The sequence below is a fragment of the Anopheles darlingi genome, chromosome 2 (genome assembly GCF_943734745.1).
Source record: "Anopheles darlingi chromosome 2, idAnoDarlMG_H_01, whole genome shotgun sequence".
Taxonomy (NCBI): domain Eukaryota; kingdom Metazoa; phylum Arthropoda; class Insecta; order Diptera; family Culicidae; genus Anopheles; species Anopheles darlingi.
The window spans coordinates 45674403-45726902 of record NC_064874.1 but is presented as its reverse complement, the minus strand read 5'-3'; the positions used below and the strand labels follow the sequence as shown (position 1 = coordinate 45726902).

The following is a 52500-nucleotide window of genomic DNA, read 5'->3' as shown; positions in this document are numbered from 1 at the left end:
TCGATAAATTAATGCCGGAAAGAGAGAGAGAGAGCGAGAGAAAAAAAAGGCTGTTGCTCCGTTTGAAAAGCCAAGCAAGGGAGGGAGCAAGGGCTAAGGATCTTCGCCTACTACTGCCTGGCCCCAGGATTGCCAGGAAGAAACAAACCAGACAGGAACCACTCACACACACACACACATTCTCAATCGCATACCATCGCCTACTGCGCCATGCAAAACACTTGTCAAATTTGAGCACCATCATCGACGCACGAGGCCCACTTGGCCCCTAAAGCCCCGGAACCGGATCCTCCTGCCGGTGTCCTTGTCCTTGGCGTGCGAAGCAGAGAAAAGAAAAAACGAACCGCGAACGCGAAACACGCACATTGAACGGAGGCACAAAACGGTGCTCTCGAATGCTCTTGTTTGAATAGTCAACAAATTACTACAAGCTGTCAGGACAAGATTACCACGCACCGTCCCAGCTACCGGCCCCTAACCGGGAGGTCGGGCTGTTGAAATAGAAAATTATGGATTTCCCTTCTCCTTCGTCCCCCCCCCCACTTTCCGGCATGCCAGAGCCGTACACAGCCGACGGGCTTCGACACCATTGTTCCGCCATTTGTATTTTGGACAAACAATCTTCTCGCCACGACGCTTTTTTCCATCTTTTCCTTCCCTATTTTGCTTGCGAATTCCGGTCTCGTCGGATCGTCGTTCGCGCGCACCAAACCGGAACACCCGGAGCACTCCGTGTTCCAGATTCCCGTGGCCGGCACCGCGTCCGATCGACGGCCTCCGGGGGTCGTCCGGTGAATTTCTTTGTTTGATTAAGTCGTATCGAACCGGGAGCGCCAACCGAACCGATTCGACGAAGCAGAAGCCCCACTTCCACACTTCCTTCCCCCCTCCCGGAACCCCCGGCAAAAGCCCCACTGGAAAATGCAAAACGATGTAACACGCGCGCGTGGACGAAACGGAACGAAAAGAGGAAAATCCTCAAAACGATTTTATTTCTCCATCTCCATCGATGAGGGCCGATAGACCGGCAACCGGCCACCACCACCACCACACCGATAACAACAACAGCCGGCCGAATGGATGGCCGGCACCGAAACTTGTTCTTTGAAGGATTTTCATGTTGGCGCTTCCTTCCCTTCGAATAATCGTCCAAATCTAGAACCAATCAGATACGTGGAGGGGATTGGATCGCTAGAGAGAGGGAGAGAGGGAGAGAGAGGGAAAGGAGGGCGAGGGCGAAACGATGACAACCTCATGATTGGTCGGAAAAAAAGAAGCAACGGACGGACCCACGACCCCACCCAAAAGGATGCCCAGAGGTCGGTGAGAAATACATTTCATGCCTTGTTCATTTTATATCTAAATAAACATCGGTCCTCACTTATGGAGAAGAGTGGTGCAGAGGGAGGGGGAGAGGAGGTGACCAATGTCCCTCTCGCCCCTTTACTCCGTGGGCCTAATTCCTGGGACGAAGGCGAAAGAAACATTTCGAGAACAAGAACCTCAGTTTATTCGAACCGCAGTAAGCGAGTGTTCACTCTCTCTCACTCTTTCCATCGTCAAGGACCAGATCGTCATCGATAGCCGACTACCAACGCCCATCATTCTCACAAGGAATCCCAGTTTTTCTTCTCAATCCTTGGGCTAAGGATCATCAGCAAAAGGAGCGAAAGAAAAAAAAACAAAACACCACCGAGAACCACTTGGGACAATCTTACTCCATTTTAAATATTTATATCCCTCGTCAACCACGAATCTACGATCTCTGAGGAGGCGCGCAGAGTGGGTATTGCAATCCGTTCCCATGGCCATCTTGGATCTCCGTATCCTTGGATGTCCAGGAATATACGAGGCCCCCCATCGGGAAAAAAACGGGAATGGAAAGAGCAAACACATCGTCATCCCTGCGTGTGTGTGTGCTGAACCGGAAGTCGACAACCGGGGTGTGTCATCTACGTCGTTGTCGTCGTCGGCGGCAGCGAAAAAAACTCAATAACATCACCGAAGGTCCGGAGTGTTCGACCATATTTTATCTCACAACCGGAATCGGAAACCGGGAACCGGAAGGATATGTTTTATTGATTATGACAATAATAAACAAACAACGAAAACCCCTCCGATGGGTGAAAGAGAGGGAGAGAGAGCGAGAGAGGTCCCTCTTTGTCGTCCTCGTCATCAGGCGTCGAGCCAATATCCGTTCGCCATCGATATGCTTCGTCTTCCTTTTCCTTTTCCTGATGTTGTTGCCGCATGAGATCGAACAATCCCTCCTTCTACCCTTAAACCTCTACTACCCCTACTACTGTCCACTTCCACCGTGCGTGTGCGTGTGTGTGAGCATTCGTTAAAACCCCGCCGGGCATCAATTGTAGCCGCCGTAAACGCCCTTCGTTTACGTCCCATTTCGGTGGCTCCATTGGAGTCCCGGAGACTGAAAAGGGGTGGATTGAGGGGTCACTGGATGCACTCTCCTTCCCTCTCTGATAGTATGTGTAAAAGATACCACCAAACCAAAGGTTCGCCAATCGCCAATCGGGACACCGGGAATCGATGCGCAATTCGCGGACAATCGATACTTGACATATTGCCAGCATGTCGTCAGGAAAGGGTCGACTAGGTCGACGAAGGGGTCGAAGCCCACCACAACCACACCCTCCCGTGCTCTCCACCTGTAGGAATTGGTATCCGGACCCCGAAAAAAAACCCAAAAACCCAGTTCCCCGGAACGAAACATCACACCATTGCATTCCTTTCGCTCCAGACGATAACAAGGAAGGAGTGGGCAAGGGGGAAGGGTTCCGACCCCACACGATCCCCCGGGAAAACGGGTCACCCTTCCTCCATCCCTTCCTCGGGAACAGAACAAAGAGGAAATCCGACGAAGACGAACTCTCCACACTGTAAGCCGGTTGATGATGCCCATGATGCCCATGATGATGATGATGATGATGATGTCCTCTGTCCTGGCCTCTGTCTGAGGACTCTCATCCCTTTATGTCACCCTCTTCTTGGGTTGCACGCGAATGTTTATGGGGATTTCGGGAACAAATCAAACCTTTCAATACGGAACCTTCCAGGACCAGGCCTTCGCCTTCAATCGCGGGCATCGGTCTCCGGTACCGATTCCATCTGCTGCTGCTGCTGCTGCTACTCCCCCTTCCCTCTCGCAAAAATCTCCTCGTCCACGGCTCCTTTGCATGCAATGAATAAAGCCCAAGAAGATCGAGAGGGCCTCGAGGGTTCCGGAAGCGGTTGCTGCTGCTGTTCGGGGGGTAAAAAGGGCACATGGCCCTTCGATGGCCCTTTGCCTGGCACAATGGAGAGGGACCAACAACAACAGAAGAGAAAAAAAGGCACAAAACCCCCCTCGGAATCGATGCGGCAGCCAAGAGACGGACGATGGACACAACGGAGAGATGTGCCGAAAGCCGATTTGGCTGCCCACGCCACCAACCAGTAACCAGCAACAAGGCGTCTCCATTCACTCCCCGGGGGTGGTTGGCATGGCATGAGCGAGGGATGCGTGTGCGGGCGGATGATGGAAATAATGATAACAGTTGTGTATTGATGCGATGAAGACATCTTCGCTCCGTTCGTTGGTTTCGTTCGTTCGTTCGGTCGGTCGGTCGATCGGTCGCTGACAAGAAAATTGAGACCCCGGGGTGGATGTGGGGGGGGGGGTGGTAGATCCACCCCTCGTTGAAATCCTCAACAGACCAGAACCGGAGGCGCCCCCGGGGGTCGGTGGGAAGGGTGCACAAAGCAGCTTTTGCGGAATGAATGTACTGGAATGCATTGCAGGAGTGGAGAGCGGTGGAATTGAAGGACAAATGGAACTGGAACACACACACACACACACACACACACGCGGACACGCGGACACGGTCCCAGCTTGATGGGGTTTTGACATTTCGTTTTCACAAGGGCACATCAATACGTCGGACGTTCTCTCTCTCTCTCTCTATCTCGATGTTGATGCTGTTTTTGTCTGGACGAAAACCCTTTTTTTCGATTTCCAAATCCTGTTCCATCTTCCCCATCTTCCCTTTCACCCTTGGACAACCTTCGCCCCTCCTCGGTCTCAGCTGTTGTGTTTTGTTATTTCAGGCAACCTCCGGTACTGGGGCCGTGGCCGGCTAAGTAACCCCTGTAACGGAACTAACGGAAGAACAAGGAAGCCCATAAAGGCAGGCTGAAGGTCACACGAAAGGAATCGAGGGAGGCGGGATGAAGTTAAGAAAAATAAATTGGCTTCCCAAGAGACCAAAGGGGGTCCAAGAAGGCCAAGGGTGGTTGGAACAAGCGGCACTGAAATAGCAACCAAAGAGCAACCAAGGATCAACCGGAGCAGACGAGGATCATAGGGTAGCACCGGCGGGTAACGCTACGCGGGATGGATTATTTACTCTACTGCCCTTCACCTCTCCCTCACCCTCCACCCTCCCTCTTTTGCATGTCGAGTTCCTCGTCAGGAACATTGTACCATCTCATATCGTTGGCGATTGGCCACTTTTGTTGAATGTTTGATGTTAGCCAGCGGCAGGCGACACACCCGTTCACCTTTTTGCCAATCGATCTTCCAGCTTCCAGCGGATCATAGCCTGGAATGGACTCTGCCAGAAAGTTTGCTGTTTAAGTTTCAAGGGGCTGAAAGAAGCCGAGGAGAAGCCGAAAAGGGGGGGACGCTACAAGGTGCGCCAGAGTGCAGTCATTACTCATTCAACGGAAGAGGTCAGATTGGCTCTCGTTTGGCAATCGAACGGTCTGGGTATTGTGTTGCCTGTGCACAGTTGAACTACCACCCAGCGGATCGGGGCTTTAATGTTGAGTCTATATGAACGGAACCGAATTTGCTGTACATCTTAACAATGTCACTTGAGTATACTTTTACTGTTTATTTGTTTAGAAGTAGTCTAATTTGTTCACAAGCTGTTGTTTAAAATTTTGTCTTGTAACTTTTTCCAAAAGAATCATTTTCATGGTTGCTGCGATACTTTTATTTGTGAAAAGAACGCAAAACAAACGCATAGAGTAAAGTGGGGCAAAAATGCGCTCATATTAGAGTTAAAAATCACTATATCTCTCCACGGAAAGAAGTGTTCGTCCTGCTAGCTACACTAAATGAAGGTATGGGTATGCAGCTTTAAAATGTTAAACAATGTTTTTATGATAATGCTCATACGTTTTGAAAAAAATGGATATTAAGCAAAAAAGGCACATTTTTTCCTCACCACTGAAGCGCATCGCTCTTTTTTGCGAATTTTCTGTTCTGCATGTGCATATTTGTGATATAAAAACTATTCTAAAAACACTTCTAGTATATTTCTGATAGTGTAGATCAATTATTGGTAATACGATTTATCAACGATGAACGTCCTCCAAATTTACTATTTTGCAGCATAAATATTTGAAAATGATTAGCGAATCCCTTTAGCACCATTCCCATTTTCAGACGATGCAATGCAAGCAAAATACGTGCAATGTCAGTTTTATTCCAAACTAGTAACAATCCAGTGTCGGAAATCCTTAAAGTTATTCTAATATGGCAACATTGCTCATTGATATCATCGCATTGTCTTCTGTCTTGCGTAAATCATGTATCCGACATCCACTTTGCTCTACTCCCCTAGAAGGAATTTAATGATCTGCTTTTCTTCGTCTTATTTTCGGATACAATTAACTCAAACAACAATATATTATCATGTACCGAAACTCAAACTACACAGGACACAGAAGGACAGGACATAAACATATTGTGACAAAACAGAATTATTCTCCGGGACAAAGTGTTTTAAAACAAACGATTCAGTTTCATTAAATTTCAACGAAGTTGAAGTTTAGTCGACCGTAAACCATTAGGACACCTACATGCGCTATCCAACAAAAATAAGTAGTATGCTTTTCCAACAGAAAAGTGCGTTTAGTTAGGAAATTCGAAGAAAAGCTTTAATGACTATAAATATGCCATGCCCGAACTATAAATATGCCATGCATACGTTGATATACTAATTAATGAAAAACGGTGCCAGACGATATACAAAATTTAAATTATTAGCCGATAATTACAAACCAGTCAAGTATGTCTGCATTACAAAGTATTTTCTCTCGAAAACTACTTAACAGCAATGATATCAGTAATCGAAGGGTTTATGAAATGTCATTAACTTCAATCAATCCCTTTCGTTAATTCCAATTCTGTTCAGTATCTTACTTTCAGTTCAAGCTCATATAACAATCCGTTTGGTAAATGTTTCACCTAATAGCGATTTTGACCTCTATGACTGTTGTTCCTGGCATGCAATTATTGGTAGTTTAAAGGGTTTGCCTTTGACCCATCGATGGTCTGCCACAACGGTCAGCATCGCGATAGATGCTTTAAGGAAACAATACATTTAAAGCGTCGGCAGCAAATCGCATTTGCTTATTAAAAGATAGGTTTTGAGCGACGCCACCTATCAATAGACCTATCGGGACTATGCAATCAAAAAGATTATAGCACCAGCATCCTTTTGTTGTTTCTGTTTGCCTGCCAATCGCACCGGACCGGAATTAGAATTCCATCGAGAGCCGAGCCGAGCCGCGAATACATCAATCTGTGAGCATTTTCCAGTGGCCGGCCAAGCGTGCCAAGCGTGGCCATTTCGTGGTGCGGAAAAAGCGCAACATCTCATCATAATCGCTGCCAATAAGCCGCCACTGCCGTTAGCCCAACAGACAATGGACATCGCTGATGGACAATTGTGGCGCGCGAAAAACGCGCAATCCTTCCGGGAGAATGAGAAGGGAAAATGAGAAGGGAGAGCTTTTCCTCGCTTTCCGTCGTGTATGTGTATGGTTTGTGCTCTGTTGCGCGGCGTGTTTGTTCCGCGAAACCAAAACTATAATCCACGATCGCAAACGAATCGAGCAAACGAGCCAAACGAACACAGACCGAAAACCCGGCGTCACAATGCAACAATCATCCAGTGGAGACCGCCCAGTGGAGGGATCGCGTTCCCCAGTGCCGCCAGTCCGGTGCGAGCGGAAAAATAAAATAACAATAATTCAGAGGATGGGAGAGGCAGATAGGAAAATGGCGCTTCTCGCCCACTTTTCCTCCATTTCCTCTGCGCGATAAACGCGCGTTCGATCGAGAGCGAACGAGGCGAATGACGGAAGCAACCAAATGGAAGCCCAACAATGACGAGAAGGACAAGGAGTCGAGCTCCGGAGGGGGGTTGGAAACAAACAAGTAACGCTTGGCGTTGTCGTGCTTCAAATTGCAAACGAGACCAACATAAATAAACAATTGTGTGCCAAACGCACGGCACGGCACGGTATGACACGACAGGACGCCGCGCTAACCGGAACTGACTGCCGGTCAAATCATCCATCGCTAACCAAACCACCGACCGACCACTCGGGAAGCACTTTTCCCGAAAAATACACATCCCCCGGATCGAGGATCGAGGGTTTTTTTTTTGTCATTCCGGGCGAGGCGGACCAAGGCGACAATAGCACCGGGGGTGCAGTCTGCATTTTTAAACAAATTTAAATTGCGTTCTACGTTCCACTTTTGGTACGTTGTTGGTCAAATCGGTGCCCACCAACCAACCAACCAACCAACCAGCCTCTGGTGGCCCTGACCAACGTCAATAGATACGGACGGTTAGAGTGCAATGGCTTTCAAGCACCGAGGCCATGGGGATGACAGGTGTTTCGAGGAAAATCCATCGCCGCTGGCTGGTGCGTTTCTAAGCTGCTTGGATGACGAACGAAAACAATGCGCTACAATCGCTGTCGCCAAGCAGCAGCAGCAGCCGCCATTCCGATGTTGATGGTGAGGCAGTTCGAGTGTTTATGGTATGAATGAAAGGCTCCCCCCATTTGCCAGAGAAAGAGCGAGAGAGAGGAAAGCGCGTCACATAAAGCGGCACCAAACGAAGGAATTCGATTCATCATCTGATTGTTCAATCAATTTCAGAATGACGGGTGCGTAGGGAATAGTTCGCAGAGTGCCCCGTCATAGGCAGGAGGGAACGGGGGCCGTAGAACTGACTGCAGCTGACAGATTAATGGTGGCCCGAAAAACACGTACCGGGCCGCTCTGCTGGTAGCGAACAGGTGCACCAACAGCACCAGCAGCAGCAGCCGGTTAGTTTTTGGGGCAACCACCGATCAAATGTTCCTGTTCCTGTCGGCCGGAGGTGTCGCGTGCAGCAGCGTCCTGAACCGTCAAGGTATAAAGGCACGCAGGCAGCATCATGCGTCCTGCTTGCTGCTGATGGGCTACTGGTATTACCGAACTAAAACGACCCCACCAGATTCGACCGTCGACGTCGTTGTTGTCCGCAAAATTTATTCCATGAATTTTAAACAATCTCGCACGATATTTAGCAAATGAACGTTCCATCGATCCGGTAGCGGGAAAATAGTGAACCACGGATGCCCCGGATGCTCCGGGACGAAGGATTCTCCAATTAGCTTCACCGTGCACAATTCATAAAACAACTCTCGGGAGAGAGAGCGCGGATGCGGAATGCGCGACCTTTTCTTAGATTCCATGGCATGGAATGGCCAGGGCACATCGTATTCAGAAACACCGGCCGGATGCCCGTGAAACGGTCAAGGTTCTCTGAAACGACCGACGCGCGATGTCCCTTTGATTGACTTGCGTTGGATAGGAATTTTCCCGATTTTCCATCACAAAACACTTCTCGTGAGCTGTGTGAGAAAACTGTGGTGAGCCGTGAGCTGTGAGCAGGTGAAAGTGTACATTTCACTCACCGCGAAGCGTGTGCTGACCACAGGTTTTGATTGACGATCCGCAGTCGCACCTTTTAGCACTTTTTAACATAGATTTTTTTTTATTTTTAACATACATTTTTTTTTAGATTTTAACATAGATATGCCACGATCCTTTACTTTCAGTGCATTTTCATTTATCTTTATCATATGCCCATTCTTTAACATAGGCTCATGCTAACAATATGCTCATTATCATCTAAGTAATCTGAGTTTCAAACGAATTCTACTTAACAACTGCTTTAAAAGGCGTGGCGTAAAAAGCACAACTTTAATTAAACTCCCAACTGTTGCAATTCTGATGCATCTTCTATTTCTCTGGCCAATATATACCATTTGTTATCCTATAAATCCTACGAATGTTTCTGACAAATTCCATAAACAGTGTTAGAAACTTTAAAAGTCCGAACATTATGGTCTCATATATAGAACCATTCTTTCTCCTAGGTAACTTAGAATCAATTTGGAATAATTTGGAATTCTTTATTTTCTTTTCTCTAGTCATAACCCCGTTAAATGAATAGTATTTCTGGCAATGATACATATAGCCTAAAACGTTCACCTACTTTCACAAGCATGAAACGATTATTGTTTCTTGTGAGCGTTCGTGCCTAGCAGTAGGGTGGAGGAACTAATCTGAAAATTTGATGTTTCTTTAGCTTGCAAGAGGCGAACATTAACAGACAGGATTATGTTTCTTATGGCCATATTAAGCACTAAGCGTTAAAATCTTTGATGTCTGCGTTAAATCTTAAGCTTTTATCTAATATGGCTGCAAAAATCTCAAAGACTTTAAAGCCGCTTCCACACCACAGCCATTTTTTACGCAAAAACATTGCTTTAGGTTTTGGAGCATTCGTTTTAGCATTTTTAGGGGATCAGTATAAATTAACAGATTGCGTCAGGATCTGAACCGATCGCATAAACCTACACAAACAAACTTACTCTTTGATTTTGTCGTTTGTTTTAGCATGAACGTCTTTAAATCACGTTTATCATTATCTTTGCGTATAAATAAAACTATTTATCATGTTTGGTAAGGTGTTGGCATTGATATGGTGAAATTTTTCATGTATTTTCGATCGACCTTCGTGCAATCTCGGTGCAAATAACAAAATTGAGTTAAAGAGTAAAAATACGGTGTTTAAGCAGCTTAAAGAGTGATGCCCTGGAGATGGAGATGTTTATTGAGACTATCCATGTTTTCTTCGTCCATGCAACTAAACCGCCGCTAGAACCGTAGCGAACACCGAATCCGCACCAATAAAGCGTGGGATTCTCTCAAATTGATTTTCGATCGCGATTATAAAGCTCGATTCGATCGTCAGAGTTCAAGAGAAGCACTGCAGCATCAACATCATACCACCATGATTATACAAATTGATCATAAAACAGGCGGGGTGTCACTTTCGTCCGGAGAGAACGCACTCGCAACGGCATGTGTATGTGTATGCAGCAGCAGCAGCAATACCAGCACCAGCGCATGCATCTCTCGCTATCTCCACTGGCTGGCTAACACAATAAAATGGTAATTTCGGACCGATCAATGCTCATAAACATTCAAATTTAATTGGGCCTCGCGCCGCGGCAAATGCGCCATCAAATCAGTGCGCCGGAGATCATCAACAAACGGACCGTTGGAGTTGGGGTGGATGGAGGAGGCTGCTGAGCTCATCATAAATGGTGAAGCTCCCTCAATTAAAAGTAGTCGATAATTTACGACCGTCAACGCATCAAGCGCATCTCATCTCATTCCCCCAAATTGAGTGTTGCTGCTGCTGCTGCCGCTGCTGCTCCAGGGGGCCGCCTGGCTGCTTATCAACGGATTCGGTCGCACCGCGATCAACACCAAATGGAACACTCTTTCCACTCGCTCCCGGGACCCGCGCTCCGCATTGTGCCAAAACGAAACGATGGATTGGGGGGGAAAAAAAGAAGAGAAAAAAACCCCTGGACCAACCGACACGAACGCTTGTCTCACCCACCAAAAAGCCAGCGGGGCCACTCTGCGGTCCAACCGGTGCCGCCGCCGCCGCCGACGATGACAGTATCCCGTCGAGAGTCAATTAACGAAATTTAAAACATCATAAAATTGAAGCTTTATTAACCATTTGCTTCCACACACACACTGGCACACGCATAAAACCCCAGCCCGTCCGTCCAGTCCAGCAACACACAGTAAGCATGGACCTCGGTTGCTAGGTCAATCCTTCTTCGATCAACGCACAAGCTGGATTGCTCACGGAAATCAAATAAAGCACCGAAAGGTTGCGTTTTACGATGGTAGCAGCAGCAGGCCATGACCACGGCCACGGGTCTTTACCTGGCCGACGACAGAACGAAGCAGAAACGTGGCCACAATCCCACTGGACCTGGCGGACGATGAGCTACTTTAGCATAATTTCTACTTTCGACCGACAACCGACTGAGGAGGGGCCATCGTGGACCCACTTTTTGTTGGCTACCTCGCGGTCACCGCGGACATTAAACCGCTCCACAAAGCTTGTGCTCCCTCCTACCAACCCCCGGGGGGGATAAGCAGTCCCCGTGTCTGGTTAGCCAGCTAATTCCGGGTTAAAAGCGAGAGTGTGTGCGGCCATTCTTGTGTGCCAACGGAGCGAATCCGATCCGATACCAAGCTGGTACCGGGGAGGGACGACTGTAATAATTAGAACCCGGAGCCGGAGTGGCGATAGTCAGAACTCCTGAATTGTGGTCGCCAGTCGCCGGTCGCCGGACGTTCCGTTGGAGAAACGAAGCGAGTCAGCGAGAGGGGGAACTTGTTAATCATCTTTCCGGATTAGCCGAAAGACCCGCACCGATGAATGCCACGCAGTTTTGCACTCCTTTCAATCCCACTGTCCTGCCTTTCCTTTCGTCCTTCTCTCTCTCTTCTCTCTTTCCATTCCGTTTGATTGAGGTTAACCGTGGATTGTGGCTTCACGTTGTTTGGAGTCCGTGGTTCACTTTTCGGTGTTTTCCCTCTCATTCCGGGCGTGCGAGAATGAGTCTGAGGTCTTCTTCCAATTCCAATTTGGCTTTTAATTTCTCGTCTACAAATTTGACATCCCCCGCCGCCGGCCAGCCACCATCACCTTTTTGTGTTTCTTTCCGTGGACGTAGGGATAAGAAAGAATCTCACTTCTTCTGCGGCTGTGGCAAACAAGGGCTGAGAAGATGATTAAGCCGTGACCGAGCCTCGAATAATACTCGGGATGAGTTCGGTTCGCTTCCTACCACCAAGCCACAACACAACACTGGACTGGACCGGAGACTGCTGGAGAGGTCTGCGGGGGCATCTGATGTTGCGGCCTCCGACAACGGACTCGGTCACGTTTCTAACGATGATTAGAGCCGACAGGTTTTCTCCAAGATTTGCTCGTCCCTCCCTTCCCCCTTCCTCTCAATACGGCCTCGGGTTCCCGGCTTCCAGGTCCCCAATCCGGGCGTTAATTCGTTAGCGAAGCGATTATCGCTCCATCGACCCCTCCCGGGACTTGACTCCGAACCAAATCTGACATGAAATGCGCAATGAAACGGGACCGCAGCAGCAGCCACGACGACGCTGCCGCCGGGATTCGCGTCCATCAAAAACCATTCCAACCATGGCCGCCACGGACAGGAAACCACCGCCGCAGCATCAACCTCATCAGTGTCATCAGCAACCCTGGCGGCTGGCCCTGGCCTGTCCTGCCAGCCAGCCGCAGTCCATTTAACGCTGAAAAGTGTGCCGCAAAGTACGCGGGACACATTTATTGCCTGCCTGCCTCTCCTCTCAACCCAGCCTGGATTGCCTTCCACTTCACTGGTTGTGTTCCAAAGCGGAGCACTTGCGAGCATAAAAGTTCATCGAATAAAACAAAGCTCTTCGCTGGCGCTTCGGTGGCGCGCATGTGGCGCGACTGGAGGGCGACTGGAGTGGAGTGAAAAAAGCAAAATGGCCGTAACCGTCATCGGAGCGAAAAACCGCCAGCCAGCCAGCCAAGCGGGCATCACACCACGTACTATCAAAGAGTTGTTAAGGCCGGGCGTGAATGGCAGTGTTTGATGATTATCATAAAGATGTTAATGACGGTGGTAAAAGGGGATGCTGCAGGTGATGATGACAATGGTGGTGGTGATGCTGGTGGTGGTGGTTGAGTTCTCGCTTCTCGATCATCGGCACACTAGGGCGCAGATCACTAAGAGAGGATCCTCCTCCTCGATGGTGCAACCCTCTCCCTGGGGGGTGGTTAGTCATAGACTATCTCATAAACTCCTCAATGGCCCATTTTAAGTTGTGCAATACTTTTTGCCACTCTCGTCTCCCGAGAACAGAAAAAAGCAGATCCAGAGCCACTCCAAGCTCTGGTCGAACACTTTTTTGTGGTACGTGTGAACCGTTCCCGGGAACTGCAAGCAATACCACAACGAGCCCGAGCACGAAGGGGGATGAAATTATCATTTGGAGAGCATTTTTTCCGCTACTTTTTCGAGTGGTGCAAACCGAAAGTTTAATAGAAAAAGTTTATCACTAGCAGCAGCTGCGGCAGACTCCGGGAATGCTAGTAGCAGCAGCAGCAGCAGCAGCAACAGCACCAGAAGAGTGGAGCATCATTTCCCAAAAAGCTGACACAACTTCACAGCGTGCCATTACGGTAAAAGGTGGCAGACCAAGCAGCATTCTCGTGGCGTAGCGCCAGGGGATGGAGAGCTGGTGCCGCTTCGGCACCTCCTGTACCAACAACCAACAACAAGTTGCCTCTCAATACCCCTCATACACGCACACACACACGCACACGGCGGTTCATTATCACTCCGGTGTGAATGGGGAGGCCGCGGTCCTGTTGCAATCCTCAATGTGACGTGCTTTACATAAAATGAATGTGTGTTACAAAAAACACTTAGCACACATTTGACACGCGTAGTTGATTGCAAGAGGCAGAACGGAACCGCCCTGGCACCGCTGGGCGCAGGCACAACAAAAGGTGTTAAAGGCGCTGCCCAACTTTAGTCTTCGGTCCACGCAGCTCTTTTTGTTGTAGTTCGGCTTTAAACGTTCGCCGGCATCAGTGAACAGTGTATGCGCTCAATGTGGGATCGTAAAGCATCCTCCATTGCGTATCAGTTCTACTCAAGTCTAAACCTTCCTGGGAACTAATTAATGGATTCATTTCTAATGTACCGGACGATCGGAACATTGAAATTATGCTCCTTTTTTCACTGGTCTGCTAGTCGGTTGCGTCGAGTGTTCACAAAAACCGGCCAGACAAATCGACAATTAGTAATGAAGACGACGGCGACGACGACGTCTGCCAAAAGTGCCATGAATTATTGAGTACGGCCAAGAGTGCCGCTTGGGACATTTACTGAAACCGATGAATTTGGAATTCCAACAATTTGCAGCCAATGGTCGTCTCACGGTGTCGGAGTCTCTCCGTAGCGCAAAGTTACTTTCTTTATTCCCAAATCACTTTGCGACGATCCGACCGGTGGCAACATATTAACAGTAGGAGGATAGTGTACCAGTTCCCTCGAGGGTGGATTTGTCTATTCACTTTTTCCTACCCCTCGAGTGTAGGATGAGCAACTCAAACGAGACGAGCATTGCATCCTTCTCCTACGCGGGGTGGAGTATCACCTCCGAGCTTCTGATTAAATCCTTCCCTTCATCGCGTCTCAGCGAATTCCATAAAACGGGAGCTAATCCACTCTCCCGGATAGTTCTTGAGCAACACCGATGCCGTAGTCTTTTTCCGCCTGGCAGCAGCATCAGCTTTGAACTGAAAGACTGCTACTGCTACTACTGCTGCTGCGACATAATTGATCGTCTCTCTGTTTACGTTCGCTTCTCGCGCTTCTCCTGTTGTTTTTTTGTTTGCCTGCCTCCCTTCGTTTCGCCATTCATTGCGTTTGTCGATTGTAGAAGGTAGAAGAAAGTTGAGCAAAAAGCACTCCCTATCCGTTTTCCGTGCTTTGTTGTGTGTGTGACTGTTTGTGCATCGAAACGGAAGTCGCATTGCTCCTCCTGGGCATCGAAATGCATGCGAATCCTTCTACTCTGTCTTCGTAGCGCCTCGTCTTCATCGTCTCCATGGGGCTTCGAAATCGATGCCGCTGTTATGATGGCGGCGAATACGAAAGCGAGGAGAACGTACGTACCACCACGCGGTGTCGCCGGAAGCACGACAGTTTGACAATTACTCCCCGCTCCCGTGTACCTCTCTCTCTATAGCGCATTCGTTACCGCTATAGAAAAAGGAAAAGGTAGTATCGGAACTTGTGGCAGAGAAGCGAAGAGCTGTTCCTTCTCTTTTGACAAAAAAAAACACACACACAACAGAAAAGAAATAAAGCTTCAAGAACTTTGAATCGAGCCAGTCAGAATGGAGCAGACGCGAGCGGTCTTATACCAAGGCAAGTCTCGCAAGTCTGCACACTGAAACGGGACTGAATAGGAGAAAACCGAAGGAAAACGAGAAAATGACAAAATGGTTCGTCTTGCAGCTTCCCCGAAACTCGCGCTCGGGCTACCTAATTCCTCGACATCTTTGCCACCTGCCAACCACCCAAGGACCGGGCCGGTGGACGTGGCCGGGGTTGCTCAAACGGTGCGCTGAGAATATGAAGAAATTAGGAAACATAATAAATTTAATTAAACTATACAACCGACGGAAACCTGGCTGTGCTGGAATGACAAACCGGACGACTTCGTGAAAGTGAAGCACTACAGAAACCGTTGCTGCTACTGCTGCCGGTGTTGGTGCTGAGGACTGAGCACTATCGGGGACCTCTATCTTCTTCCAATTCTGATTATCATTCCTTTCGCACCGAACACCTCGAGTAGTAGCTCGTCCGTCGACGATCGAACCTGGAGCTCTGGACCGGTGCACGAGCACACCAGCAACTCTCTCTCTCTCTCGCGTCTGTTGCTTCGAGAAGGAATTTCCGAACATTCCGGAGGGGAGGGATCCGGGGCCCGGGTCCGATCGTCACCGCCAGGTTGGTGAGCATGGGACCGAGACTTAATTGAATACGGATGAAAGGAGCAACTTTTCCATTGCAATGCGGCCTCCTCCTTCGTCATCATCGTTCGTCGTCGTTGTCGTCGTTGTCGTCGTTGGCCACCGGGATTCCTCCTTCCAATAAATAAACTAGATGCAGCCAGTGAGCCAGCCAGCCAGGATCCTTGCTTCTAGGCACAGAGCGAGCAAGGTGGAAGCTGCACACGGAGCCTTTTCCTATCATCATTTTTGAGAGGCTTTATTATCAGTTCCCGGGAGCGGAGCACAGGGTGAACGGATCAGCCGGGTAGCAGGCGCCAATCCGGCTCCAAAATGAGGGGAAAGGGGAGAGGTGGAAAGGGCCAATCGAATCCCCCCCTCTGGTACCTCTCTACCGACGCCACAACGAAGCAACGGAATTAAGATGGTCGCAAAGTTTTTGCTGCTGCTGCTGCTGCCTCCTTCAACTCCATCGCTTCCACCAGCACCGACCACCTCGGTACCGTTCTCGGGCCAAACCGGAAGTAGAGAATGCGTGTCGTCCGCCTCCGCCAGGCTTAGCACCGGCTTCCGATAGTGCCGACGATTATATAGATTTAGTTTTTCGAGCATTTTCGAGCTTCTTACTCGTTTTTTTCCCCCGGTTGCTGTTGTTGTCTATGCTTCTGTTCTTGTTCCTCTTTCTCTTTCTATCTCTCTCGTGCTCGCTCTATCGCTCTGTATGAATAGGGCATCTGTGTGCCTTTTGCTGCTGCCGTCTCCTGATTCCTTGTTTTAACCGTAAAACCTCTCGTTGTCCCTCCTATCGGAAGGCTGGGAGGAGGCTTCAGCTTGACGTAATTAAAACCCCCGAAAGTGTGGAGGCAGGGCAGAGAAATGAATCCGGCAATATATACGCGGAAGGCCTTCCGCCTCAGCCTACTCTGTGACATAATGGGTGATGCTGGGATCCACCAGCAGTAGCACCATTTCCGGCCAGATCAGACCATGCTCCAGAGCTTTGACAATAAACTAGAAGCACACCGACACCGGCAGCAGCATCACGGACAGTTTGGCTGATCCGTAATCCGATTCCACCCCCACCGGGGTCCCCGGTTCGGACTTTATTTATACTTTTGCCGCTCGTTTTCATCCCCATTTTTTTCTATTTCACTCGTTTTTTTTGCTTTTTCTCCTTCTTTCTAACGGCAATGTTCTCTACTTTGTCCGTAAACTGTCCTGTACACTAGTTTGCTGTTTGCTCTGCGATCCAGCGACCTGCTGGTGGATTTAATCCCGATAACGCAAATGGGATGAATCGCCGCCCGAGCTGATCTTTGGCCAATCGTAAAGGAAGCGAACGAAGAATAGCAGCAAACCCTGTGTCCACCCCGGTGGTAGTGATTAAGATGTGAAATGCTCGCCGTATCGAGAGAAGGAGAGAGAAATAAGTTTCTACTTTTTTTTTTGCTTCCCCAGGACCATTGCTCGGCTCCGGGTCCGCACTGGCCTTGTTAATTGATTTCCCCGGGAGTAGTAGAGAGCGTAATGAAGCGCCATTTTCATTGCAACCGCACACATATTAAATGCGCGATGATGATCGGTGGAGACGGTGGTAATCATGAAAAGCGAAAAATGTCAATCACAATCACCCACACAATTGGTTCGATGATTTACAGAGCACCGGAGCCGGTCGCCGGTCACCGGTCCCAGCGTCAAGCACATCCGGAGTTCATTATGGTCCCGAGGCCGGCCGATGGACCGGCAGCTCTCCGGCCTTCCACATCGCGCGCATCCATTTCCGGCCATTGTCTGTCCCGGTCCCGGATATACAGCCTCCGCAGAGCAGCCACTTCCTGTCCCCTTCGATGCACGTGTGGCGACTCAAAGCAAACCATTAACACTTGTGTTGCACCAACACCAGTAGCAGCAGTGTCATTATGAGATTTATGATGCGGTTGCACCACACACTTGTGCTACTGGTTTTTCGGATGCATGCGCAGTGGCCATCGGTCGGTCGTTCGGTAACACCGACACCATTCCATACCACCACCACTATCACCACAACCATTGGAATGGGATCCAGGATGCGAAGCCAAAATAGCTTCCGGAAGGGCAAAAGTTGCTGGGTGCAGTTGGAAGCATTCCCAGCAAACTCCTGGAATGAAGCCACTTAGCACTGTTGGCTAAGAAGATCAACTAACTTTGCCCCTGGAAGCCGTTATGCCACACTCGAGGCGCACACACACACACACACAGGCACACACATACAGTGCCCCTGGCAATGGCCACTAATTGCCCTCTACACGAGCATCAAGATCGCAAAGAATTTAGTAACAACGCAGATAGGGAGAGATATTGAGAGAAGAGAGCGCGCGGTTCAACGAATTATCGATATAAATTCCTTGGCAGGCACTAGCATCGACTACTCCACATCGAGCTCCCTAGAAGCATTGTTAGGACAGGACATAATTATTGCGTCATTTGCTATTTATGATCGCATCGGTTGCATCGGATGACCTCCAGGGAGTTTGGTATTTGGATGACTTTTTGGAGGGTTTGGACCCCAAAAAAATAACAGGACAAATCTGTCGCTTTTTGAAGGCCTGCCTAGCTGCCGAAGAACTTCTGGACAAGTTTCAAGTATTCGCAGACTTGCAGAAAGCTACAGCAACCACTGGAGCACTGGCCATCATCCGTTTTGTACGACGATCAGCACGCTACTCGTCTTTCGACTCCCGAGGCCGCGTCTAGTCCACGGACCTTCCCGGACCATCTCATTACCGCCAGCTGTCGCGGTCACGATGACCCCCCTTTTTATGGTATCCTTTTATGTGATGGCGGATCGAGCACGCGCCCGCTCGCAAGCTGATCCCGCATTCCTGCATCGCGGCGTCACTCGCAGACCCAAAACCTCCAAATCACCCAATCCCCGGCCAACCAATGGCCAACCAGCAAACCGGCAAACGGCTGTATGAAGTGCGGCTGATCCCCAACCCTCTCTCCCTTGCGCTTTATGTTCCATTCTGGGGTCCATCGGCACGCTCAAACGCCACTGCAGCAGCAGCACCATCACCAGCAGCAGTTTATTTGTCATGATACCCGGAAAAAAGGAATCTGTGTCGTCCTTTTTATCCGGTTTCCGGTCCGGATCGGTGCCAACCGCCAACCGAAACCGGACGTTTCGATGCCAGTACCACCACCACCACCACCGATGCAAGCCAAACCGATGATCAATAATATAAAAACGACGTGATTTATGTTCGTCATATTTTTCTTGATGTCTCTGTTCGCGGGGTCCGTAGTGTGGCGGTGGCAACGGTGGCGAGATTTACTGTCACAATCGGTCAACGATAATGGTTTTGGTGAAAGTGTCAGTACAAGCTTTCGCGCGATTTGATGGCGATGGCGGTTCTGGATCTGGCGAAGAAGTGAAGAAGCCAAACCCCAATTCAAAAGCAGGTCACGTGGAATCCATTCGTGGTGTCATCTTGCGATAAGGATATGTGATTTATACCCTCCAACCAAGCCAAGTCCAACCCAGTCTAACCTCTCTCTCTCCACTGACTGACTTGTCTTGCAAACCGCGTGCCATGCCGGACACGCACGTCGGAGTCGGCAAAGAGGATGAGAGACGAGCAAAAGAAAAGCCCGGCCAAATCGGAGATCGGTTACCTTTTTCGGGATGAGGGAGCGAAATCGAGTTATGATTGAAAGAGATCCATTTTAAACGCGCTCCCTCGCAGCCACACGGGACACAATCACGGCTACAATGTGCTTTATGATTGATAAAATTGATAGACTACCGCTGGTCGCTCGCTGCTACAATATGGTTTGAGGTAGATGCAGGGAAGGAAAGGGGAGGACACCAAGGGACCTCGGCTCGGTCTCCCATCTTAATGGGAAGCCGGGGATCTGCCAACATAACCTCAATCAATTCAGCGTGCGCGTGAGGTATTTTGATGTCGACAAGATGATTGCAAGATGTCGGTCGGTTGTAAACGTTACGTGCAGGGAGAGCAAGAGAGAGAGATACAATATTGGATAGCGAGATAACGTGAGCACCTTTCGACCGATACGTGCGCAGGGGGAAAGTGCATTTTCATGAATTTTCCTCCCAAAATCGAACAAATAATAGACGAGCCAGCATCGGAGGAATGCCATTTGGGGTTTGCCATTCGCAAATCATTCCAATCATTGCGCTTTGCATGTTTGCAATAATCTTCTTACAGAAAGTACTCAAGAAAGGAGGGGTTGAATTCCGTTTCTCGTTGCCCCACCCCTCTTCTTACTTGTGATCGGATCGGTGAAACGAGTCAGCTCCGAGAATGCGAGACAATAACGTGCCGCATCGGCATTATTTGGCGAAAGTGGATTGGATTGGCTTTTGGGGAAAACTTTTTCGGGCCACAACGATGATGGATTCACAGTAGCTAGAAATCGAAATGTACCGGCCACTCGTGGCACTCGAAACGGCCCCCCAAGTTCCAAAGTGCTTGCTACAAACAAAGGCAAAGGAGCCTCAGCTGCAAACTTTAGACCAACTGACCGATGTCTGGTGTCTGGTCAAGGAGAATTTGTCAACCAAATCCCAGAACGAACACCCTCCCAGGGATCTAAAGTAGAATTACCGAAGGAATCAATTGACCGACCGGAGTTTCGTTGGACCAGAGCGAAGCAAATAAATGAACTACGTCCACGAACTGTGGAAACCGAATAATCAAACTCAGCAGCAGCAGCAGGGCTCTACCATACCGAAAGCTTTCTAACCGACTCTCTACACGGGAGCGCAAGTCGCGAGAGATCTATCATTTAATTGTCAATTCTATCATTTAACTGTCAAATCCATACAAATCGGAGGCGAGAGATCTCTCGCTCGTGTAGAGGGTGAAAACTTTGAAAGAATTGAGCAAGCAGCGCAAGAAATTAACTGCTCATAAAAAAAATCAAGCAAGCTGTTGTTTCAAGTGAGCGCGGTAGCTAAATAGACCTAGGTCACCAAGACGACGACGTTTGGATGAGAGTTTTGAAAGTTTTGAAAGGATAGCTCAGTTTGAGCAAAACTCTCAAAACTTTCGCGAAAGAATCTGCGCTCCCGTCTAGAGAGGCGGTAAGACAAAGCACATTATTAGAGATAGTTGTTTTAGGAAAATTCCAAAACCAACTAAACCCTCAATCCAGCGCGACTGCAGATGCTCCTGCTGCTGCTGCTGCTGCTGCTGCTGCTGCTGTTGTGGATTGGGATTCGGACGCATTTCGACATCGGCATCGTAATAATCTCCTTCTTGACGCGCTCAATAAGTTGCTGTTGCTAGGGCTGCTTCTGCTACTCGAACTCGATGCCCACACACACACACAAACGGTGCAGAGCAGATGATGGTGCAGATGAAGGACTTCTGTAAGCGATACAACAATAGATCTGATGCTGCCGTTGCGAAGCCCCAACCCAACCCCCGATATATCCTAATGAAATGCTGTACATTCCAGCGTAAACGAATATCCCCCAGCGTACCGATCTCTCCAGTGTCAAGGAGAACTAGACTGCTACGCCAGGGCAACGCCGATTACTTTCTGGAGCATCGCTCGCACACTGGCTTCGGCACACTGGCTGGCAGCAGGCATTTGCATTGGTTTCAGTTTGCACATTTGCATTTGCATTTGCAGCACCATGTGCAGTGCTGCTGTCGCTTGCTGCAAAACATCTACTACTGCTGCTGCTGCTGCTGCTGCTGCTTTCTTCCATTTCCCAGGGAATCCGACTCCGCCTGTTGTTTACCGGTGCAGATTGGTGCAAATTGATATTATTTACGCAAATGAATCCCAGGGAGTTGGAATGGGGCGAGAGCGTTTGTAAACCTGCCGCTGGCACTATATGCTATACTTTTCCAACACCACCACGGGTCTGCTCGAGCTTCTCTACAGCCTGATGCATCCAGCTGTGCAGGTCTGCTCACTGCTACAAACCGACCGAGCGGGGCAACTCATCCTTGTACAAGTTCTCTGCACATGAGGTTCCGAGTTCACATTTTCACTACCCTATTATTGACTATTGACACCGATTCAATTATGTAAATTGAGTCTGTGTTCCCGTGTCTGGGGGCGCAGACTCCTTGGGTAGGAGTAGTAATGCCAACTCGATCATTCCATTATACGCTCCATTCTAATCACTTCAATATCAAAAATATCATCCCGGCAAGCTTTGCTGACGCTTCCAAGGCAGAAAGCGCAAACCCTTAAAATACAAACATTCCTTGGGCCAACTTCGAAGCAAGGGGCACAATCACATCAATCCGGCACACCCGGAGCAACTCCGAATCGGTTCGCAGCCCCTGCTTTTTCGCTCGAGCAATCACGCGCCAATTGCTCGCGACGCAGCGCGATGAACGCTTATGCCAAAACGCTAATTTACTTGCTGCTGCTGATGCTACTGCTGCTACTGCTGCTACACCTTCTGCCTTCGGCCATTTGACTTTGGCAAGATTGACGATCATCTGGTGCGGGCTCATAAATCTTCTTCTGCTACACGAACGATGGCGGGATGGAGTGAGTGCCAAGGTGCGCGCGTGTAAGACAGGTAGAGACAGAAACCAGTCCGCGTGATGAATCGACGAACTTTGCCCCTCAAACGCTGACGTTGCAGAGGAGGTGAAGGCGGAGCACCACGCTGATGAGTCGCCTCCCCACGCACCCACCCAACCCCGCCCCGCCCCGGTATTGCCGGTGGAAGGGGCTGCAGCTCGTTTGAAGATAAATAAATTGGAAAATAAGTAATTATTTGTTTTTAATTTTCATGGTTTTAATTATCTCCGGGTGGCCCGGGAACCTGGAGATGGTTCGGCTCAGGTTCGACACTCCTCCTCCTCCTCTCTTGCGGCCTCGGCCTCACAAGGATGGCCTCACAGCGCCATCCGCGAAACCCTCTCGATTTGCTTGCTCGCGGGTTTCGCGATGATGCTGATGATGACGAACCTGAGCGTCAATGCTCGGTCATGGAACTGAAACCAACGACGACGAGCACTTCAGGTGGATGACCACCCAGCAGCAGCATCAGCAGCCACACGAGGAGCCCGTTAGGAGCCCAAAATCATGTATTTAATTAATTTCAGTATTACACTATCGAGAGGGCAGAGGGAGAGTCCTCGCCTCCATTGTTAACCGGATGCGCTCATTCATTATCACCCGACATTACCATATGGGAGACGAAATGTAGAGGGCTTGGGGAGGGCAGAAAAAAGTCCGAAAACCATAACAAAACCCCCAACTCATTAACACAGCCACAGCCAACGTGGATCCGAGTCGAGTGGTGCCACACTCTCTTCACACTTCCAGAAGTTCTTGCGGTTTTTTGAGGTTATGGACTCGTTAGCCCAACCAACTGAACTACTGCTGCCTTTCCGAGTTGCCGTGTACGGGGCAGTTGTTCTGGCAGCAAACATTAGTCGTGTTTCGTACGTACGGCGGTGGTTCGGCCAACTGCAGATAATTATCCTGTTTCGGAACCACCACTCCAGCCAAGCCACGCGGTGTACTTCCGTATCACATCCTGTCGGTGCCATCTCCCTCGATCTTGCTGCTGCTGCTGCTGCTGCTGTAGGGCGCAAAAAGCGAGCACAAGAGGTGTGATGCCTCGGGTGTTACCAGAAACCAGGTAAGGATCGTAGCCGTAGTTTTCGTTTGGCTGCCGTTCATTTCCTTCGGAATCTACGAAAGACTAGGGACCACGAAGCCCCCCACGGCGGAGGTGCATTTTTTGTGCTCAACTTTAACATTACATTAATTAGTGCAGAGTTACAAAGTTTGAAGCATTTTCACGTGATGTAACTGTGCCCTTCTCACCACCAGTGCACGTCTTATCGCGTCAAATTCAAATCTGAACCCCGCTCGTTAAAGCGCATCTCTCAAACTCGAATGAAGATGGTCGAAATGGTGTGTCTGTATGTCACGTTGCGCGTAAATCTTTCCAAATCCGAATTCTTTACAAATTTTCGGACCCCTCAACGCTCGGACGCTTATCACGGGGCAAGACAGATAGCCATGACCATCCAAACACGCGCCACACGCAAGCGTAATCCCGGAGCAAGGATCTCTTCTCTGTGCCACCAAAAACCGAGGCAGCGACAAAAAAAAAATAACGACACAAAATGCAAAACGGTACCGTATCCACCGTCGTCACGTATCATCATTCCGATCGTCCGTCCGTCCGTCCGACGGTCCGGGTCTCGTCAGCGTGACCTCTGCCACCATGGCTGCCACGGTTAAGCACCGGCCAGTCAACGCTCCACCACCACCAATAGCAGCAGCAGCAGCAGCAGCATGCGGACAATGTATGTGATAGCGAAGTCCGTATAAAAGCTCCTAACTGAATTTATGCAGCAAAACTATGCGGTCATGAATCTTGCGTTGCGTTGTCCTCCCCCAAACCCTGTTTTTTCGTGCGAGGAGGTAACCGGGGGGGGGGGGGGGGGGGCGCTCGTCTATCCACTTCACCACAGACTTCACCGTGCGCGTTTTCCCAGATTTTCCTCTTCTTTTCCATGTGTGTGTGTTTTTTTTTTGCAGCATTCCCTTTTTTGAAGTTCCAACTCTCGGTTTTTTTGGGTAGGTTCTCGGTTTTTTTTCCACACCCGCTCAACGCGCCCTGTCGGGGAATCCTCGGCGGAAATCTCCCGGGTGCATCCATCCCGTGCGTCCCATGAGGAGGGGCGGGTGCAGCACGGTGCATTAAATCTTGTTTTTAATTCCAACGTCACAAAAGCCTCTCTGGGTAGACCCAGCAGGTCACTAGCTGGCGCTAGAAGAGGGAAAGGGGGGGGGGGTTTTACTCAATCTGCTGGACGCCATTATGCGGCATTTTCCGGTGGTGTGGCCGTAGTACCAAGCGCAGTGGATTGTTTCTGACGGACTGACGGCTGTCCTCGGGTAGTATAAGAGCTGTTTGCATTTTAAAGCAGCCCCGTGAGCCACACAACTCACAGCCCACGAACTGGCCACGAAAAAGAGATTTACATTTTTGACTTCTCGAGTCTCGGTCTGCGGTTCTTTGAGGGGTGGGGGGGGGAGGTGTGCCTGTGTGTCAGTGAAAAGTGCCATCAAAAGCGCAAAAAAGAGCGAAGATCCATGCGTTCATCTGTCAACTAGTCTGGGCCCTGTTGATGCGCCCTTAGCTCCGGTCAACAACCACAGATGAGTGTGGATAGAGCTTTGGTGTTGGCTTCGCTGGCAGGACACCGGGGAGAAGGAACATCCGGGAGTCCCGGTAGCTCATGCATGCATTGCAACCAGTTTGCACCGTTGCTCATTTCACTTGTGAGAGCTTTTAAGGTTTTTGTTTTCTTATTCCAGATGAAATAGCAATGTCAATGGTTTCCGCTTAGGAAGGAAAGTCTGCATAGAAGTATGCTACGTTAACCATTTTGTCAGACAAAAGAACATCAAATAGGAGGTGACTTCGCTTGCTATGATCTACGCTTGCTACGATCTATTTAAGATCGAGTACTACACGTTCGATCCGTGGGCACATAAACAGTAAAGATCCTGCACGCACGCACTTGCCATCAAACCAAATCGCTGGTCGGCCCCGATAGATGGTGGCACGCAACGGACACGCCACATAGCATCCAGCCCGTGAGTTATTCCTCCCGTAAACTGAGCCAAAGCAGCTTAGCAGGAACGGTGGTAAGGCTTCAAGGGCGCGCCTTCTATGTTCGCCGCGTGCAGCTCATTAAACTTTCGCTGAATTCATTATAACTTTCGCTCCCCGGGAACCACCCCCCCCCCTGGACCCCGGCCAAAGTGGGTAGTACGATGGTTTCGCTATGATCTTTTACATATCCGACACGTCCCAACGTCTCTATCAGGCTGCCACTTTTCTTTCGTTTTTTTTTTTCGTTCGAAGCGCTCCGGAAGCAAAGTTTCGTACTTCCCATACCTTTGGCCCAGGCCCTTTAGCCTCCCTGTTTCCCGTTTCCCTTTCCATAACCACAACAACAGAAGCACCTCGGTTCGGTTGCGGAGGTTTTCAATGGTGGCCGCCATAGACTTGGACGTGAAACAAGTTTTGCTTTTTGCAAGAACCAAGACGCTGTTTGGGGAGGAGGGGCAGCTCAACCGGAGCGGGATTTTCAGCATTTTCTAATGAATCTTTTAGTTTTGCTCTAGCGTAGCGGGAGCAATTTCCCTTCCGAATTTCCTTCGCATGTACTTGGCGGTGACATGGAGGAGAATTCGGCGAAAACCATTCCTCCCCCACTCAGGTTTTCTGTCGTCTGGTGGGACGTGAAAAAGATCAAACGGTGTGCGCTTTTGCGGATAAGCCCTTCAGTTTTCGTTCGGCCACGTACGTTCAGGTGAAACTCAAATGGCAATGAGTTTTTGGAATATCCCATCGCAAAAGAGAAGGGAACGAAGAGAGGCCTGCACGAGGTGGATTCGGAAATTAATTGTTCCCGACAAACGATAACTATTCCATTGCAGAGTTAGAGGAGCGTCATAGTTTCTTATCTTTTACACATTTCCTTTTGCGATACTATCTAGCTGGTACCACGATCGACAGGAAACAGGGGTTATGAACTGGTTCCTTTCAAAATGGCGTATATTAGCTCACAAATTTACATCTTGTGCTGTGCTGTGGATCCATTAGATGCTTCGTTTTTCATTGCTCCGCGTAAATACGATACTTTTGTTACTTTCACGTACATATTGGGGCCTCGGTTCCTTTAAAGTTTTTGTCAGTTGGTTCGAGAGATTTGGACCTGTCCACGAATGAATCATCTGGTCGACTAAACAAAATTTAGATTGAAAATGTTATCCTGAAAAGCTCTGTCGAACGAAGTAACTGACAAAGTGATAAACCATTTTTCGATCGCATTTTTTCGTACGATGAACACTAGACCTTATACAGGGTGATCCAACTTGAATGCACGATGTTGATTGGTTATAAAACACAAAGTTTTTTGAAAATACCGTTATTTGTATTTTTTTATCAGATGCTTGACAATTATGTATGGAACAATACATCGCCCATATGTTCACCACGGCTTTTATAGCAAACAGCTATTCGCTGGTCCATATTTGCGATAGCACGGCTACATAATATTGGATCCATGTCCCTGGTTTGACGAATATTCTCGTTTTAAGCTCTTGTATGGTGCGTGGTTTATTAGCGTACACTTTTTCTTTAATGTAGCCCCAAAGAAAAAAAATCCTGGGGTGTTAAATCACAAGATCGGGGCGGTCAATTCACGTCGCCACAACGAGAAATTATCCGGTCTTTGATTTTGTCGCTTTAAAGGACAAGGATTTCATGGCTTGTGTGGCAGGTAACGCCATTTTGGTGAAACAACATTTCGTCTAGGTTCATACCAGCGATTTCAAGCCACAAGAAGATTTTTATCATCTCATGTTAGCGAACGCCATACACAGTAATCGCTTGGTAACCGTAGCTTCGAAGAAGTACGGCCCGATTTTAACGCGGTGTTTCACCACTTTAACGCGCTGTTACAACGAATATCATGATGCATGATTGAAATTGTTAAACATGAAGAAAAAAATATCAAAACAAATCGTGTCTAAATCGAGCGATTATCGAATGGTTAACATCGTGCACTCAAGTTGGACCACCCTTTACCACAATCGCAAACCTTAATCACAGTGATAGGACACAAAATAAAGCACTAAAACAGTGTCCCAGAATCGGAGGCAGCAAATGCCAATCGGTTAGAGCTTCAACTCACTTTATAAAACACAATGTTCTAAATCCTGGCTTATCCTGTTCGAGCTAAGCGCTAGTTATTTCTATTAGACATAATGCTGCGAAGCCATACGAGTAAATAGACAAAAGTTGTTATTCAAGAAACTTAAATCCTGTTGGAAGACTCGAATACTTGAGGTAGAAGGCTCTCCATAAAATTGACGTTTTGATCAATCAGCAAGCAATACCGGTACCTTTAAACCGTTACACCTATAAATGTTGCTAACAAAATGGCTGTCGCGCTAACAAAAACAGCGAAAATCGATTTAAAAACCAAACTCACACACCGCTGCATTCAATTTTTCCCCCTGAAGTGATCCCAGAAGTTTGTTTTATCATTTAGAATTCAATCAACTCCACGAACAGTACACATCATGTTACATGTCTATTTATTTAACAAAAACGATCCATTGAAAACGAGGTTGACACACTTTACGAACGAAGTAAGTGAAGTAGTCGACGTAGCGAATTCTCAGTTCAGCTGCTCCATTGCCTGTTCCTGCACAACAAAATACCTGACACTTCAATTCAAGGAAAAGCTTCGGTCTCCGAACCAACAAAAAACCAACACGGCGGAATGCCCCGTGGTGCGAGAGAATATGGCGAGTCCATTACTATAAATACTCCCGTGTCACACTTCAACAAAGTTCCAGCTTCCCATTCCATTCGGCAACGTCCCTCAGGCCATAGATTTGTTATGGGTTAGTGAAATTATTGACAAACTAATGCCGCTGTCCGAAAACGTACAATCCAACGTAGGAACGCGCCATCGCGGTAGTGCCAATGGCGCGCGACTGGCCGCGGAAGGTGTGCTGCTGCACCTCGGCTGCTGAGTTCCCCCCCTCCCCAGGGAACCGAAAACTCCTCGCCTGGATATACATCCTTTCCCATCAACATGATAAATGGGGTTTTAGAAAGTTTACCCCCTCGCATCCCTGCCTCGCGGTAAGGACGCTACAGGACGCCCAGACAACACATCGACAGATCGGCGCACGGCCATATCCAAAGCTGCTGACCGGCCGGCTAAAACGGCTTCATCAGCACCCGGTGAGGGCAATAAATAAATTTGTAGCCGATTTCTTCCGATTCGGCATCCGGCAACGGGAATTCCGGTGCGGTTCCTTCGCTACACACACCCGCAAGGCGCTAGCCAGTTAGCAAGGCACAATGCACACACACACACACAAATAACACGCGTAGCTACACACAAAACTCCTATTGATTATTTATGTGATAGCGAACAAATTTATTGGGATGTGCTTCATTTCTTTTCGCGCTGGGACCGCCCGGGCCCGGGACCGTACACTGGACAGATCGCCGTTGGTTCGTTGTTTGCGGTGTTTGTTGTTTGACTTTTCGTTTTTTTTTTCTTGAGCTTTTGTTTTCGTTTGTTTGTCGGACGATTAGATCCGGGCATGGCCGGGCAAACAATAAATCGAACCAAATGTTTCAGACGAGGCGGAAAGCGGAAAACCCGGCAGCAGCAGCAGCAGCAGCTGCCAGCGAGCTATCAGCTGCTACAGTGAAGCAACGCGAAACGCGAAACAATCATCGGAAAGATGCTCCATAAATTGTGGCTAACGAACGTGTCTGCTACTGCCATGCCGTCACGCCGACGGTCTGCACACCGATCGGTTTCATCGGCCACTACAAGAAGAACTGTCTCGAGAAGAAGTACGCCGGTCGGTAAGTGATCCGCTTCCGTAGGCGGACGGAAGCAAAAGGCAAAATAAACAAATCCTTCAAATCCGCAGACATCCGCAGACACTCGCGGTGCCTCTCGCAGCATTCCCAGGAGTCCCAGAGCTTTGTGTTGAAGATCGTTGCGTTTTGCGCCACAACCCTGGACGGGTAGTTTGCGGCCATTTGCTTACAGCTGCACGAACGCGAGTACCACACTACCCTGAACCCATTAAGAATTCATTTCTATCGCTTTGTCCCCGCGTGCGTTGTATGTTGTTTCACGTTCGATGACACACTTGTTTCTCCCAGAGCCTGAGGCCCCTCCGGGCCACAGGACCGGTCGCCATCGCCATCTGTTGCTGGGCACGTCAGCCATTCACCAACCGGTGCAATCCATTTCCCCGCACCGGGCCACATGCAGCAACAGCAGCAGCAGCGGAAACACAAACGCCAGCGCAGCACGAAACCAATCATCATACTCCGAACATGAGATTCACCCGCGGGCTAGACGTAAAGCAATCAAAGCAACCCCAGGAGCAGCAGTAGCTGGAGCTGGCGCTGGAGCTGGAGGAATCCTTTTTCATTAAACATCAGTAGACGGTGGTGGTGGTGCTGCAAAGCGACATGAACAAGTGGGAGGACAGATCCATCGGACAGTGAGAGGTTGGACAGTGATTGATTACGATGCACTTCAACTTCCACACCGACCGACCGAACGACCGAACGAACGACCCGTACTCGAGCTTAAAGGGCTGAGAGTTGTCATTCGTTTATATGCGCCGGAGAGAGAGAGAGAGAGAGAGAGACCCCGACGAGACTGTGGCACTACAAACGGTTCCCTCCCCCCTCCCACCTCTTTGGGCTCCACACATTACTGGGGCGTTAATTTATGGAAATGTGATTGGTAGAGAGATCAAACGAAATGGACACGCGACACCAGTTCAATGGGCACGATCCCGCGGTATTCAAGGATATTCAATCTTCCTCCTGAATAGTGTGTGTGTATGCTCGGTCGGCGGTGGCCACTCACCGGACTGACCATCTAACCGTGTACTGTTTGTTCTGCGTTGAAAAATGCATAACATTGCACCGGTATCACTCCTGTCCTGTCCATCCTCCATGTCTGTCTGTTCACATGCCCCGGATGAACTGTCTGTGTGTATGTGTGTGTTAGTGTGCAGATCCGGATCCGGAAATTGTGCTGCAACCCAATTGATACGTAAATGTTGTTGTTTCAAGTCGGTTCGGAAGCTGCCACAGCTGTTTGCATTTCCCAGCACCTTGCTCTACTGCTGCACTGCTTATCGGTCAATCGGTCCCCAGAAAGGCATATCGAGGATCTGGAAGAGCATAAGAAAGAGAGAGGGAGTGAAAGCGCACTTAGAATTATGTCGGCCCTGGTGGGCATTGGCTTATCACCTGACAGAAGAAGATCTGCTCCGGATCCGCTCCACTACTTCCCGCAGTGCACGCAGGGTTTACTTTGATCGATTTTCCCGAACGGATTATCTCCGGTCCATCCAATTCGATTCGGAGATTCCGGCGATGCGATTCGTTCAAATGTTCGTTCTCTTCAATAAATCATCGGAACGATCTAAAAATCAACCTCGCTCGCTGTGTGGTTCCTCGACCAGGACCCGGGCTCTCCTATTCCCCACATTCCGAAAACATGATGTCGGATGTGTCCCTCCGCTTTTCTGTCCCCGGCCCCTTCATCCCTTCCTGCCTCCATTTCCGGTTTGCACACACACCGAGAAGGGAGCTTGTTGACAGATGTGCTCGTAAATGTAACAACAATGTTTACTTAAGAGCTTGCCCAGAATCTTCTGCTCGGCAGCTCTGCTTTGGTCTCAGTCACCATCGCCCATCGCCCATCACCATCGTCACCATCATCCTCATCATCGTCGTCGTCATCGTCGTTGTCGTTGCCACCATCATTAATGTCGTGGTGGTCGCCGTCCTGCTGCTGCTGCTGCTGTGGCGTTGTTGGTTGGTTCTCATCGACCGGCTGCGGCGGCCAACGACCAACCAGACGTGGCCAGACCGTGCTTACCGAACCAGCACAACATTGAACTCATCATTGCCACCATCACGGACATTCCCGCTTCCGCGCCGCTTTTATTGGTTCATGAGCCCCGACGTCTCGGAACCGGACCGGACCACGTCTTCTTGCACCGCACTGGAGTGGTTTACTTACCTTTCCACCATCACCGCATAGCAGCAGTGGTCAAGGGCCGTGGTATTGCCGGGAACGGTCTAAGGTTAAGTCCTTTTCAGTCCCTGGCCGACTCAAACACACACACACACACACACCTGAGTGGGCTAGTGTACCGGTAATCTCACCGCTATCGACACTTGTGGTTCCGGTTCGATGGAAACAGCGTGCATAAGCTTGATGTGGCCGCACGATGCGTTTCTCGCCACCACTCGCCACCACCATCTCCATTCCCATTTCCGGATCCATCCATTTTCGACCAAAGCCCCCACCCTGAAGCCACTCCGAATAAGGGCGAGGTACAATGAGTACAGCCCGAAAGGAAACGGGGGAGGAAAGATGAAGGTTACGCTTTATTTGTATCATTTTCAATTCTTCGTCCCCGGACTGCGAATAACCGGGACACAGATCGGACATCTTCCGACAATGTACCGACCAGGGCCGGGACCGGGACCGGTGGAGGAGAGAGTATTAGTTTTCCGGTGGTACATCCGGTACCATAGGAACGACCGACCGACCGTCCAACCGAAGCCGCACCCTTTTCCGTCTCGCTTCCGCTGCAGAAGTCAACACACACAGCACACCGGATGCTGGATGAAGGACGACACACGGCACACAGTGGCAGCGTTATGATGGTGCTGGGCCTGTCCTTCGCAGCCGGAGACCATATACCAACCACCGGCAGCAGCAACACATGTTCCAGCTCACGATACGTTCCGTTACCGCTGACACTGAAAGCACAAACCCATAATCCGGTGACGTATGGGAATAAAATGCAAACAGATACGATACTGGCCCGTGTCCTGGCGAGAAGATTAGGGAGGAAACCCCCTGCTGGGGGGTCCTGCTGCTGCTGCTGGGCACCGGGACACACTAGCCCAGGTCCCGGGGTACCGGAAATGCAGCTCGTAAATAAATTTGAGGAAATCATTAAGTAATGGAGCGTTTTCGGTATGAAAATTGATATCCAACCTATCCTCGCCTCCATTCCCAGCCTCCATTGGAGCCTTCGTCGCATTGACGCAAGGTGACGGGACCTCAGGGTACGAGGGGAATATCCGGAGTACGACAACGACCCAACGTGCCGTCATCGTTGTCCGAGCGGTCGACGTGCGACGGTGAGAATGTTGAAGATAATCCAGGTCGTTCTCCAGGTCCAGCCGTCCAGCCCAGTCGTCGTCCGGAACCGGTGGTTCAACGAGCCATCGGTTTCCTGGTAGACCAACCCCGCATTCGCCGCGATTGACCACCGAGGAGGGAATCGTTGATGGATGTTTAACCCACCATTCGGTCGAGATCCAGGGCAGTTCCCAGGTTACGATTGCATTGCGAACGTCAGGCCATTATCAATGGCGTAGAACAGGATATCGTAGCCTATCATACGGTGTTTAGAATCGTATCCTGTTGTTGTTTGGATTGATTGATTTTGAAAGCAACATTTCATCGGTTTTTGCATAACACGACGAGACTTAAGCCTGACGTTAGACGATCCTCTCAGAATGGAGACAGGAGTCTTTTACACTGTTCTGAATTATGTTCCAATTTTTTGGAATTCAAAGGCAGGTCATACTGATGCTTCAAATTTCAAGCTTCACGGACCGATGGATTCTGATCGGCGGCTCTGCAGAATTCAACCGAATACATCAAGGTCGGTGCCGTTGTTTCTACTTACAAATGCTTCAAGAGTCCGAGAGACATGGGCATGTCCTCCGATTTGCGGTCGATAAACTTGGACTTTTCCTTTGAACATTAAGACCGTTGGTAGCAATCATCCATCACATCTTCACAAACAGGAATTTCGGTTCCATTCATAATTTTTACGGTCCCGGACCTGGACTGTGCTGGCAAAAATGTGCTACCCAACAAAAATCTAATGCCCCACTTGGCTAATTGATCGAAATGAATAGATGACAGAAGATCAGATCGTATTGACTCGACCTCAATGAAAAGGTAGTTCAATGCCACCTAAGAAAAAAACGGAAACACGCTTTTTACGTTCTAGTGCACCGATACATGAAATGCCGGAATATTTACTCAGGAGTTTGCTGCCGAATAATTTAATTCATCTTTAGTGCACCGGCCGGCCGGCAGTCCGACCATCACACCGGTCTCGGTACCGGTAATTATTTACCCGAGACTGGTTCATAATTTCGAGAGGTTCGTGTTCGGTGTTCTGTGAAAAATACTCGCCCCTTAATATCGAGCAGCAAAGGACCTTTAGCTCCCCTAGCAGAAGGAACAGAACACGTGTGACGACGACGAAGACGAAGGCTACTACGATGCTAAAGTAAATCCAACTCAACCGGAGACGCACACGCATGGTTTAGTGTTTGTACAGCACGGTACGAACGGCTACCGCACGGTAGCCATCCAAGAAGGCTTGGGCATGTTTGCCGGCAACCCGAACAAAGGGCCCAGGCCCAGGCCTCCTGCTCCATTTTACAGCTTTCCTACAGGCCGCCGCTGCTGCTGCTGCTGCTACTCCCGGGCACCGGGAGGCTCGCAGAGGAGACATAAAACATGCAGAAGATCCCAGATCAAACCACGCATCGCATCGCTGGCGCCGTCTCCGCGCGTGTGGTTAGCGGTTTGCTGCCTTCACCGCCTGTTTTGTTCCATCGCAATGCGCCCCTCGCCCGCCCTCGATGTACTAATGCTGCTGCGACTGAAAAGCGTACGCACGACTCTCCACTTCAGCCGTCAATTTAATTTGACATCTTTCAAACCACACCGCGTTTCACCGGTGGTTGAACCCCCCGGGAAGTGAACACACACACACGTGTGGTGCATGCGGTGCAAGCCACCAAGAATCCGGCCACCTGTACCAACCTGCTGCGAGCTGCCGGCTTTGCAGGTGGCGCATCTTCGCATCAAATGGCGCGTGAAATCGCGTACCAACGTCCATCGCTTCGAATGAAAGCACTTCGACGGCCATTTCATGCCCGGTTTAGCTTCGTTGCCGGTGCCTCACCTCACCACACCAGGTGCGGGGATACAAGAAACTCCGTACACCGTGCACCTGCCAGGAGCCAGAAAGAGAAATCAGAGAATGGAACATTCCAGCAGCAGCAGCAGGAGCAGCATTTCATATTATACAAAGTTTGGCGCACCGCCGATGGTACCAGAAGTTAGTACCAGGGTACGTCACGTCACACTATTCTGCACCGTGTGACACATTATTGCACCGTGGCGCACACAGAGATTGCAAAGCTGCCCTTCCTCATCACCACCAGCACGTCTTCGCGCCCTCGTCATCGTCGTCATTATTATAATTTCATTGGGATGCATTATTCAGATTTCATCACTTTCGGATTGTCAAACAGACGTCACCGTCATCAAACGTGGCCACATGGCGGCGGCAACCGGCTGCTGCTGCTGCTGTAATACCGGCCGCTAGCGCTTTTCCACCATCACGGGGCCACGACATCTCTCGTGTCAATGTGTATTTGCCAGCCACGGACTGACTGACTGCGCGGTGCACCGAGCACCGACAGTACGATGATGATGATGCCCCCGATCGTAGGACGAATGGTTTCGGCGCTTGGTTGGGTTGTTTTCAATTTCGTCGTCGCTCTCCCCGCTTATGTTTGCACATTTTGCCAACAATGTCCTAAACACCCATGGAAACTGTAAACCACCTCGCCTTCCCTCTTTGGCACACCAACCTGGCATTATGGTGCATTGCGTTTGGGATGCCAACCACCAACCACCAGCCACCAGTCACACCACTGTCAACTCGGCATCCGAAACTCATCGGCGGCATACACACCGTTGGGAGCTACGCTACACAGCCGTGGTGAGGAATTGTAAAATTTTCCAATTTGCACCAACCCCCCCACCCCTGCGCACGCCTTTCACCGATGATCTCTGGTGAGAAGCCTTTCTTCCATGTGTCCGTCTTGTTCGTTGCTGCTGCTTCGTCGGGCTTGTCTTTCACCGGTAGTAGCAGACAAGCAGCACCTATTGCAAGAACCCCTCTGGGACACCGGCAGCACCGGCGTGGCCACTAGCGCCACTAACCGGTTGCTAGAGCTTTTGAGCCGCAAACACCGCACTCGCACTCGAACCTTGCCTGGTACCAGGAAGATGGGATTTCAATCCCATAAAGGCTACTGCACAGGTGCTTGCACACAGTAGCGAAGGTAACTCGATGGTTGCTCCAGCAACAGCAGCAGCAGCAGTTCCACGTCAGCAGAAAGTCAAGTATGATTAGCTTCTTGGAATCTACAATCATGAGTCATCATCGGTGGAAAACTTTCGGTTCGCTTCTGCAAACATCGTAACGCAGATTACCGCGCGAGGAGTGAAAACGGACCGAGACCGCGAAGGGGCAGCCACAATCCAATGCCCCTTATCCGTCTTTTGAGAGGAGATACTATCGGAAGTGAGCGGTGGAACTAATAACAGGCTGCAGTTCGTGCTAGTGTTTTCGTTGTTTCGTGTTTCTTTGTTGAGTTCCCCCCGGACGGAGGAGGAACGGGGTTGTCCCTGCCCTGTAAACGGGGGAAAACTTCTCATTCCCACTTTATTGCGAAATTATTATTCCAATTAAAAGTTAGAGAATAGTTTGGCTGGAAAATGCGCTCGAGCGGTGGTGCGGTGGGCACGCCAAACATGCTACGCCGCGAGCATCTTATCGTTCGTTGATTGTTTTACTTGGAAAACCCACACCCACGGGGCAAGATGTTGAGTAAATCGGTCGACAGTTTTACCTGGTACCAGGTAAGGGGTTTATGTCTTTCGAATGTCACCACATTCGGCGGTGCGCATTCACCATCTCATTAACCTTTCGTTGCGGCGCGTGCGTTCGCTGCAGCATAACTTTCAGCATTCCATGTTCTGCTACCTGCCTGCTGCCCTTTGGTGGTCAGTTGCTGGTAGGGCCAGTCAGTCAGGGGGTCAATTCAGCTAGCACCCTGGGAGAAACTCCGTAAATAACTCAAGTCATAACTTTCCCGACCGACCGACGACGACGACTGCAACCGATAGAACACGCATTTCGTATACCATCGGGGTGAACCATCAGGGGATCAGGATAGACGCGGTGGTAGTCCATTTGGAGGACATACGACTACCAGCGGGAGCTTTAATTAGCCATAAGAAACCTCAGCCGGGGCCGGGTCTCGGACCGAACCGAACACGCGACTCCCTGGAGGAGAAGCGCCGTCATCATCCCGCCGTCATCGTCATCCCCATGCTCGACGCCCATCGTCGACGATCATTGGCTATTACGCGCGGAAGTACGATAAGCACCAGGACCAGTGGAGTGGTGGTGGTGGTGGAATGGTGGCTGGTGAATGGTCGACCAGGGCCAGCACCGCAGGGTCGTACATTAGAGGGAGGTTTGTTCGGTGTTTCCGTAATGTAAATTTACTTACTTCCACCGGTTGATTTCTTATCGATACGGAGGCGAAGGGGGTGCTGCCAGAGAGAGAGAGAGAGAGGGGCGTTATCGTTCATTAGAAGAGAGATTTATGGTGCCCAGAACGTTAAATCAACGACGGCAAACACGAACACAAACACAGCTCTCCCAACCCCGGATGGTGCTCCCATTCCCAGTCCCAGTGGCCGTACTCGGTACCATGTTGGGTCTTAGTCATCCCGGAAGAGGCAGGCCGGTCCACCTCACCCGGGGGGCGCTAGGTCACTTACAACAAGAACCGAGCGTTGCCGTGTACCTTACGACGGGACGATGGAGGCGCACGATCCCGGATTTAATATCCATCGAATGTTTGATTAATTTGAGGTACCTAATGAAGAGCCATGTTGGGCCTCACTGGGGGCCAAGGACACACTTGGTAGACATCGCAAGAGCAACGCTTGCGTACGTACGAGCTCTAGAAGCCAGCTCTAGTGTGCTGGCTGCTGCAAACATTCGACGGAGAAGCTATCGAGCATAACGGATTTGCATCGATTGAACGGTCGTATGGTGCATGATGCAGCTGCACATACAGCAGCAACAGCAGCACCAGCAGTTGGATGATTAATGTCTATCGATTGATTTCTGTACACTCACTGACAACACAGCCACACAAACATCCTGTGTGCGGTACGGCCAGGCTTTGCCTACTCCATTATTGATGATTTACATGTCAATAAGCGTAATCAAGCCTGATTAGAGCCGTTGTCGCCACCTTGTTGAGTCGCCAATCGAGTGCACTTGCAACAACCCCCTGTTCTGCGAACTTGCCACCGTCGGTTGGCCTCACCACGTCAACATCATCGTCACTTCCCTTTGTGGTCGGTGGTAGGAAGCGGTATGATGATGACGATTCCCCGTGTGACCCCAATATCTATCCCATCCAAGCGGCACTGGAGGCCTTCTAGGAAAAGGTTCACCAAACTTAGTTTATCAAGTTTATCTGCGTAAAGGAATCACACCGACCAACACCAACCGCCCAACACCTATCGGGTGAGGGCAACAAACTTAAAAATAACCTCAAATAACGCTTCACCGACCCAAGAAATTCGATTGTCCCTTATAATTAGCTTTGCAAGCAGCATACCTAAGGACCAAACGAGATTTCACCGCACCGAACGTTCGGATCGTTGGCCCCGGGGCGGGGTGGCACAGCAACACGGTCATCACGCACCACGCAGCAAATGGCAGCTGTTTCTATCGATCATCATTGTGGTGCTGGTTGCGCCTTTTGCGAAAAGGTTCCCCCCCAGGGGAACCATGGGGGGAGGTGGTAAGAAGGACCAAAGGAGCAGAGGACTGTTTGCAGCAGCAGAAGAAGGTTTTCTGGTTCCCTATTTTTGAAAATTTCATTATGGCGTAGTAAAACAGAAGTGGAACCGAAGCGTAACGGTCGTCGTCCTCGTGGTCGTAGTCGAATGAACCCAAACTCGAGATATATTTGATTACCGTCGATAATATATTTTGCTTCCAATGGTCCCGTTTGGCGCCTTTTGACTCCGTCGGTGGCCATCCTTGCCTTTCTCCATTCGCACGATAGGATTCGATTATTCAACGCAGCTCCAAAACCGTTCACAGAAGAAGGAGATATCGGTCCCCAGTGCAACACGCTGCCTGCTCATCTTGAAGGCAGAGCGCACTGGTAGTTGCAACGAGCAACCAAGCAGCTTATGCTTACGGTTGTCAAGACAGCGCTAGACCGCACTCAGCACCAGTGACGACGAAAGCAAGCAACACTGTATCGACTGTCCTGGGAAATCATTGATCATGAGCCGCAACCGAAATTGGTTTCAATTTCGGTGGCTAAAGGACTGGCAGTGGGGTGGCGTTCGTGCGATTCTTGCGTTTGCTGCTACAAAATGGTAACGTGGATCGTTACCAATCCTAGAAATGGTGTGTGACATTGTTTTCCACTCAAAGCAAACTGTGTTGGCAAATCTTTTTTAAAGTTTTGAATATACAAACCAATTCTGGCAAGTTTGTTTAATGCTATGCTGCCAAAATTTCTCTTTGTCAAATATTCCAGTTCGGATGCGAAGGCGAATGTGCATCCGATCGTCAGAATGTTGCAAAGTACTCTATTTTCATTTACTTTTATTTCGGTAGATGTGTATATAATGCTTAAGGAATAATACAAAGTAATGGTCTTGGAATTGAAGATACCAATTAATGTAGCCTAACACTTTTCTTACTCATTTGCTTCACACATTTCCCTTCCTTCTCTTCTTTACGACACAAAATGTCGACACGATTACTACAAAATGGCTTTCCGATTTTTCACGAACGAGAGACACAAACAACTCCTCCTCTTTACTGTTGGATAATGCTTTCTGTGACAAAAGACAATCGCCACACATTCACGGATTCAAAGTGCAGCAGTGTACGCAGGTTAGAAGTAAAAATGTTAAATTCAAGGAATTAAATTAAATAGAAATTAAATATTTAAAACGGTGCATTAAAAAATAAACGAGAAGCAAAGCGCGACAAATAAGGGAATAGTTTGTTGGGTTTGTGAAACCCCATGCGGTGCGAGTTGCACTGGATACATGATGCTTTTGGAAGCGAAACGCAATACCATGGAAATTTCATGATATTTTTCCCAGAAATTTTCATTTCAGCAGCCCTTTTCCAAAAACAAAGGCTTAAAAGCGGATCAAACCACGAGGCCACGCGTACCGCTCGAGCAGAATCGAGAAAATCGAGCAGACTTAGTTTGCCATAATTTATGGGACCGATTTTATGGAAAAATTTATGCTCCGGAAACGGAAAACCGCGCGGCACGAAAATACAGCGGCGGGTGAGAGTAGTGAAAAAAAGCTAGTAAGTTAACAAAATTACTAAGCGCACAGAACAGAAATAACAATTAACACTACACCAAACACATTTGCTCTCGCACTAATAATCTCATCTCATCGTGAAGCATTCCTCGACCTAGCCTTCTCTCATTCTGCTCGTTTCTTTTCATTTTCTTGTAAATTTTCCTTAATCTCACCCCTTACGTACATAGTTTTAAAACGGATACGTGTTGTGTTTTTTTTGTTTATAGAAAAATGGAATAAATCTGCTCAGTTTCTCGCTCTCTACTAATGTTCTCTCCCTGATCGGTTACAAACTTCCCATCCCGTTCGATAGGAAAGAAATCACACGAAATCTTTTCACTGTTCCCTCTAATGTGTTTTGCGAAAATTGATGCCCAGTCCATTTCAGAATGATTCCCTTCTCCTTTTGACGCACTTCATCACTAGCATTGGCTCAAGATTGTTCCAAAAGGGCCGGGGAACAACAGATCACGAAACCGCATTTCGAATGTGCTCTGTGCTTGTGATCTGTGTTTACTGCGGACCCCCCGGTTACCATTCTACCAAACCCCTCTGAAGGGCTCGTGATTGTGAACAATCTTGCAATAAGTTTTCGTAACTTTCTTTGATAAGTTCTTGTCACTATTTTGGTTCGATCACACATTTTCTCTCACTTCAGCTACTGTTTGCACAGTCTTTCCTCATTTCTCCACTACCCGCCCGATGCCCTGCTCGGACGTTTACCTACGATCATAGATCCTATTATCTTTCATCTGCACTCTTGGCTAAAAAACAAACTCAAAATTGTTTATTGTATTGTTACTTTTTTTCTCGTATGTAAGAAGATAAATGCCCTACTACTTCTGCGTATTTCTAGGCGCAACCGGGCCGCCGATGGCCAGCCAATCGCAGCCGTCAGAATCTCTAAAAGCGATTTTAGAGTGGCGGTGGCGATGCCGAAAGTCAAAATCGATACAAGACATACGCCGTGTGTTGTGGTTTCTGATTTGATGAAGTGGACAGTAGATTCGACACGACGGACGACTGCGCAAGCATCTCCTCTATTCAATCGAGATGCGAGTCAGCAGCAGTCCTCTTTTCTGTAGCCAGGCTCTACAATATACCGATAATATGCATACGCGTTAGACGGAATGCCGCGGATTAACGACGGTTAATGCATGGGCACACACTTACCCGATTCCTGCTCCTAGCAAGAGTGATAATACATTCGTCAGTACGATCGAGTAGAGAAACTCCCGCGAAAACAGCGAGTTTTTTCCTACGCGAACCTGCCTTATCGAGTACCCAGCGTGACTGGTTTTGGTGCACTCCTCTTGGTCGGTCTTTTTGGGATGTTCAAATTTCCACTCTCTGAAAAGGGAAACAAATTAAGTCAAATGAGCTGTTTTTGCGTTTCTTCTAGTCCGTCGTAATACTCACTTTGGTGGTTGCTGATCGGGCCGACTACTCCAGTCCCATACCCAGTCTGTATCCTTAACTATATCACCATCCTGAGAAAGAGAATATAACATTTATCATTATTCAATTCACTAGTATTACCAAAAGATAAAAATAACATGCATTGAGTCGTGTAAGCCATCGACAGATCATCTCCAACAGTCGGTAGAATGAAAAACGTGATCATGCCGCTGCCTAACTATTCTTTTCCTGTTTACAATCTCTGTTTTGAATCGATGGATGCACCGACACCAACCGGCAACAACCACGCTCACAATGCACGTGGCCCATTGTTTCTCAATACGATCAACATGATCTAGTTAAGGTCAGACGAGAAGGGCGGCTTCAGTCTTCAAATTTTGGACCGTTCCAACCAGTGCATTCAAGCGGCAATGAGTAGCACCATGATTTTCTTACGTCCAACCATTTGCATCGGTAGAAAATGGTCACAGAAAGGTCACCACCGTGTGCGTGCGACCATTGGATGACCTCCTTCCTTTTGCCCGGAGACACTCCGGATAAGCCCCCGCTCCTCTAGGGAAACCAAATATCTTGGTCAAATGCACAAACGGAGAGAAACGGAGCCACAACAAAGGCCCCAACCCCCCGCCCAAGAAGCGGCATCACATTACGCCATTCCATCCGTCCGACGGACGACATTCAGAGCCAGAAAGCACCACATTCACCTCTCGCTCAAACAACCCACAAGGCCATTCGTGGCGGCCATTCCGGCGGCGGTTCTCGCAACTCGCGCTTGTACCTACCTTGTTGAGATAGTTGATGTAGACATTTTTGAGATCTTCCTCGGTGGCCGCTAGTTCGGTGTTTGGGCTGTTCGGTGGCGATTTGGGGCTACCGCGCGGAGAGTTTTTACGCGAGCTCGTCAACGACGCCACGCGGCTGGATTCCTTCGATTCGCGCTGAGCCTCCCGTAGCAGTCTTATGTACTCTTCGACCGATGCGAACGGTAGTGGCGTTGTCCGTTCCGGGCTTCTGACATTCAGTTCGGGCGGGGTAAGGCTTACCAGCAGCTGGCTGCCGCTGCTACTGCTCGGGACGACAGTGGTAGTGCTGGTGGTGGCGGTAGCGCTGGGGATAGCAGCGTTGCTGCTGTTGCCCGAGTACACGACTGATCCCACCGATCCCAGCCCACCGATCGTACTCTGGCTCGTAGTGTTCGACGATAGCTCGATCCATGATTCTGCAGATAGGGAGAAGGAAGAAAAACAAAACAAACGGAAAACCACAAACCGCAGCATTAGTAATGTATTCCAGAATGGAGTAAGAGAAACCCATCCCGCACCGTAAAACAAAACACTGGAAGATACAAAAAACGACGAACGATCGACAAAACTGTGCTGATGGGATGGGGAGATGGCGTGGATCGCGATCGCTTGCAATCGCATATGACCTTGACAGCGGCAACATCGCAAAAGCACTGGACTGGTGCTGTTGTGGTGTATCTTAAAGAATTCGTTGTCTGTTTTGTCATTGATTTTGATCCTCCTCCCCCTATTCTTTTATCCCTCTCGATCGCTTCTTTATCGGTGCGTCGTCTTCTCGTCTTCACCCCTTTGCTTCGGTATTTTGAACATGGAAAAGAAGACCCACGCTTGTGCGATCACCACCCCGGGGGGACGCTTGTTGTTGGTCATCGATCCCCTTACGTGCGCGCTACAGAATTGAATTAATATTTATTACAAGCACCCCACAACAACCGGCTAAACAACGAACCAACCGACGGTATACATTAACGCAGCCGCGTAGCATGTTGATCAGCTGCCTGCTTAGCTTCGCTCTCTTCGTTGCTTCCGTTCGACCGGAAGTGCACGCAAGTGTTGTGCGTGCCGAGGCAACCATAACGGCAACACCCAGCGCGCCATGAAGCAGAAGCAAGTGAGCAACAGAGCTGAGCTCGAATGCTTATACTATCCAGCCAAAAAGGGGGTCATCACTAGCTGCTGTTGCTGCTGCTACCCACGTTTGTCGATCTTCATTTGTTGATGCTGATGCTAATGCTGCTGCCGGAAACCAACGAACCATAGGTGATTTTTGGGGGACAGTGATATTTCATTTTTTTAGAAATTCATTTTAGCCAACGCCATGTTAACCTTGGCTCCAGCAGCAACAGCAGCAGCAGCAGCACCATGGTTGCTTTGGTTCTTGTGCGAACATTTGTTTCATTTCATTTAAATAAATTCAATCTGTTTCAGCGCTGTTTTCATTTCACGCGACACTTTCAGGGCGCCTGAAACAACGGCCGGATGGAAAGCGAACACAAAAACTGGAACGCAGAACGGAGGAACGCCACACAGACCAACGCACAATTCCAAGGGATGTAGCGGCGCCCATGTTTAGGTTTAAATGATCCGTAAACCAAACACAGATATAGTAAACAAACGAGAGACGCGCGCCTCTTCTTTATTTCACTATAAATGGCGCGTTGGTAACCAGAGGCCCTGCGTCCACCCAGTGAAACTTAATGATTGTTTACGTGGCACACATATTGTGGAGGGCAACGAAAACACGATCGATACGATCGTACCAACGATGGAATGGATGGATTTGAGCGTCCACCAACATTCGTTATACGCAAAAATGTTACTAAAATGGTACAAAAATCGACAAACCTGCTGCTGCTGCGTAAAACAGTTAAACAATTTGCGATACAATGTCCGGACTGGGTCCATTGAGAACGATAAAAGGGCTCCGAAGCACCGATATCCCCCTCCCGTGCAAACAACATTCGTGAGTCAAACATAAACACAGGCATCCACCTTTTTTCCACTGATAAGCAGCCGTCGCCGCCACCGCTGAGGTGCGATAAACACACCCGGGTCAGCGGCTATTGTAAACTGAGAAGAAGAAAAAAAAGTGCTGCTTCCTCCTCCGAAATGCAACTCCAATCGGCCAAACAAATAGTAAGCACGAGAACAGCAAGCGCGGCCACTCCACGAACGCACAAAGAAGGCGACGTCAGTGGCATCTTCTTCTTCATGTTCTTGGAGACCTATTTTCGGAAACAACACTCCATCATCCCAGTGTTTACGCTTTCATTTCCCAGGCCCCCAGTCCCCAAAAAGGATGATGAGCTGGCTGGCTGGCTGACTGACTGACACTGGAACGGCCGCGATGGGACAATGACGTCAATATGACGCGCGTTGCATATAGTCGCCGCGTGTGAGAAGGGAAAAACCAATGATGAGCGTGTGGCAGACAGCGTTTTTCCATTTTCTCGGCTCGGATCCTCGGAGTGCCAAGGGACAAAGAGCGGTAGTTTCCTGTTCCTGTCCGCCACGCCATCGGGAAAGTGCGAAGCAGCCAGACACACTGCGCATATTGCGTGTTTTCCCCGCTCTTTTATAATGCATTTGCTTGTGGTGCACGTTTGTTCTTTGTTCCGCTCACAACATGGGATGGGAATTGATCACTGATTCAGATCATCGCCTTATCACGTCTAGACAAAACATCACGCAAATTGTTGTTTTCCGAATGGACGTACTACGTATAGTAAACGGAACGACCAAGAAACTAATCCCGTGAGTCTGATAGTTCTGCAACCCTTGACTAAAACAGAAGAGTTCTATCCCCAAGAACGAATCTAAGCAGCACGGAAAGCCCTGCCCTGGCATTCTGCCCGAAAACATGATTCGCCAGCAGTGAACACTTCCGCCGCTATGGCAACGAGCCCACTCAATTGCATCACATTCCTGCCACTGGGGCACGCGCGTCCGAGGAAAGAGAGATACAGCGTGGCCACGCCGCCAGTTAGCGTTCTGTTAGCGTAGGTCAAGAATAACAGAAAAACACATTAGAAACCGGCGGCTTAACAGCGGGCGAAGGTTATTACCGGCATATTCACACGCCATACTCGGCCATTCGGTTCCTTCGATCACGTCGAAGGAGCACAAACTTATCGCGACACGCGAACGCACAACAGAGATTTCTCGTTGCGATCACTGAGGCTTTGCAGCGCAGGAAAGTGTAGCCACAGCTACTTAGCGTGCGCTTCGCGTTCTACCACCAGGTTTTAAACCGGTACCGACCAATACCGGTCAGACAGGCAGGCAGGCAGGCAGGCAAGCAAGTTCAAGGAAATCTAACGCCCTCACGGTGGGTCATCATCTCGGAATTATCGCAAAATGTAAGCAGTAGTGTAATGTCCAGTAGTGTCCAAGTGGTAACACATGTCTGGCCCGGTTGCGGTGCACATCTCGCTCATTGCTGTCACGTTGCCAGTGCATGGCGGCTGCTCGGTCATCCCTGGGCCATTACGCCTTCATATGGCGAAGTGTTTGTTCAAAGTTACAGGGCCTGGAATCCCTTTTGGTTGATTGTTGTTGACGCCTGCTGGTGAGACAGAGATTGAATCAACACGCCCTTTACATGCGCTCTTGCACGCACCTTCTGATGCGTAGCGAAGATGATGAAACCGTGACGGCATGAGACATTCCTCGCGATGGCGATGACAAGATGCGATAGTAGCGCAACCGTTCCTTGCCGGTGAAATGGCCAGGAACATGGCATAGCACGGATGCACGACGACACTCCGATAACGCTCAAATCGACACCCGTTCACGCGGATGATTTTATGACGCAAATCGCAACAAGAAACACACTTTCATTGACGCGTACCTTTGGGGCGTATTCATTGCATCGAGAGACCATCATAAAACGGTGCTCGTGAATCGCGCGTCAATTAATTAGTATTCATCGAGCATGATCAGCTCGAGCGGCTTGCACGTCAAATGCACGGCGGCCGTTTACGTAGTAATTTTAGTTCACCATTGCGCCATTCTCCTGCACCGACTTCCCGGGCGGATGATGGATGCCAATCGGGAAAAGGAAACGCCTTCCCCTACGGCTCATCCTTGCGTACACGGAACAGACGCATATACACACCCTTTTGCTGGTGGAGAGCATCAATTAACTGCATGTCGTTAGAGTGGTCAGCAGCGGCGCGACATAAATCAATCGCAATCGCACATAAAGCGGGCCGTGCTCGCTCGCTAGATAATGAGGTGATAATTAGGCAGATTACGTAAATGATCGTGCCACAAGCACCCGTTCCTCTCTCCCGTTTCTTCCCACGTACTAAGAGATTTTTTTCCCCGGTCTGAAACCCCGAGAAGTGATCGATATCGCCAACGACAAAAGCGAAAGGTGATTGTTTGTTCAGTGAGCAAACGGCCTGTTCCCCGTAAATGGCCAGGGGTACAGGCGCAGTACTAGTGCTGCCTGCACTCGCATGTTGTACCATCTGTGGGGTACCATAACTCATCGATCCCTCCGCCTCCGGAGTGTGGCGCAACCGACACGAAAGCCTCTCGATGGGGATGGGGTGTTACAACCCAAGAGCAAGCATATATTGCATCCATTCAACTGCTACCGTCCAGAGCAGCTGGTTTGGTGGTTGGTCCACCGTATTTGGCCCCGATTTTCAATCGGCCGCTCATATTGTATTGCGCGCGCTGTGCATACCTCCTCGCTGATGGAGAAGTGGGAGGATCAACACGAACGAAATTGTTCGCTCTCGGTCACTTGCAGCATGAAATCGTAGTAATGCGTGGGGTGGGGATTGTAACACATCCACACTGGCCACCTACGTATACTGGTGGGCCACGGAAGGGAAGTTGTTCTGTGCATTCGCTACAAGCAAGGAGAAAAAAAAACCATACAAGAACGCAAAGCGTGGAAAGCAAACGAATTGTGCTTATCAGCACATTTCGCCGGTTTTTGTAGGTCAGTTGGAGCGTATTGGTGGTACCGCGGGTACGGCACGTTCCGATAACGAGTCGACGGTCGAGTTTCAAACTTTTGCTTACTCAAAACAACAAAATGAACATAGGAGCCAACGGCAAAGTGTAACCAAAGCACCTCCCCACCAACAAACATGTTCCGTCCTGCTTGTTGGCCTGCTGAGATCTCACCACACCGAACGGTAAAGCCTTATCTTGGCGTTTGTTGACATAGCCAATGAGACGGTAGTATTGGCCAAAACATCTAGCAAAACCATGGTCTAATGTACGAATTTACGGTACTTGCGTGACGATCGTTTCAGTGTTCGCACTTGATTATCAAATGGCGAAATAGCTTTCTCGCGAGATGCGACCCGAAAGGGGATCATATTTTGATTTCTTGTAAACGATGCAAATAAAAAATGCTGTAGAAAGAATTCTGAAAATTTTAAGAACGGGATGATCGTTGTCATAAGTCAATCTAGTCATCCCTTGTTGTGTCTACTTGAACTGTAAACTTAAATCATATAGAAACATCATCGCTACACGCTACTCCAGACGCTTCTGTTGCTGCACCGGAAAACAACAAAACCGCAACGAGAGGGACACAGTTAATCTCACTAACACCCTTTCGCCCCATCTTTCCTCCTCTTTGCTGATAGCAGCAACAACACGCTCAACGCGCACCCAATGGTAATCCAAATGCCAGACACGCTGGAGAGGCTGAGATTACGCCATTTACTGCCACCACATTAGTGGCTGGGTGGTGGGATTTTAATCGCAACTCACCCACGTCCTCCACCAAGTGAAGCACCAAAACGAGTTCGTGAACTCGCCCGGACGGGCGACAGTAGTCCAGTCCAGCTCGGACACGCCGTCCATCCATTCGTCAACGTCAACAACGAATTGCCAGCAACAACCACAACAAAGCAACAACGGGACAGCAACTGGAGAAGGGGGATACCACACCACCACCGCGCGGTAGAGTGAGAGTGATTGCCATTATTGACGCTTTGTCGCGGTCACGAAAATATTGACCCAGCAGCGGCGTCGAGTCGAAGAGACTCAGAAGGTGTTGCAAAGATTGCTAAATATTTAATCAGCCAAGATGATGACGAGGTCGTGGGTGGTGGGGTGGTGCTGATACTGCTTCTTCATGAAAGCCATCTGATTGTCTGATAGCAACGATGATAACAAAAGCTACGACTCCCGATGACCATCAACCTTCGCGGCGTTAACGCTAGGACGCGCTGCATTGTGTGTTTCTGATGAGCCCCCTTCACATTACCAATGACCGATACGCCAAACCAAACGATCGTCAGCCGACCGTTATGCACGGCAGCATCATGTGCGCTCAACACCAAACGAGCGATAATGATGATGATGATGATGCCGTGGTGATGCCGTTGACCTACATTTGCCATGAATTTGCACTTGGGTGCAATTCCGTTGTGGTTCCTCGGCCCCAACGCCAAGTTCTAAACGAGACTACGAACACAGACTGGAGAAGATCGTTGATCGATTGCACCTGCTGCATCATATTCCGTGTGACGTCGCCCGATAGTAAGCACCTGACTAAGGCACCCGTATTTAATTTACGACCCAAAGGCCCACGAGTGCCGTCCACTTCCTTGGGAGAGGCGCAAGGCCATCGTCGCCCCGACGGCCGCACATCGGCTGTTTACCGGTTGCACAGCAACTGCGTCTCAGACAGAGTGTCGCTGTTTACGGGGAAGGGATTTTTGTGATGCGCTTTACGTACGATTTACGTCTTACGCGGATTTACGTGAGTCTATTTCCGTAAATATTGTCCGATGGCAATGGTAATGCAATATGAATGCATATTGCTCAAGCTGCACGTAGCCACTGACCTTCAAGACTGCTGGAGCTGCTCTTATCGACAGTAGCGTCCAACAGGTTCATTAACCGACGAGTACTAGGCCATAAAACGGAACAAGTAAGGCCGTGGGGAACACGGAATGAAAATAGAACACTCTGCCCCATCATCATGACGACTGTTTTCGACAACGGTTCTATGGCGGTGGTTTTGTTCCGCGGTATAAAAACATCGTGAGATCGTACGATCGGAACATGCTGTTTCGTTTCAATTTCAGCTGAATGGAACGCCATGGCAGGCTATGACGCTGGCTAACAATTCACCGGTAACTTGACGTCACTGCATGGTTGCCAACATTGCACCCCTACATTATGCACGTCGTTGATAGTGAGAGAGGGATGGCTTATCAGCTTAGGCACAGCCTTGCGAACGGTAGAGTCTGGCCATCGTCGAGCGCGTCATTATTCGGTTGTGCTGATAACAGCACTAGGAGGATGGTTCTTCGACCGGTTTTCGATTGACGACGGTTTCAACCACTAACCGTCCGAAATAACTTGTTTTGGACTGTATGCGTGACTCATCTTCAAACACCACAGCAAGCTGTGCAAGGCACGGCTTCGGGAGGTTGAAATCGCAAATGAAGTGAAGCAACAATCCATAACATTAACCTTCACGGTTCACGGGCAGCCAAAGGCCGATAGTAATAGAGTGGTTTAGAATCGCAAGTTGGTCCCACTGCTGTCCGTGCACGAACAGCAAAACAGGTTCCGTCAGGTGCAGCCACGAACAAAGAAAACCCAAGAATCGTCTTGAGTTGCGCGAACCAATTCGAAACCAGAACTATTTGCCTTCTTTTCATCACAATCGACGTGTTCCTGTGTCGTTATCAGCGGTGGAGATGGCAAAAACGATGTAGGGCTCCCATGGTGACACCCACCCACCCCCCAACGCCCAGGAAGGCGACACAGCGGCGTCGAGCTAAAAAAAGAGAAGAAACTTACGACGCAATAACCGCTCCCAGCGCGCAGTGCGTAGCGAAAGATTGCGAACAGACAGAGCACACCCGTGCGGGTTGTTACTTACCTCCAAGTTCCTCGGTGCCCATCTTCATCAGCGGACCAGAGGCCATCGATTTGCTGGAGGAAGCCAGTGCAGACGAGCCCGTTTTCTTCTCGCCCGACAAACCGATCGTTCGGAACATCTCGCACGCACGCACTCACACGCACTTTGCACTTTGATGCACTTTAAACGAAGCTGGGACTGAAATGCACTTTAAGCGACGTTGAGACTGGAACGTTGTTGCTCTCCTCGTCGGGGTGCGTTTGATTTTCCACCCTTGTTGTCCGCCTGCGTTTTCCCAACCGTTTTTTCTCTCGACCGCGATTCCGTGTTTAGTAAACAAAGAACGCCTGTAGCTATCTCGCACTAGCACTCGCTCTCTCTCTCCCTCTCTCTCTCTCACAGCTGGACGGGGATTAATTGCGATTTAGACGCGTCTTTGATGAAATCCACAAAAAGTAGTCACGCACAGGCCAATTACGATTGGGACACTTTTGATCGAACAATTCCCTTTCCACCAGACACAATAAACTTTAAACGAAAAATGAGCGTCGCAAGCGGAGGTGTTTTTGCTGTTCGTCACGTACACATTTAGGCCCTGATACACGGAGCGTGAACGTTTACGCTTCGATACGTTTACGTGGCCGGGTTGAGGAAATTATGGAGGAGTTTTGCGGAAGAAAAGGATTGAGCACACTAGCAATGATCACTCACTATCGATGTAAACCACAAAAAGAACATATTGCGAGCCCTCCCGTTTGCAAACAGCTTTGGCATTAAACGTTGGCATGATTTTTTACGTTTACGCTAGAGTTTGCGCTCCGTGTAGCAGGGCCTCTTAACTGCCGCATCAAAAAGGCGTGTGGAGTAGCTGTCAAAAGTGAATTGTGGCGTAATATTTGAATTACGGTGTAAATTATTTCGGTTACTTTTTTAGTAACAGTAAGTAAAACTTACTAAATTAAAACTTACTACGTAAAACTTACTAAGATTAATAAACTTACTAACCATTACATACACCTCAACCAATTTAGATAATTTAAGAGGTTATCCTCTTCAAAATTTTGCCGTTAGATAACCGTATCGGTGCGTCCAGATGGATCGCTTTTACAACGCTAGCTCAAGCTCACAGCTCTTTTGAAAACCCGAAAACTGCAAGAATCTGCCCTTTGTTTACGTTTCGCGAATTTTTGATGCATCGGTGAGATGTCATCTCCATACAAAATTTGAAAACCCAGCATTTCTGGGTTCGTTTCTCGAAGCGATAGAAAAAGCTCTCTGGCTGTTGTGCTTGAGCGAGCGTTGCAAATGCGATCCGTCTGGACGCACCGTATGGAAGTGTTCACGCAACGCACCAAAAGCTATTTTTGGAGCTTTTGAAGAGCTTAAAGCTGCTTTCACATCGTGCACGTTTTTAACAACGCCAAATTCGACGGTTTTAGACGCAAAAGCTGACGTTTTTAGACACAAAAGCTTAATTTGTTGTTCACACCTAGATTGCACGAAGGCCGATTCAAAATACACGAAAACCACCACCCTACCGACACCTTATCAAATCATGATACATAGTTTAATCTTCACGCAATACAATCATTACCGGAATTTCAGCACATTCCTTCCAAAACTAAATTGCAAAACCAAAGAGCAACCCCGGCCTTTTGGTGTAGCTTGCTACAGTCAACTCAGAATACGCTACAATCTGTAGATTGTTACAGATCAGGAGAAACGCTAACTTCTAAGCTCTACAGAAGCTTAAGAATACGCATTGGGTTCTTTGTGTGAAGACTTCCATATATTTTGAGGTAATGCGAGCGTGTTTTCTGCGTCAAAAACCTGCTGCGCCCAATACTCGCGTAAAACGCTCTCGATGTGAAAGCTACCCACTGAACAATGAGTAGACCCCTCTGCCTGCGACGCAGCGAGAGGAAGGCTGAGGAGGTTGAAAACGAAACCCCCGCGGCCTGCGACGGGGTCGAGGAAGGGGCAAATGCGACGCTCACTATGGAACCGCTCGTAGGCAGCGGGGGAAAGAGCGGAAGAAACCGCGAGGAGGAGAAGGTTTTGCGCGCGAGCTTGTGGGACGCTGTTGCGGAGGGGGAAGGGCGGAATGGGAAGAGAAGAAGGGCGAACGAAAACGAACGCGAGCTTGTGGGTTTCGATTACGAGGGGTGGGAAGGGCGCAAGAGTCGAGGGGCGATTCGAACGGCAGCGCGCAAGAGAAGAGAACAGAAAAACGAGACGGAGCAGCCTCGATCAAAATTCGGCAAAGTCCGGATCGCTGCAGTCGAAATTTTTCTAAGTCCCGGGAAGCACGCACCGGGACTTAGAAAATTTCAGAGTCGGCGTCGTTCTGGGACTTAGCCAAATGTGTAGCAGTGAAAGTGTTGCGGAAAGTGTTAGTGATTTTGTGAGTGACAACGTCAGTTTACATGCAAGGTAAGAAAAGATGACATTGTGAAGATGCAAGTGATCTAACACCTTTTGTTTTTTATCTTTTTCTTCAACATGTTCCCGAGCATCGATCGAAGAACGCGTGTGGCACATGAGGCTGAACAGGAACGTTCATGATCGCAGCCCGGATCATGCCGCCACAGCGACGCCACCACGGCAGCATGTACGACGCCACCACCACGCACCCACACCAACGTAGAGCGTCATCACAACACCAAACACCGCGGCGGAGTTCGCGACCGCGATTTCGTTGGGGGAAGGGGGCAGAATATGGAAAAAACCGAAGTGCACTTCGTGCACATGATTTAGAAAAATAAACGCCTTCGTGCGAAGGCCGAACGAAATCC

At 49.2% G+C, this 52500-nt stretch overlaps 1 protein-coding gene across 3 annotated transcripts; it reads right to left on the bottom strand.

The window, feature by feature from the left end:
* Positions 1-38878: 38878 nt before the first annotated feature.
* On the bottom strand, positions 38879-50274 carry LOC125950721 (BCL2/adenovirus E1B 19 kDa protein-interacting protein 3). 3 transcript variants are annotated; one of them, XM_049678955.1, is made up of 5 exons: positions 49727-50274; positions 41833-42269; positions 41051-41121; positions 40805-40981; positions 38879-40723 (listed from the first exon to the last, which is right to left on the bottom strand). In XM_049678955.1, exons 1-5 carry the CDS (start codon positions 49842-49844, stop codon positions 40672-40674), a joined length of 855 nt encoding a protein of 284 aa, XP_049534912.1. In that variant the 5' UTR covers positions 49845-50274; the 3' UTR covers positions 38879-40671. The 3 variants fall into 3 exon arrangements, with proteins under 3 accessions (XP_049534912.1, XP_049534913.1, XP_049534914.1); XM_049678956.1 differs by lacking the exon at positions 49727-50274 and adding an exon at positions 47596-48574; XM_049678957.1 differs by lacking the exon at positions 49727-50274 and adding an exon at positions 44919-47247.
* Between the last annotated feature and the right edge of the window lie 2226 nt (positions 50275-52500).

Excerpts from the sequence above, each read along its gene's own strand:
- LOC125950721 (XM_049678955.1), bottom strand. The coding sequence starts at position 49,844 with ATGTTCCGAACGATCGGTTTGTCGGGCGAGAAGAAAACGGGCTCGTCT. Across the intron at positions 40,982-41,050 it reads CCCGATCAGCAACCACCAAA|AGAGTGGAAATTTGAACATC; the intron begins GTGAGTATTACG and ends TTCCCTTTTCAG. Across the intron at positions 40,724-40,804 it reads TTGCTAGGAGCAGGAATCGG|AGCCTGGCTACAGAAAAGAG; the intron begins GTAAGTGTGTGC and ends GGTATATTGTAG.